The 60948-nt window shown below is 36.9% G+C and overlaps 2 protein-coding genes across 2 annotated transcripts; both read right to left on the bottom strand.

Moving 5' to 3' along the window:
• Nucleotides 1-214: 214 nt before the first annotated feature.
• On the bottom strand, nt 215-22022 carry LOC145985586 (uncharacterized). The gene is made up of 7 exons (XM_083119655.1): nt 21804-22022; nt 18336-18626; nt 15671-15761; nt 8834-10022; nt 5438-7264; nt 1338-1384; nt 215-404 (listed from the first exon to the last, which is right to left on the bottom strand). Exons 2-7 carry the CDS (start codon nt 18622-18624, stop codon nt 215-217), a joined length of 3633 nt encoding a protein of 1210 aa, XP_082975781.1. The 5' UTR covers nt 18625-18626; nt 21804-22022.
• Nucleotides 22023-31580: 9558 nt separating this feature from the next.
• On the bottom strand, nt 31581-35405 carry LOC145985866 (dual specificity protein phosphatase 23-like). The gene is made up of 2 exons (XM_083119973.1): nt 35106-35405; nt 31581-32170 (listed from the first exon to the last, which is right to left on the bottom strand). The coding sequence occupies exons 1-2, from the start codon at nt 35394-35396 to the stop codon at nt 31976-31978; spliced, it is 486 nt and encodes a 161-aa protein (XP_082976099.1). The 5' UTR covers nt 35397-35405; the 3' UTR covers nt 31581-31975.
• Nucleotides 35406-60948: the final 25543 nt, after the last annotated feature.

The following is a 60948-nucleotide window of genomic DNA, read 5'->3' as shown; positions in this document are numbered from 1 at the left end:
TACAAAATCATTTGCAAAACAAAAAAAAGGCACGCGTTTGCTCTTACAATGAATAGAAATTGAAGGCATTCTCAAAAAAAAGAAAATCCATAGAATAACGCATATTCGAATAAGCTAAATTTTGCTGCAACTCTTGTTTATGTCTACTGGTTAATTACTGGAGACCAAACTTGAGTATCTATAATTTTTATTCGGACAGTAGCTGCCTGCCTTCCTATTTCACTTCTAGAGGATTGACATTCGTCTTAATGCAATCCCTGGGTGAGAACTTGCTATCTGGTGGAAGTAGCAGTTTGTTACTAATTCGTGGCTCCAATTCTCTGGAGTTACGTTTGTGGTGCCATGTTGCAAACCTTTTGTGACAAGATGACCAGTCGACAACGTAATCTATCAGGGCACCAAGGCTGCAAAACACAAACACAGACATGCTTGAGGATATAGCATATGAAATGTAAATTACTTTAAACTATACGTTGAAAGCCCCTCTCAGCAAGGTTTCTTGGAAATTATATTCTTATACCTGAAAATTTAATAACGTTGACGTTTATAATTGAACTTTTGTAAAAAGTGCATATCATTCTTTTCCCTTTTGCATAAATCATAATCTACTGTGCTGTCATTCATTCTTAATAATGTGTAGTGAACTTGTGAATGAAACAGTATGTAATTGAGAAGTTTGTTGTAACTATGTGCATTTGCCATTATTAAAAAATTAAATTCTTACATGTAGGACGTGAGTGTGTCTCGTATCAAGCTACCCAAGCTCCTATGACACAGTATGCCCCTGCAGACCTTCACAAAGCTCGACTTTTGTCAGAAAAGTAACAGGATTGATTTCTTCTGAAACTATGATATTGAAACATGCAAAATATGTTGTGAATATAAATCCCCTTGGAAGTGGTTCTGCATTTACAAACCATTGATTTTGCCTTCGACTTCAATTCCATCTTTGTACATGATTTGATGTTGCTTGTATCAAGATATAAATACAATATCACTAAAAATCGTATTACATTTTGATTTTATCTTCAAGTTAGCAGACCTTTTCTGCTCACAAGCATAACTTTTTTAAAATAAAGGTAAATAGTCTTTATCAAGATATTCCAATCCAAAAGACTGTCTCTCATCTGCTGAGAAACACCCCAGAAATGCTGGAAGCTGTGTATAGATATCCAACTCTTACCTACCAATCCTATCATAGTATATCAATGATAAATTGTGATAGTGTGTGAATTACTGTGAACAATTTGTAAAACAAATATTGTAATTGTAGCTTCATTTTAATTTATATCGTAACTGGTGTCAGTTGGCACATTTCATCAGTCAATTATGATTACCTTAATTTTATAACTTTCAGCACTTTATGTCCATTCACTCTGGTCCCCTGAAAAATGAAAAAATCGAGATTCTACCATATATCCAAAAGACACAGTGATAAATAATTTAAGAAGAAACATGTGAATGATTCAATGTTGAATACCAAAATTCAAAGTCGAGTATTACAGTGGCAACATTGGAAATTCTACTAGTGTTAATAAGTAGTAGTTTCCAAATTCATAAAGGGTATCAGGGAAGTTCTTAGGTACCTCCAAAGAACAACCTTTCTACGAAACAAATTATAATTTTTATTTTCAAATGAAAGACCACTTTCCAAAACACCTCACATTTTTCCATTTCTTGTAACAATTCATAATTTACAGGCACTTTAATCATATTTGGAACTGTTGGTAAAAATGTCGCAAGATTTGTTGGACATGAATAAGAAAGTATGATGGCAGTCTTTTTTCTCTCCAGCTATGTTCCTCACCCTCGCATCAATTTTACCAGGCCCTAAGACATCATTAATTCAGCAGTTTACTAATTTAAAATTTATTTCATAGGTCTCGGACATAATCAAACTATTACTTTTTGTTATACATAATTATATAATACATAAAGTAAAAAAAAATTACTCTTTTGCAACTCTTCAGTTTCATGCCATGCACATGAAAAATCAACTCCAATTCTTTCTCGAATAGTCATGAATTTTGTATGTAACAATGTATTCAGAAATTTGAATATTCCAGAAACAGGTACATTGCAACATACTGTAATTGCTTATTTCTTAACCAGAAAATGTTTCCCTGAGCCCTGCAGATGAAATATTTATTTGCTCATAAACTTATGGAAATTATAATGCCAAACAAAGGATACAACATTGAAAGGAAATATTTTAATGACTTGCTTTGAAGATTAAGGCACGGTATTTTTTTCTATCTATCTATATATATATATATATAAATGTGTTCAACATACAGTAGATAGTACAGGTTTCTTTCTCTCAGTATGTGAATATGAATATCGATAAAACTACAAAAGCCGGGAATCGGATTTCTTCAAATTTACAGGAGAAAGTACTTACGGAATTTAGTTTCTGTGTAATTTCGGAAGTTCGTAGAAGTGTTTTCTCGCATTTTTAAATGTATTTGGCCGCTAATTCATGTTTTTTTCTATAATAATGTCAATCCGATGAACGAAAGCTGTTGCTTGCATTTCCATCCATGTACTTGAACTGGATGTTGCGAGCATCTGATGACGTAATCAGTGGCGTGCCCAAGGTTTTCGAAAGGGAGGGGTTATGTACACTTTTTCTGGTAGTCAGTCCACATTTCGCCATCTCTTGCTACCTTTGACGCTTTTTTTTTTTGGGGAATACTGGGCCAAAGGGGGGGATATAACCCCCACCAACCCCCCTTGGGCACGCCACTGGACATAATCCCCGGTGAGTGTTTCCACACAGTTTTTCACTATGTTGCCCAACGTAAATCAACCTAGTGTTACCATCATGGTGCGTGGGGCTATCGTAAATGGTTTTTGGGGCCATGCGGGAATTTTTCTGTTACGAAGGTTGAAACACTGCTTTGCCATTTGAAACACAACACTAGTCAAGATTTGACAGCCATTTTGCGTGTTCAGGAAGCGAGAAAAGAAGGAACAATAATTACTCGATATGTCGACAACAGATACTAATTTCGTTAAGAAAAGCGAAATCCCTTGTTAAACAACCTTTCCCAATGCAGAATAAGTAAGCACAAATGTAAACAATTACAGAATAAACGAGTTACAGGGGATTCCCGGCTTTTGATAGTTTTACCTGAATATCAATTGCATAATGTCTATAACTAAACAATATTAATAATATTAACACCAGGACCAACTTTATATGGAACACAAGAGGTTTCTCTTAACTCATGCATATATTTCCTTAGGGATTCAGGTCTACAGTTATACACGCTAATCTGCCCTTAAGAATAATCAAACACATCCTTTCAATCAAGGAACATTAACATTTATTACAATTCAAAAAAAAATTCTACAACAAATCTTAAAACATGATAAAAAAAAAAAATTATCTTCCAAAGACTTCTTTGTAGAGTTGTACCAGGAGTGGTGTGGTGCAAATGCAATTCTTCCTGAATGCAATACTGAAACAAAAAGTTAAAAAACTTTAAAATCCAAACCACAAGAATACATAGCATGTATCTTTAAAAAAAATCAATTTATGGCACATACAAAGAGATACTTAAGGTTGTATGCAGTATATTATTTATTACATAAATCAGTGTGTACAAATAATTTTGTTGACCTTTGATTCAGAATTTGAGTTACTTGACTTCTGAGCGAAATATACAGCAGATTGAAATTAAAAATGCAGAAGGCAATCTGTAATCAAGAATGGTATAAAACCAAATATGGTCATCATGCAAGAAAAACTGAGGCTGGATATCAAAGTAATATTTTTGGCAATAAATACATATGTATAATAATAATAACAATAATAAAATCATATCTGGTGGAGCGGGTGTGTTTTGGCCTCGAGGGCCGCTCTTACAACAGACCCTTGTCTGGGTGATTATAACAAAACAAAATAGTAATATAAGAATTTAAGTTGATTACATGTAAGCTTATGGATATGGATTGAAGATAAAAATAAATTGAATTAAAACAAGAAGATAATAAGTTTATCTAATATTTGTACATGTATGACAAGACAGCTGAAAGAATGACTGAAAAAAATAATAGCAATTATATTAATAAATTAAAAAAGATAAAACAATGAAATTTAGAATGTACATATGTGTAGGTACAAGAAGTTAAATGCACACAACTTAAAAGTTATTTCAATGGAAAAGTTGACCATGAATAACCCTTATCCGGGCAACCAGTGTCTATCAGACACTGTTGATTATATTTCTTGTCACATACCTCAAACGATACTTCTTGCGAACGTTTAAAATTTTTTTGACTTTGTTTCTCTCTTTTCTCATTTCACAATATTTGACTGTTTGATAATGTAGGTCAGGCATAAAAAAATATTTTCTATTTCACTTACGTAAACGGGCAAGCAGTGTCTGTCGGACAGAGAACAGTGTACAAACAAAAGTTGTAATATTATTTGAATATGTATTAACAAATGTTCAATCAAAAATAAAGTATTCAATAAGACATCACATAAAAATATTATTAGCGATAAAATAGAAAAAATGAAAAATATATGAGCAAATAAAACAATTTCCTCACACTACCTTCTGGCCTAACATGTTTCATATACTATGCTGCAAGAATTACAACATGTAATTTTGATGATGATGAATACAAGAATTATGGACATAAAAATGATGGTTAGGTTAAATATGTTACTCGGTTGTTTCCACATCGATGAAACACAAAAATCTTGCATTAGGATGAAATTTTAAACAATGCAGTGTCTGACAGACCCTGCTTGCCCTGAAACATTACAAAAATAGCTTGCCCAGATAAGGGTTAAGCGCTTATATGGTAGTAGGCATTATATATTGTGTAAATGTTTACAGCAAAAGAAATTGTTTCAATTGATGTTAATTTTCAAGATAGAAATCCTCACTTCTTTTCTTCATTGTTACTTTGGTGACAGCTGTGGTCAATATTCTGCAAGACACTTGAGAAAGGAAACATGACATTTATATACACAGACCATCGGATATAAGTAAATTAATACATTTGGTATTATCCAAATTGATGGCACATCAGTTTTGGTGAAGTTGTTAAAGGTTTTGAAATTGCCTTACTTGACATCATACCAAAACGAATTTACTTACTTCTTAGCCAATTATACACTATAAGCTAATAGAAAGGACAGAATTATGTAAGAATGTTGAGAAGCAAGTGTTAAAACAATATAAATATACATTGGAGTACAAATATACATTATTTACAACCATCAATTTTTGTGTTTTGGGCACAGAAATGGAATACCAGATATGGACACACAAGTATCATGATATAAGTTACAGCAAGCTTCATTTGAACAAGGATGTAATTTATGATAGAAAGCATATTGGCTCTTCTGTGCTGAATATGGCTGGCGACATATGCAATGAAGTTTGAAAGTTTCAATATTCCCCTTTATTCTACTTACAGTTTTAGTCGTTAAAGGAAACTCCTCCATATGTCTGTTCTTCAAGCATTTTTTAAGGTGAGTTCTCATTTGCTTTTCATCATAACTTAAATCACATGGATTTAATCCAGCTGCTAGTGAAACAGCATTCGCAATAGCAAAAACAGCACAGTTGTTCAAACCTGCTTCTTGTTTTTGACCGGGCAAAGTTTCAATTGTAATTTCTTCCTCATCTAGCTGCATGATGTTACAAATTTGATGTACTGCATTGACTGGCACATTCTCATCAACGGAATTTAGAACATAAACAGTCTGATGATTATTAGTATTAATATTTGTAACAGTTATCCAATGACTATAGTTACCACAATGTAACAGTTGAATGAATTTAGTACCAGCGTCAATTTTCCTAAAATTCAGTGGTACACCTAAAATGGTATCTTGCAATCCACCCATATGTGCGTATCTTGCACATATTAATGTCTGAGAAGCATTCACTATTTTATCACTGATAAAAGAAATGCCTTCCAATTCTGCAATATCATCTTCATTCAGATGATACTGACCAATACACAAAAATGACTGGGCTGGTTCTTTTTTTCCCCAAAATTTTCGCTTTAAGTTAGGTCTACCCCGTCTATGCTTTACTACTGGGACAAACAACTGACCCTTACATTTGCTTTCAGGATTGTTATCATCAGACTGATCATCATCAATGAATATCACTTCATTAATAATCTGTTCCCTTCCATCTTCTTTATGCTCCTCACCTTCATGTGGATCAAATGACAATGGGGAGCTTAGAGAAGTGTGTAATGATGGATTTATGTTTGCAGTGTTATTGGTATTGGTACAAAGTGTATCCTGATTCTCTTTCCAGTTGCATAACAGAGATTCCAGTACAGAATATTTTTCTTCATATTCTTTTTTTCCACAAGTGGACAAGAAAGAAGCACATTGGTCTGTTAGGACTCTAGCATGATTATACTTTTGACCAGGGGTGTTTAATGGGACCTTTTGTGCACTTGCAACAAAAGACACAGAACTTGGCATTACATCACATTCCTTTAAGTAATGATTCTTTTGCCACCTCACATCAACAAGTTCTGCAATAAACATGGGCAAGTTCATATGATTTCTAGCAGCAAACAAATGGGAACAAGGCAATTTGAACTTTGTGTGAAATGAGCAGATGCATTTTGTGAAGTTCCCTGTTACAACATAAACTTTGCCATTAAAAGAAACAGTACAAACCCCATAATCATCATTAAAGACTTCATAACGACCCCTATCGATTTCATATTTTCTCAGCTGATTGAACAACAATTTTGATGACTCCGAAGTGCAAATTCTTGAAATTTCCACAGAAGTTTCACTTATCTGGGATGTGTCCAAGGTAGTTTTCAATTCTGTGAAGGCATTGTATTCAACTTCATTGAAGATTGTTTTTGTTAACTCAATCAAGTTATTTAAAGCAGTTGACAAGTGTTGGTGTGGTTTAAGGACTGACTTAATTCTTTGATTGTGTCTTTCTATACGATTATTTGTTCTATTTCCTAAATGACATACATCTAAATGGAAACAGGGTACCCACATTTCTTTATAGCTATGCCAGTTGTCCATGAAGTACTTATGGAACTCTACATGAATATCTTGAATTGTACATATACACTTTTGATAATCATCTTCATTTACACAGTACACCATCTTTCTAAGGGTTTGAAATAAAGCTTCCTTTTCCTTATACTCAGCTTTAATTTTGTGAATTGCCCTTTTAAATGCTTGGAGAACATGGAAAATACATAACAAAACAGAGGCTCCAGGTAACAACTCCTTCAAAACTTTAATCTAATTTAAATCTTTGTCTACAATAACAGCCTTACACTTTTCTTTCAGAAAGGGATTGGCTTCTACAAATATTGAGAAAGCTCTCTTCAACACAAACTGAGTTTCATTTTCAACAAAAAAGAATCCAACTGGCCTGCCATTACTTTGCCCATCCTCACACAAAATTGTATAGAGAGGAAATCCTTCCATATTTACTTGATAAGTGCCATCAACAAATAAAACATCTGAATACTTGTGACACATATTTTTCATACTTCTAGTTTGAAAAAATATAAAACTTAATTCATTCTTCTCATTTTTTTCAATATGGGTGTTACTTTCCGGATCATTATTAACCAGATTTTGCAACGTAGTTAAAACTATTTCACCTTCTGACTGTCCACTTGTAACAGTTCCAGCAATTTTTTGTTTCATGTTGACAACGTCTTGTGTAGTTAATTTCTTTCGTGTCTCTTTCAGAACCTGTCTCCTAAAATCTAAATTACTAATATTACACTCAAGAAGCTGGGAAAACTTTTCTTTTTCTGCACTGGTTAGCAATCTATTCTGAGTATACAAACAATAATATTCTGGCCCAATGGGATGATTGTGACTAACATTGATTTTTCCTACTCTATACCTGAATGGTTTTCTTACAAGACCAACATAAACTGAAAAACTACAGTTGCCAGCATTGTATTTCTGATTTACTCTTACATTATTTCCTCTCTTTCTTATATGGCCTGCATGCTTACATTCAAAATAAACTCATTGATAAGGAAACTGCCTGTCATCAAAGGTGGATGATACAGTACTTCTAACTGACATCGGGTGGAAATTGACATCACACCATCCCTTGAAATCTTTTTCAAATTCTTCAAAAGAACCATATTCGGCTCCACTTTTGAAACCACTACCACCATGCAGGTGAAAGTCTTTCATTCTACTGTTAAATTGTCGGAATTTGTAGATCTTTACTTTAAACTGTCTGTTACAAAGAAACATGTCGGAGGGTTCTATAAATATTTTTAATATCCTTGCAGGTAAGTTTAACAGACAATTTAGAGCCACATACAAATACAGCTTGCAGCAAATATGGAAGGAAGTAGTCATTAAAAATAAAGACTTCAAGAAATAACAGAAGGAAGCAAGAAATGTTTCACAGAAAAGTAATACAGGATGAAGAAACACAAGAGAAACAAATGTCGCATGTAGCAACAAGAATAATTGACCAAACAACCCTAATAATAGCAGATCTTGAACTTTGTTGAGACTATAAGTGGGATACACATATGGAGGGCAGAAATCCAAATTTACAGATATGCAGACACAGAGGCAGCTGAGGCTATAAAACACTATCTTGGTCATAAAATTTATTGAGTGAGGGTTAACTTGGGAGTGATTGGCATAATGGAATTCAGAATCATCCATGTCAAATGAATCTTCGGAATAGTTAAAAAAGGAAACTAGGGCATCTAGGGAAGGAACAGGAAGAATTGTATTAAATATTATTCCCAGGGTAGAAACAAGCAGCAAAACCTGAAAAAAATAACTCCAGAAGAATGAATATGAAAACTTGAATGTAGGTACATTAGAGTGAGGTGTCACTTTATGGTTCAGCACTGGATTTAACCTGCTGAAGGTAGACAAAATACACGAATCAACCATCGAAGGAGCCACGGAGTCCCAGGAAGAAACAGCTGGAGAATGCAGGTCATGGGGAGAAACAGTTGAAAACTGCAGGTCATGGAGAGAAACAGCCTGAGAAGACTGCAGGTCATGGGGAGAAACAGTTGAAGACTGCAGGTCATGGGGAGAAACAGTTGAAGACTGCAGGTCATGGGGAGAAACAGTTGAAGACTGCAGGTCATGGGGAGAAACAGTTGAAGACTGCAGGTCATGGGGAGAAACAGTTGAAGACTGCAGGTCATGGGGAGAAACAGTTGAAGACTGCAGGTCATGGGGAGAAACAGTTGAAGACTGCAGGTCATGGTGAGAAACATCCTGAGAAGACTGCAGGTTTTGGGGAGAAACATCCTGAGAAGACTGCAGGTCATGGGGAGAAACAGCCTGAGAAGACTGCAGGTCATGGGGAGAAACAGTTGAAGACTGCAGGTCATGGGGAGAAACAGTTGAAGACTGCAGGTCATGGGGAGAAACAGCCTGAGAAGACTGCAGGTCATGGGGAGAAACAGCCTGAGAAGACTGCAGGTCATGGGGAGAAACAGCCTGAGAAGACTGCAGGTCATGGGGAGAAACAGCCTGAGAAGACTGCAGGTCATGGGGAGAAACAGCCTGAGAAGACTGCAGGTCATGGGGAGAAACAGTCGAAGACTGCAGGTCATGGGGAGAAACAGTTGAAGACTGCAGGTCATGGGGAGAAACAGTTGAAGACTGCAGGTCATGGGGAGAAACAGTTGAAGACTGCAGGTTTTGGGGAGAAACAGCCTGAGAAGCCTGCAGGTTTTGGGGAGAAACAGCCTGAGAAGACTGCAGGTCATGGGGAGAAACAGTTGGAGAAAACTGCAGGTTTTGAGGAGTAACAGCCAGAGGGGACTGCAAGTAATCTGAAAGAGAGGTAGCATTATTTGTTCTTGATTGACTGGTACTTAACTTATTCATTGCATCCACCATCTTCATCTTGATGAATTCGGTTCCATGTCTTGATAAATGTAACCCATCCCTTGAAAGCAGCTTCAATGTGAAATCTTCCCATGAAAGAAAAGCAACATCCAGCTTATTGCACATGTCTTGAAGGGCTACATTAATCTGGTTGGCACTAAAAAATAAGAGAAAAAAATAGGGTCACAATTCCATCATATGCCTCGAAGATTTCAATAAACTCATTAATTTGAATTTCTCTGTATTGTTATGTAATGCATTCATTCTATCTGCAGTAACATTTTCACATGAATTTTGTTTTGTTAGAAGTGACAACATAACGATGTGTGATAACCAGAGAATATTCAACTTCAAAAATGAATTTGTAGGTTTCGCTTAATTTATCAATACATCTCGCTCTCTTCCACTTAGCAGTAGCCATGTATCTACAATATGTTTTTTTCTCCTTTCAGAATTAATACATTATTTTCTCTGCTGTAAATGTGATAAGTTGGGAGTTACGTCTATCTGGTTCTCTCAATGATTATTTTCTTCCTATTTCTCTACCTTATTCATGGACTGAGTCCACAACTTTGGACTACTAATACTTCATTTCTTAAAATGTATTGTCAAAATTATCTTTTTTCATTCCCCAGCAGACCCCAAATATGAAAGTTTTGTAAAAGAATATTTATAATTTTCCATAAATTTAATGCAAATGCCCTACTTCTTATTTTCAGCCTATATACTGACATATGGATTAATCTAACACCATTATTATTAATGTGGTCTGCCTTTCAATCTCCACATAGCTCAGAATCAATAACAAGAAGTTCTACTAGGAAGTGGAAAATTATCCATGCAACACCATAGAAACAATTAGAATGTTATACAATTGTGAAACAAAAGAGCTGGCCTATTTGTGTATGCATATTGCACATTATCATAAGCTACCTTAAGTAATTTCTCATGTGAGCATCATTAATACAATACGTTAACATTGGGATTGGCTCAACACTACTTATTACTTAACTATAGTTGTTTATGTAGTGTTAGTCGTGCTAGCCGGAGCAAGAGATAAGCGAGGTATTCCGCTGTGGGTCGGAGGACGTACTGCCTCAGGCACTGGCATAGTGCAGCTTTGTTTACCTAGGTGGCAGCACCTTACACAACATCCCCCTTCTTTATTTAAGCTATGTTTGTTTACATATTCTACATAAATCTTACCTCCTATTACAAAACAGTTTAAACAAAGTTTTTTGTTTCTTAACTCAAATTGACGAACAGTAATGTTTTAACCAAAACATAAAAATGACACATTTAACAACTTTATCCATAACCACCATACCTATTAACAAAACACAAATAATATCTTAACCTACGTAATCCTTCATCCATCCTGGAGGGTTTCTTTCCCTTCGAGGATGCATATACACCAAACTTTCAGCTTCTTCTAACTTATTATCTTTATTATTATCTCGTCCTGGTGTAGTTGGAGTTACTCTGGGCGGAGCCCTTTCAGGAAATGTAATATCATCCCTGTTCATTACCTGAGGAGCAGGGATGAGGAGCCATCTGTTTCGACGATAAGTACCTGTATTCGTTTGTATTAAGTATGATCTAGGATATTTCAATTTAGTTTTAACTGTACCATATTGTTTTAAATCCTTGACCCAGATCCTCTCACCTACCTTTAGGTCTCTTAAATGTCTAACTCTGTGCCTTTTGTTGTAATTGTCAGCTTGTTTGTTCTTTAAATTCTTATTCTTGTACAAAATTTGGCTACGATTCAACACTTTAGGTAGTAATTTTACAGGTAACATCGGTAAATCTGATCTTAATTTCCTGTTCAGAAATAATTCTGCAGGAGAATAACCATTCGCTAATGGAGTATTTCTATAGGCAAGCAAACCTTTATATATGTCTTCATTCTTCATTAACAAATGTTTAGCAATTTTAACAGTAGCTTCTACCTGTCCTTGAGACTGACTATGATATGGCGAACCTGTCTGATGAATAAAGTTATACTCCTTAGCAAAACAGCGAAATTTGTACTGAAACTGCGGTCCATTATCAGATCTAATTACATTACAAACACCATATCTAGCAAACATTTGCTTCATTTTTGTGATTATCACATCTTCTGTCATTTGTTTCAACGGAAATATCTCAAAAAACTTTGAGTAGTAATCTGTGGCAATAAGGTACCATACACCTTTACATTTAAACAAATCTACTCCCACCTGTTGCCACGGTCCATCAGGTAAACTTTCCCTTAAAAACGGTTCTTTACAGTTACCTCTCATTTCAATACATTGAGAGCAGTTTTTCACTAAATCATCAAGTTGTGAACTAAGTCCTATCCACCATACTGACATCTGTGCTCGACGTCTACATTTCGTTATACCCTGATGACCTTGGTGTATGAATTTTAAAACCTCCTTTTGTAGCAAACCTGGTATTACAATACGAGAACCTTTTAACAATATATCATGTATTATTGAAAAATCTAATCTATATTGATAGTAAGGTAACAGTTCAACTGCAATTTTACTTTTCTCAGGCCAACCATTTAAAGTATAGTACTTAAGTTTCTTGCATATGTTATCATTTACTTGACACTGTTTAATTTTGTCCAAGTAATAATCTTTCACAGGACAGTGTTGAATAACAAAATTTACAAAAGCATGAACTTCTTCACCTAATTCCTCTCTCTCCCAGCCATCAATAGGATTTCTGGACAGAAAATCTGCTAATATAAGTTCACGGCCTGGTACATAATTAACTGTATAGTCATACCTCATTAACCTTATTCTAAATCTTTGCAATCTTGGAGTTAACTCATCAATGTTCTTAGAACCCAATATCTGAATTAATGGTTTATGATCAGTTTCCAAATTCACTTTTAGACCTGAAACATATTCTGAAAATTTTTCCATAGCCCACGTTAAAGCTAAAGCTTCCTTTTCAATCTGTGCATACCTTTGTTCTGTAGGTGTTAATTTTCTAGAAACATAAGCAACAATTTCTCTTTTTGCACCTTTCATTTGAAATAACACAGCACCTATGCCATATGAAGATGAATCTGCACTAACAATGCACTGTTTACTAGGATCAAAATATGCTAATGTTGGGGTTGTAGTTAGAGCTTGCTGTAGCATTTTGTAACTACATTCTTGTGCCGCACCCCAATTAAATTCTACACCATCTTTAAGCAAACCAGTTAAAGGTGCTAAAATATCTGATTTATTTGGAATAAATTTTCCTGCATAGTTAACCATACCCAAGTATGTTTGAAGCTCTGATTTGCAAGTAGGTCTTTCCATGTTTACAATAGATTTGACCCTCTCCGGGTCTATTGAAATACCTTTCTCAGACAGGATATGACCCAAATACTTAACTTTAGTTACACCAAAGATACTTTTGCTTTTGTTAATAGTAATACCTTCTGCTTTCAGTTTATTTAAGACTCTTTTAAGAGCTTCATCATGTTCTTCTATAGTACTCCCAAAGCACAATATGTCATCTACATGAAAAATTACATTTTTTTCACCTTGCAATAACATGGAAATTTGTGTTGTGAAACACTCCGGAGCACAAGAAATCCCAAATGGCATACGCAAAAATTTAAATCTTCCAAATGGACAAATGAAGGTAGTTAACAGTTGACTGTTTTCATCTAATTTTACTTGATAAAACGAGGTATTTAGATCAATTTTACTGAAATACCTTGCACCTTTTAATTGTGCAAGAGTCGATTCTACTTTTGGCATAGGGAAATGTGGCCTTAACGCCCACTCATTTAACTTTGTATAATCACAACATAGCCTAACCTCATTACCTTTAGGCACACACACAATAGGACTAACCCAGTCTGTTACTTCTTCTACCGGTTCAATTATTTTCAGATTTTTCAAACGGTTAATCTCTACTTCTAGTTTTTTCAACATTGGTATGGGTACTACTCTTGGTACAACCTGTACATATGGTTTTGCATTAGGTTTCATTGTAATATAAACTGTTTTCTTAAATTCTCCAATGTTTTGAAACAATTTACAATATTCTGGTGAATTAATATCAACTTTTGTGAAAGATCGTAGGTCTTTTTGCAGATTATTTACATTTAGCATTTCCAAAGCAGTGACTGCATTTCGACCAAGCAATGGTTTTTGCAACCCTTCTACTACATATACTCTTGTACAAAATTCCTTGCCTTGAAAGCATAATGTAAAATTCGTAGTACCTAACACCTTTAATTGTGTACCATCGGGTCCTTTAAGACCAGATTGCTTTGCATTTAAATTACACAACATGTTTGGAAATAACACTTTATCAGGTACACATACACAATCAGCACCTGTATCGATCAAAAATTTAACATTAGCGTCAAGTTCCTTAATGAAAATTGAACGATACCAACTGAATTCTGAATTAGAAGTAGATCCTTCAATATTTCCTACAAAATTATCTTCCACACTCGATTTTTCGTTAGTGTTTTGTTCATTCACATTACCAAACTCAAAATGATTGATTGTTTTCGTGTTTCTCTTCCTACAAACTCGAAAAAAATGTCCTACTTTTTTACAGTACCTGCACGCCACTGTTCTAGCTGGGCAATCCTTTAATTTCGGGTGAAATGGTCCTCCACAGAAGGGACAATACTTCGGTTTCTCTAAGTTTGTGTTGTACTTACTCCGAGCTGGTGGTCGAGAATTACCTCCCCTGTACGTTGCACTTCCGGTCCCGGTTCTACTAGCGTAGTCCTTCCCGGTCGTCTGTTCGCGTCGTCTGGTCACTTGTTGTACCTGTCCTTGGTCGGCAATTTCATGTGAATTCTTCTGTTGTTGTTCGTACTGCTTAACCCAATTAACTGCCTCGGCAAGCGTCAATTCTCGCTGCATCTGTAGTTTGTCGGACACACGTTTATCCGCTACACCGACGACGATCCTGTCTCGAATCATGTCGTCCTTGAGATTACCAAACACGCAATGTTCAGCCAGTCTATGCAGATCCGTGATGAACACGTCAGCTGGTTCCCCCACATTTTGCACTCTGGTATTAAACTTATATCGTTCAAAACTTATGTTACGATGTGGCAGAAACACAGAATCGAACTTGTTCATCAACTCGCTCACTGAACGTGGTTCCGGGAAACGCAACAAATATTCCTCACTTTGTGAACCCATCACGTATAGAAGTAGGTTGATTTTTTCGTCCTCAGTTTTGTTAACCAAGCCCGAAACACTTAGATAACGTTCGAACCTTTTTCTCCATAATGGCCACAGTTCTGGTCGAACAAAGTCAAATTGTTCAGGAGGATTCACATTCACTAGTGAATGCAAAACGTTGCCGGTTACCGACGAATCACTATTGTTAGGCATGTTTAAGACTCACGTACCTTGTTTTCGGTTCTCAAAAAAATCTAGTAGAGCCACGATATCTGGATCCCATGTTAGCTATTCCACTCTTCCGTTCGACCGAATTCGGATCCCACCAGCTGCCACCATGTAGTGTTTGTCGTGCTAGCCGGAGCAAGAGATAAGCGAGGTATTCCGCTGTGGGTCGGAGGACGTACTGCCTCAGGCACTGGCATAGTGCAGCTTTGTTTACCTAGGTGGCAGCACCTTACACAACAGTTTAGATTGGTGAAATTGCTAGAAAGGTACATATGAACTAAAATAATTTGGAATGCTGTTCACCTCTGGTCATGCATGCAACTATAACTGAAGTTGTGCAAACTGATCTGTTATAAATTACTATCAAAATACAAAGAGCAGAAAATTTAATAAAATGTACGAAATTCAAAATACAAATGTCGAGACTTACCACGAGTTTATTCTTGACACACGGCAACGTTCTGTGAAAATGGAAATTCCATTTGTCAGCTTGAAGTTGTCTACCGCACGAGGGAGAAGTCCTGTAAATTACGAAATTAGCATAAGCATTGTTGAGTTTTATTGAAGTGCTAAGACATACACATTTGCATGATTATTTTCATCCACTTTGGCAAACTTAGCATGCGTAATAAATGCAAGTTAATTTAACAATCATGGCAGAAATTATTGGTACATACAAAGTAAATGATGAATTACACACTAACAGCAATTTATGAAGAAAACTAACAATGCAAAAAATTGTTAAATTCTGGAAAATATGTAATTTATTGCTATCTTGGGATTTAGAAAAATATGTTCACATGACTTACCACAGCATCTACAGCTATGTACATCTCATTGCACAATAATAAAAAAAATATCTTGATTCCCATAAAGTAGAACCTTGTACTTACAGCCATTGCACATTCACATGTGTCTTCTAGACATGGTTCTCCCAGTGTCTAGAAGAAAACTCAAAGCAAATTCCACATAATTGAAAAATACATGAACAATAGTTTATACAAAATTTTGGGTTCAAACTGACACACAAGACAACAAACCACTAGTTCTAAACATTTTCCTGAACCAGTTCATTGTTATACCATTCATACTGACAAGTAGACTAAGCCAAGCGTCAAATTAACTTTGCAACAGGTTTTCGCATATGTAGATCCAGATGTGCGCGCAGGACGTAGTTACACCGAGACTGGTTCTATTCCGACACAACTACATACTTGCAAGAAAACGGTTATTTAATTTGTAATATACAGACAAAATGACACATCCATTAGCAGGTATGGACTTGATCAGTTGCAATCACTTTGTAGACGAACTTGAATCCGCATAATCGCAAACTGGGATCTCCATTATGTTGAAGAATCACTTTAGCTCAAGAGCGAGACTGAATACGTTGCAGAACGCGTGGAATCTGCGATACCAGTGCACATCCCATTATTTTAACCCTATGTTTATGTTAATAATGGTGCTATACAGCGGCAAGAATGGCTGAATCAAGGTCTCCTGTTCGGCATGTGGTTTTACCTGGGTGTTATTTTGGGCTTCATCCAAAGGGTAAAGCTCTTCCAAGTCAAGCATGTTGTTTTAAATGCATATTCCTCATGGCAACAATATCAAAATAAAACAGCACATGAGGTGATTTGCCGTCAATGTGCACGCGAACTATATCACGGGTGTTGAAGGATTTGCGGTTTGAGTTTAGGAAGAAGAAATGATTGTTGTGTGACGACAATAAAATCTCCGCGGTATTAAAATAATTCACCATGAGAAGAAACATGTTTATATTTGGACGAGACATGCATCAACTTGGTAGGTGGCGGGGCCATACATTGAATCAAACATGGAAGGATAACACTGCGCAAAACCACCACCAGGGATGAAGAAATTGAAGAGAAAGGGGGGGGGGGGCTTATTGTTTCACCCACTGGCAGCAATGAAGGCTTTGTTGAAGGAACATGTTCACTGTTCCGTGCAAACAAAGGGAAGGGGGCATTATAAGCAAGAAATGGACAGACTAAGATTTGAATCCTGGTTTAGTGAAGTGATTGATTCATAAGTTGAAACCAAACAGAGTAATAGCAGCAGACAAGGCACTCCATTGTATATATATCACCAATAACAAATCATGATCTTTTTGGTGGTATAAACTTTAAGTGTGTGTGTCTTATAGTAACAAATGTATTGCGAACGAAGCAACCAAGTTTTTCATAAATGTATTTCTTTCTAAACCAAAAACAATAATTTGTCATTAAATTCAAGAGGGGCCTAACATTGTTTACTTTTATATTTTTTTTATGCTCGAAATATACGCACACACATGCTCTCATGTTTTGAAGATATTTCGCGATGTAGTATATTAAGTAATGACACATTTATTAAATAATCTATGCAAAAAGAAGCAAAAATAAATTCCGCTTGACATGCATGCAGGTTTGTGCAGTTGGCAATACTGCAGATTTTCTCAGCGTCTGCGATGTAAGCAGCTCGGCAGTTCGAATGGAAGATTCTGAACTCTGTTCTCATGTAGATTGATAGATAAAATTGCTGCAAAGTTAGCTTGACGCGAGGCTTAGATATGGGAGCAAATAAGATTTGCAGGAACATAGAAACAAGCAAAGAAAGCTCTACCTAATATTTATCTCAAAAATAACTAGCAAGACCAACTTTCTTTCAGTCATACTGACATGAGCTCTAAAAATCCCCCTAGAGAAATAGTTTTGAATGACTGTAATCATCAATCAGACCTAGGCAATACTTTGTGAGAGTTAGGAAAAATTTCTGAACAAAATTTCATTATTGCTCTGGCAATATTTCAACTTTTATCTCACAAAGCTTGAAGGAAGGTACATGAAATTAAAACCTGAAACAGTGCTAGAAAAATAACACTTTCTGCTTGTTTTTTTGAAGTGAACGGATTTTCTACAATGAATTAGTAACTGAATTAACACTACACAATCAAGAATAATTATAAATCTGTGGTAACATTTTAAATAACACTTATTAACACAAGTTCGTTTTTGTAAATATTCACCCATACTGTTTACAGCATTCTTCACACAATGACCAGAACTATGAAAGGAATTATAGTCTATCGTTACCAGAAATCATCACGGGTACTGATGGGTGGATCTTCTTTATATTCATGACAAGTTCCTCAAATTCCTCTACAACCTTCAGAATGGAACCAGTTGGGTGCCCTTGCCTGTTTGCAAGATCGTTGCATCCTGTGTGGATAATGATACCATTGAAATATGGTATCACTTCCTCAATTTCACCCCAAAGATGGTGTACTTTGGACCCAGGAAATGAAAGAGAATAAAAATGCTCACCAAAGCCAGATAATTTATAGAAGTACTTTATCTGACTATGACCAGCTATGAGATACATTCCTAAAGCGAAAAAAAAGTTTATTAGAAATTGAAGTAAGAATAGTTAAGATGAGAATTCGCACACACAATTGACAGAAAATAATGCTGAACATTTCTATATTGAGCACCAAGCTGTGTTTAAATTATTTACTTCTTTCAGAAAACCGCACACAAGAAAAAATACAATGAAATAGCATGAGAGTGGTTTGTCTCTGCCAGAGAAAAAAAATCATTACACAATTTGCCCTACGTTACAGGATTATGGTAAAAAGGTCACTCAAAGCTGGGTAAGACTGAATCCAAAGCATGATCTACACACAGAAAACACTGATTCACTACTGGTAAAAATATTGTCCTGTTCAGTGTAATGCTAGCTTATGTGAAAAATATTGTATAGTACATATTTAATTTCATCTCAGATTTTACACATTACACCTGCATTAAACAGGAAAATGTACTGGTCCCTTGTGATACAGTTTAAGATGGGTTTTGCTGTATTGTGTAGGCAAACACAAACAATAGTCTCACCACTTTTTTTATGAAGCACCAACACATGCAGTCAAAATATACACGGAATTGTATTACAACTGACACCAAACTGAACCCACAATATACAAAAAAATTAATAAGTCACAAAGCTCATGAAATCAAATTCATTCACAAGCATAAAATATCTAGGAACAAGAAACTAATAGGTCTTAAGGTGAAAATCATTCCTGAAAATAAAACCTAAAAGTGTTTCAGGGTCATGAGAGGTGAGGTTCATTAGATCAAGTGGTTGACAACTAATTTTTATATTTGTCAACAAGTCTAGACATTATCGAACTAATACTATTACTCTTCACATTTTACCTTTGCTGGTGAAAATAAGAAACGGGTGTCTTTAAACACTAGACGATAATGGTTCAGGTTGTTTTATGATTTTTTTTTCAAATTCCCCCAGAAGAAAAACTAATTTTCACAGAATTTTAGCACTCATTGCCACACAAAATATGAAACTTCTTTAAAGCAACGAGCACTGTTTGGATTTTGAAAAAAACTTACGTTGGAAAAAATCTTAAGAATGACCTTACACAAGCACGTTCACTTCCCATGGACAAGGTATTCTCCACTGATAGAAGTTATAGTAGGTCCTATCGCAGACTAGTGAGAATAATTGTAGAAGTACATTGGAACTTCAGTGGAGTATATTTAGGGACTTCACTTTAACGGAGTGACTATTTTCACCAAGTGGTGAAGCTAGCTATTCAGCTATTTTTCTCCAATTTTAAACTTCATGTGCATGATCTACAACTTGGCATGGCCTGTTATACATATGTGGTTGAAGCTTACGTCGGTGTACATTTATTTCGTGCAGGGGAGCGATTTTACAATACCGGGAATTTCTCCATTTTGTTTGAAATTCGGCATACTCACTAATTTTGGCCCCCTAATCACGAACCTCGCATGTGGAAATAGCAAAATAATCTAAATTAAGTTCTTCTTTCTACACCCTCGATTTCCAAATTTCCCAGAGATTCCGGGCTCCGCCCCTGGGGTACTGCCCCCAACTGCTAACGTGGCCCTGCCTCCCCTCCGGCTTTCTACTCCCTGTTAAAGGCATGTTAGAAATTGGCCGGATTCACCTGCCCCCAAATAAGCACCAAATTTATACGTGAGCGCCAAATTTTAAGTGCAGATTCGTGATTACGAGGCCCAAATTAGTAAGTGTCCCAAATTTCAAACAAATTGGATAAATTCCCTGTATTGTTAAATTATACCAGTATATGTTCCTAAATTCTTTTGTTGTTAGGCTAGGCTGGTCAGTTTATTGCTATTAGCAACACTGCCAATGAATGTCAAAACTCAATGTTATGGTATGATTCAGGTAATTACTTTTGCTGGTGAAAATGGCCACATATGCTGTTCTTAGCACCTGGTGACAATAGCCCTACATGCTTTTCTGACCATCTGGTGAAAATAGCCTTATATGCTTTTCTCACCACCTGGTGAAAATAGTCGCAGCCTTATTTTAATGCATAGAAACTAATTCTGACCCGCCTAACCTAATTACTAAAGTATATATTGAATTAGATCTTAAGTAATCGCTAAAACTCTGCAGTTATGTGTTAACAGACGCAAATCGAAATCGAACCACATAAAAACAAAAGCAACTTGGGTGCTCTAGAGATAAATGAAAGCTGTGGAACAATAAATGCTGCCAATGTATTTTCAAGATTTCAAAATATTGCAGAAGAAAGCCCATCATAAAATGCCAGGAAAAAATACTTATGTTAATAATAATTTTTATTGTAGAAACATATGAGAACATCACATGTATTACAATCATCAGAAATATAACCTAGTCATATACTAATAAAGTATATATAAATCTTACAAACAAACATCCCAACATCATAGAAACTTACATAACCTAATTGTTCACATACCTATCAAACATAAATGTTTGAATTTTAAAAAGGGAGGGCATTGTGAAACACCCTAATAACAACCCAGCCTGAACGTTTTGCACATGTGAATATAGCACCTGAAAGGGAATCCAAAACACACCAGATGGGAAGTTGCCTACCATTACATACATTCATATGTAAATCATGATTGCTAATAATTGTAGAAGTAAATTGGAACTTCAGTGGAGTACATTTAGGGACGGATTAGGATAGATAGAATAGTATATCCGCACTGCACTGTACGTACACATTTTTAGGTACTACTTTACTATACCGGAGACACCTCTCAATGATTTATTTCGCAATTTTTTACATCACGGGGACGAGGTATGCCTACTAGGTTAGGTTAGGATCCATTAGCACTCCTTTCGTTCAATTTAGCATATATACGGACAATCCGAGAGCGTATTGTGCTCTCGTGCAGAAAGCAAATGGCAGCAGCAGCAATAGAGCATCGGAAATACATTTTCGTAGAAAACCACATGCATTCGCATTAAAATGGATCAAAACTACATTCCCGAACATCAACAACGCTACAGAAAATTATTTGCGTAAGTACTTTCTCCTGTAAATTTGAAGAAATCCGTCTCCGGTATAGTAAAGTGTTACCCTGATCATATTAATCAAATATTCCCACGTACACATAAAAAGTGAAAATGAACTGCAACACGTGGGTAGCACAAAAGGTGTTTACTGTTTACACAAAAAAATGAATATATATAATACAAAAAATAATAGTATTACTCACTTATATTGTAGTTCTAGCAACTATTTTCTGCTATTTGTTCCTGAAGAATTGTGGATTCTTGGTGTAATATGGTATTCTTAACAAAAACGTGGAGCTCTAATTCCGAGAACGATTTTTACCTGTTGTCTGTTACCATGAAGAAAACACAAGTGAAGTTCAAAGATTCAGTTACGATGCGAAGCAAGGTAATACGTCATTAATGCAAGGCAGTACGTCACTAATGCGTCCACCAATGAACAGCGAGTTCGCGTCAACCAATCAGGAAGCTCAAAACTGGTGTGGCAGCAATCACTACCTAAAATCATTGATGACTTGTCCCATATTTGTCTCTCAGGCTACGTCAGGCTCTAAAATTTACAGAGAGTTTTGTCTCTTAATGTCCCATCTGTGAATCTTCAGCAGAAATTCGAGCGCTATATGGAGGTAAACAGGACACCGAAGGAGCAAAAAATATATTTTTAAAAAATGTATAGGGTGAAAGTCGCGAGACAATGTAAAATGAAAGTATTGTTAATATAACATAAGTATTATTATTAATTAATAATCAGAGCAAAAATTTGCCAATAAAGGTGCTAATTTTCAGATGTAAAATTTATTGTGAGCAGTGCATACATATGAGATTCAACTTGTCTGGATAAACACAGAGTATTCTCTGGTTTTGAATCGTTTAATGTCACTAAGCAAAGAAAATTCTCTGATACATTAGAAAGAGACATAAAGGAAAACATGCTTCTTCTTACTTGCTTAGAATTAGTCTAGAAAACTGTTAAAATAGATTACATTCAAAATTTCTATATTCTTCTGAGTGAGGCTACATCTGCGGTCATTAAGCAAATACCTGTAATTTGAAAAAGAACGTTCAACGTCAACAGACACAAGTGGTGCGTATTTTGTTTTCAACCAGTAATCCACATCCTTGTTGGTTGCGACTTCTTGAACATCAGGGTTTTTGGCTAAACTTTGTTCTAACTTCTCTTTCCCGACCCCTTGCAGCTCTCGTTGCACATCCATCAAAACAGCCCACTGTGCTTCCTTTTCAGGACACTGCTCCTCCAGTTTTGTGATTGCAGTAGTAAGGAAAGAGAAGCCATGTACAATATAAAGTTCATCTTGCAATTCCTGTTTAAGTGCAAGTTTTTTGGCTTTTTCTACAGCTGAGGAATCACCAGGCAAAGCATCTAAATATTTCGATATTGTATGGAAACGATTGCAAATAAACACTGCAGCTTTTAACCATGTACCCCATCTAGTGAGGATGGGAGAGGGTGGTAGCGGAAGTTTCGTAATTTCTACGTACTTCTGTATTCTAGAAGGGGCCTTTTTCAGTATTTTCTTAATGCTACAAATTCGTTACATATGTATATTCATCTTTAATAGCTTCACAAACTCGATGCAAAGCATGAACAATGCAGGTCACATGTTTTAAGTTAGGATACATATTCTTCAGATTAGAAATGCAGCTAACATGTAAGATGCTTGGTCTGTAAGAACTAACCACACACTATCATATTTTACGCCCTCCGGCCACAAAACAAAACATGCATCATTGAAGCTTTGCATTACACTTGCATTATCTGGTTTGCTGAGAAAATAAGGTTTTAAAAGCATGGGTTTCACTTGATGTCCATTGAGCGGTGCTACTAAAATGTTCAAAATGTACCTGTTTTGCCTATCTGTGGTTTCATCTAGTATGAAATAAAACTGGATGGTCAGCTACTACTTGCCTGATCTGCGAGATTTTAGCTTCATAAAGAGGTTGAAGGTAAGATTTCCTTAAGGTGATCTCATCTGGAACTGTCTTCCCAGTATATTTTTGCAAATATGATTTCATGACAGGATTGTTAAGTTTCGAAAGAGGTATTCCACATGCTATAAATATCCTTGCTGTCTCACTGAAAAATTCATTTGTATTTCTGGAACTCTGAAGATACAAGCGCCTCACCAATGAATTGCTGTCGCTTCCCACCTTTACCATCTCGTAGTTCTTTATTCCTGACGTGCTTCCCACTTTGTAGATGCTGCACAACCCAAGTGCGTTGGTGTTTGTCATCAACAGCAATAGAAATATCACACCTCAGAACAGATTCATCACTCTGAATGTCGTCACCGCTAAACTTGTTAACAATGTCCTGCAGTTTCCTAACATTTACTTTATGTTTTGACATGGTGAACAAGCAAATCCGATGCATCAATCAGTCGATCAGACTGCAGTTACCTTGCTCGCTGAGACGGAAGAAGGAAATGAAAACAAAACAACTTTCCTACAACAATTCGTAAACAATACAGCATAGGACAAAAAGAGCACAACTTCTAGCAATTGTAACACATCATTGTTGGCACTGTTTAAAGTCCGTGCGATTACTACATTAACGTCCAAGAACTGAAGAAAGCCGATTCATTGTTGTGCGGTAAACAAGAATTGCGTGCCAAGAAGCCGTGCCTCGGATGTGGGTGGGGTTAAATAGTGTGCGAATTGTATTAAAAAAAATGATAAAGATGCAAAAAGGGCGAAAAGGTTCAAAAGTTTCTGAGATTGTGAAAAAGGTGCAACTGAAACACCATGAGAAGAGTTCAATACGTGCTTATTTTGGGGATGGGTCACTCTTTTACCCATTTTAACACAAAAAAAATGTAAGGTGCAGCACCTAAAATTCCTAGCTCTGTAATAATTTATATTTTCAGTTTGGAAAGAAATAATTTTAAAAATTTTCTTGCTTGCCTCGCTCGTAGTGAACCCATTTCTTTGAGTCACATCAAATTTCTATTTATTACTACTACTTCAAAACAATTCTTCTGAAATGCTGTATTACTAACTCTCTGTATTCTGTAAAAATTGTACTCGATATACGGAATAGTTAATGCACTATAAGTATTCCATGTAGAGATATTAAATAATGCCAAATGCGTATTTGAAGATCAAAGGACGATTTTGTATTAGTAAGTCTTCTCTGCTACAGCTAAGAAACAACATTGTTACTGTAGAGGAACGAGAGGTACTAGAGCAAAATTCACAATAATTTATGTATGCCTTACGGGACCAGAGTTATTTCTTGTTTTCTGCCCAGGGGCAGGTCTTTCCTTGCAACCTCCATGCTGTTTGATCTTCAGCTCTTCGCTTTGCGCATACAAAAACTAACTGAAGTGTAAGTTAAGAAAATGACATTATTCTCAAACATGGGGTGCGGGATCCAAAATCTATTTTTACCCTGGACGCAGAAATCACTAGGTATGAATCTGAATATACATATGTCAATTTCACAGCTTCCCTATGAGATGAGGACATTTTAAAAATTTGGATATAAAGCAATGCTACATACCGGGTGGCCACAATTAAAGTTACCCAACTCGGAGCCCTCTGTAGCCTGTTTGAGGCATCGTAGAACTGAAATTTGATGAATCCACTATGCAGACCATGGGGAAGAGGATGGGGATAAAAAAAAGTTCAATTTTCCACTACCAGGTTGGAATGCGGTGCTGTACTTCCATGATCGGTTGTAATAATGACGTAAACTGCTATAATTGGTTATGGATTTGCCTTTACCTTACCTTGCAATCTTGCAATAAAAGAGATTATTTTCTCGCAACTTCCAGCCACTAACAAATGTCTTTCTAATTAAAATCTCTGCTAAATCACTTAACGTGATTATTTGTAGTAACGGACACTACCGGCTTGTAATGAATACATTGACTTTCAATGGAATCCTTACAAGCCAGCAGTGTCAGTGACACTACAACCCATCATTGAAGTACAGCACCACATTTCAACCTGGTGGTGGAAAATTGAACTTTTTTTTTTCGCCATGGTCTGCATAGTGAATTCACCAAATTTCAGAGTTCTACGATGTCTCAAACAGTCTACAGAGGCTCTGAATTGGGTAACTTTAATTCTGGCCACCCGGTACATACACATGCATGTGCATAATGATGTATGCTTTTCACAGCTCAACTTGGACCCCCCCCCCCCCCCCCCCGAAGATAAACTCAGAGTTACGCCTATGGTTGAAAGACATGCTCTTGTGTATAATACACAGTCCGACAATTAAGGAATGAGACTGATTTTATATTATCCCACGTGGGCATTCTATCTATGAAGTAACACATTCATGATGTAGTGTGGTCCATAATCCACAACCTGGCAACACCTTCATGAACTTGCAATGGGCATGCTGGGAATTATGCTGCCATATCGTGAAGGAGGGGCAAGGGTGTCATCACATAATAGCTATGGCGCAGTGAGTGAACATCAAGTTTCATGAAAGACATTCTGAAAACTGTTTGCGGGAATAAACATTTCTTGAATTCTATTGTTGTGGAGGACATTTTCACTATGGTTCTTGTATAAACCTACAATGGAAGTCACTAAATTTACCAAGAGACAAGAAAATGCAGCTCCATAAGCCAAGGGCGAAGACAATGTTGTGTCTTTTAACGACAGCAAAGGCATTATTCACCACGTAATTGTTCCAGAGGGTGAAAGTGTAATTGGTGGTTACGATCGTAGTGCTCTGAATGATTATGGAAGAGAACTGACCCCATGAGACATCAGTATCCTGAACCGGGCAGTTGGTTCCTGCTCCATGGTAATGCACGGTCCCAGAGAGCATTGGTTGTCTATGTATTCCTAGTCCAAAAACAAGTGAGAGTGTTGAATAGTTGTCTCTACTCCACAGATTTATTCCCCTGTGATTATTTCCCGTTCCCGAAAGTGAAGCTGCTGCTGAAATTAAACAGTTTTGATGAACACAGGACCATCCAACAGGTTGACGTCCAATCTTAAAGTCATATCACTTGAAGATTTGCAGATGTCGTATCGATCGTTGGCCAACCATGACAATTGCTATACTGATGCAGGAGGGATGTACTTTGAGTAATAAACAGGCAATGTTCAATTATTTTGTTTCCTTATCATCTGATAACGACTGACTAATAACATATTGTGATGTGCATATTACTCACAGTTGAATAAAGAGAAATTGTTAAAAAGATCCAAGATCAATTACTTACGTGTGCGAGTACAAAATGTCGACGAAAACATTTCAGAGGTCAAGACCCAAGATGGGTTTCCATGTTACATCCGAGGTCAAGAGGGCTGCCGAGGCGGAAATTGAGTTCACCTTGGACTGGTGACATACCAGTTTCAATAGGGGAAAACTACGGAGGGGAAGGTAGCTTCCTTCTCAGTGTTCAGCATACGCAGCACATTCGCTTCTCTCAAACACTGGCCAGGTGGCTTCTAACAGCCACGTAGAACGTTTCTCTTAAGTGTTTTTAGATTAGGAAATGCGTGGTTTTAGATATGAGTTTTAATATTGTGAAGGTTTTTACAGCTACTAAGCAGGGTCTTTTCCATAAGTGTTTTTTACCATAACTTTTTACCTGTATCCTCAACTAACTAACACTTTCTTAACGTGACACCATGTCAGGTGTCTAAGAATATGCATCAACCTGAAGGAGGAGGCAGTCTTGACCTCTGAAACGTTGTTTTCATTGACACTTCGTACTCACACACGTAAGTAATTGATCCTTTTAATGATTTCAATTTATAACGACTGTCTCATTACTTAATTGTCTGACTGTGTATAAGGAACTTCTCTTCATTTTAGCATTTCCAGATTTTTAAAAAAATTAGAATCCTGGATGGGTCACCAGGGGGATGAGGTTCAAACCTAGTCCCTTTTGAATACTTGGGATTATTGAGATCGTTACAACCCAGAAGTGACTGTACATGCACATTCTCATAGGCACACACCACCACCAAAATATTATAGAAGTTCATACAAGTGACAATAGTACTAAATAATAGAAATGTTGGCTAAAATTAGGAGTGGTTTCTCTACATGTAGGTGGCAAAAAATAATAATAATAATAATATAAAGTATCTCAAGAAAGTGTACAAAAATTGATCAACATACTTTTATTTCCAATATGTAGCTTTTCTTTCAATCCATGAAACTAACTTGGGAACATAAATAAGAGGACTTGGGTAAAAAAATAAATATTGAAAACAATAACAATTGAAAATGCAGCAAGGTTGTCTTTAGGATAACAAGTTTGACAGTTTATGAAAAAGCATTCAGAACTTATAATTTATAATGTTTAACACTTGGGCTGCCACATGTAAGCCTGTGGTACAAGCATTCATTTTATTAACAAGGTAGGAAAAAAATTCAGTTTCCTGTTCAGGAGACATTTGTATGAAGAATTTCATTACAAATGCTTCTGAAATTATGTGCACAAGCATAATGACTCTTGAATGATTGTAATATGTTGAATTGTGGTTTTATGCCATACAAATTCATTGCGAGTTGATATGCATAGGGTCATTATGAGAAATGGGAATAGGTTTTAATTTTCTCGTGTACTTCTGCAGTCGTGTTATCGGTAATTAGTTTTACTTTGTTGATGTTTGGTAATTATTTTTGTGCTTTATTTTTCTTGATATTATTGTTGTATCTCCAGAGGTGCGAGATCATCCAACCAGTGTGGTCAGCATGACGAACTCCCAGTTGTTATTGCAGATTTCCTTGACTGGGTTATGCTATTCATACGTAGCTCCCCAATTTCCTCATGATGGTGGATCGTCACCGATCCCATACACAGGCTGAAATCTTAGGATAAAAGGTGTTACGCTTTCCCCAGGAACCTGTGCATGTCCTGAAGCCGGAAACACATATGGTATAAAGTTTTTAAGGTCTATGGCACAAATGCATTTACTTACAAAGCAATGTTTTATGAAGATAAAACCGAAACTGGAACATAAAGAATTAGGAACAAAAGTTGTTTTGGAGCTTTATGAGAAATATCTCAATGAAAGAGGGGAAAATAGTGGAATTGCAGAAAAGTTAATCTAGTGGAACTCTGAAAAAAGGAAGATGTATTCCAAAATACCTTGTTCAAATTTAACTTAAACAAGATATGGTGGGAAAGAACGATGAGCATGGTGTTGTTGCTAAGTGGAAGGGCAAGAGGGAGGTTATGAAACTTGCAATAATTCGTCTCTATTTCTGAAAAAAGCTGAAGAATTGGCTTCATACAGTACATCTGTGAGAATCTGATGATACCACAAAGTTGCTACTGAATTGCTTTTGAACACAAGTGTGGTAAATGCACAGATAGTGTACAGTATACAGCACAACTGTTTCCGCTTCAGACAATTTGTTAAACTGGGCATGGCAGCCAAAGTGATAATCAAGAGAACATGTTCTACTTCTTCTCTTTGGTAGTATCAACGAGAGAGAGTTTTATTGTTTGTTCTACCTTATGCACATTGTATATAAAATGTGTGATTTTTCCAAAGTTTCAGTTTAAATGTGTTATAAGAAAATGTGAATATAGTAGCTAAACAATTCATCACCTGTTTCAATACTTTGCATAAGTAATGGAAAATTGCAGTCAGATTTTCAGTCATTTAAAACATCTTAACATTTTCTTTTCAAATTAAATTTTGCCGTAAATGAAACCCAATAATATAATTATTAATATTTGAGCTCTAAATAGTTTTCATTCAAAACTTAACATTTTATAAGTTGAAAAAAGATAACTGTATTATGATGATAACCATTAAAATGTCCAATTTGTGCTTATGAAACTGTAAGATAAATAAGTGTCAGCAAAACTGTTAATAATTACATGAAAAAAACTGGTATTAAACCATCTCTTAAATTATCACACTACAAACTTTCAGTAGAAGCATATGAGTCATTCCATATGAAATCAACACAGCCCACAACCTGACCATCTCAGATTTGCATGAAACTAAGTAACTATGAAAATGTTTAGTTTAGTTTGTCTTGTAATTATTAAATTATTCAAGGTCAAAGTTAGCATAAATTGCCCTTTTTGAGCCCGCTTACCTATATTAAATGTGCTGTAACTCCGCCCATATTTCACCTAGGAAGCTCAAATAAAGCTTATTGTACAGGAAATTGAACAAGCTTTCCAGTGATAATTAACAAGCCTACCTTTGGATAAAAATATACTTTTGTCACGTGACCTTGACCTTTGACCTTGAATATCTCAAAACACGTCATCACCAATCTAAAACATATAAAAAAATCATTCTGGGACTGGAATGGGATCAGAAGATACAAAATATGTGTAACTATGTGACTGATAAAAGCCTCATTACATGAACTATGACGAGTCAAATGCCCCTTAACACCCCCTACAAAATGTAAGAGAGTTATCCTGGTCATGAAAGAAATAGGTTATGCACAGGGAGATCTCTAGCTGTGTGTGTGAAGCATAGGTTCGGCATATTGTTGACCGCCATATTGAATTCAACACAAAAATTTCAAAGGAAAGGGGGTGATGTGATATATCAAATCAGGCTAGAATTTCACGAAATGAAGCGGCAAAGGTTTTTCCAACGTATATTTAGACAGCAATAAGTTATACGCATATCTTTCACTTACGATATATGCACATTATAATGTTGTCAATGTTCCTGTGAGCACACTAGTTGACGTCTCTCACACTCACAGAACATTTGGCAATGTAGCATGTGCAACAACATCGCAAGCAACAACTATGCCTTCTCTCAGATGGTCAATATCAGGGACTTTTAGTGCATGCACCATTCTCTTCAGATGTTTCTGAAGGTAAAAAGTCCTCCTAAGATGTTAGATCTGGGTAATGTGCACGCCTTTTAATAGATCCCTGTCTGCCCATCAATATACCTAGAAATTTACCATGAAGAAATTGCCACAATGTCCACATAGTGTGTTCACACTCTGTCCTGTTTCAAAACTCTGGAAAAGTGCCATACCCCGTAAGCAAGGTTGAAAAACCTGTTCACTTAACAAATCCAAGAAGCCCTCAGCATTTAAGGTTCCGTTGTTGAATATGGAGCAACCATTCCCGTTCTCCATACACTATACCACATCCTTAGCTTACCAGCAACAACCATTCGGCTGGGATCTGTCTACTGATCAAATTACAGGTACGGCATATTCTTTTAATTAACTTCACCATGAACGCAAAAAATTTGCCTCATCACTGAAGAATTTTTCATTCCAAAGGAAGTGTCACGCAATTGTTTGAGATACTTTTCCAAATGATCTTCACTATTCAACTATTTGGTGAATGTCTCTGATTAAAATCATATGCAATGCGTGATCTCAATGAGTTCCTAACACGTTAGGAGCATTCTTAAACTTTGTTTTTAACACCTCGAAAAGGAGAAGATGGTTACAAGCATGCAGTAATAACTTTTTGCTGGCTAAATATACATTGGAAAAACCTTTGCCCCTTCATTTCGTGAAATTCTAGCCTGATTTGATATATCACATCACCCCCTTTCCTTTGAAATTTTTGCATTGAATTCAATATGGCGGTCAACAATATGCCGAACCTATGCTTCACACACACAGCTAGAGATCTCCCTGTGCATAACCTATTTCTTTCATGATTAGGATAACTCTTTTACATTTTGTAGGGGGTGTTAAGGGGCATTTGACCTGTCATAGTTCATGTAATGAGGCTTTTATCAGTCACATACTTACACATATTTTGTATCTTCTGATCCCATTCCAGTCCCAGAATGATTTTTTGATATGTTTTAGAGTATGGCATGAGGGACCAAATATATTTGTTTCACGATTTTTGGTGATGACATGTTTTGAGATATTCAAGGTCAAAGGCCAAGGTCACGTGACAAAATTATATTTTTATCCAAAGGTAGGCTTGTTATTTATCACTGGAAAGCTTGTTCAATTCCCTGTACAATAAGCTTTATTTGAGCTTCCTAGGTGAAATAGGGGCGGAGTTACAGCACATTTAATATAGCTAAGCGGGCTCAAAAAGGGCAATTTATGCTAACTTTGACCTTGAATAATTTAATAATTACAAGACAAACGAAACTAAAAATTTTCATAGTTACTAAGTTCCATGCATACATTTAACTCCCAAAATTTCATGAAAATCGGAGATGGTCAGGTTGGAAATTGCACATATCTGTGTTGATTTGGCATGGAATGACTCATATATGCATTTTATGTATGAGGAACATATGTAATCAGTACCATAAACAAATTTCCTAGACAACAGCATTCTCTTCATTACAACAATGAATATATATAGAAATAAAAAAATATACAACATTCCTTGTATAAAAATACATAATACTGTAGAAGGTAATTTAACAGGGAAAAATCACCTAGGTAGCAAATTCATCAAGCTTTCTGTCGCAAATAGTCATGGTAGCGAACTACAATCTTCTCCTGTTCATATGTTTCCACTGACCCTGGCCGCATTAGACGTACGTTAATGACTGCTCTTTCTGGAGATTGTTCGCAGAAGTGCACGAGATAACATGCTGCCATTACTCCGCTCCTACCTCTTCCCATTCTGCAGTGAATTCCAACTGCCTGCAATATAAAAATAACAGTTAAGCTTACTTTGTCAAATGCTTAGGAAACAATACTTCTTAGTACTGAAAATGCAGTAGTGAATCATAAAAATCTTATCTGGAATACCATAACATTTCTTATTTACTGTCCTTGTATACAAAAACAGAGTGAGTGGTTTCAATGGGAGGGAAAATTCCAGAAAGCCCCAGATAAACACTGAAAAGTTAAGGATGCAAAAATTAAAAATATAGAATTTGTTGCTTTTGTCGAAGATTCAACAACATATTTAATTGCATAAGTTCTGAATTTTGTATAGATTATTATGGCTGAATATGTCTATTAGTCTTTTAAATCATGAAAGAAATTTAGAATTTTAATTTTGCATTGACTATGAAGTTAAAAAGAAACATGAAATTTTCACATCTTTCCATAAAAGTGTGTGTTGGAATGTCAGTTTGCGGGGAAGAATAGGTGATTTTTTGATCACAAATATTATACATCAACACTTAACTGAAAGGGCTAGACATAACTTCTTCACAAACAACCTTGCCACGACAAGTGTTTCTGTCTGCTACCAGATTACTTTCAATATCTAAGCTGTAAGCCCCACGATCTTACACTAAAAAATAAAGCATTATATATATATATATATATATATATATATATATATATATATATATAAAGAAAACCCCTTAGGGAGAATTCACACCGAAGAGACACGTGTCGCTTGCAAGCGAACACTCAGTAATCAATTGTACCTATCGAACCGAAGCGACAACAAGCTGCACGTGTCTCATGTCGCTTGCGTGTCACTCAGACTGTGCCGTTTTCTCAGTTTGTTGTTTGCGTATGCACAGTGAATGCTTCATTCCAACGAGCTATATTTAGACTCTAGAAGTGAGCCCAACCGGAGGCCTTACAACATGTTTGTAGCTCGAATTTGTTGATATAATAAAGTATCGACATGTACAATATTTTAAGATTTAAGCACAACGTTCTTTTCGCTATATCAAGTTTTTGGATGCAGTTATCTGCTGTAATTTTCTTTCAACATCATGTAAAGAGACCGTATTTTGGGCATTTAGGATGAGATTGCTTTTATTTTAAAAAGCCAGCTCATAGAGGCACTTTAGTCCAAAATATATTAGTCAACGTGCACAAATAGACTAATCAGAACTTAATCTGCCCAGTGCCTCCACTGGGTATCCAACCCGGGATCACTTACACGTTACCACTTTGTCAATCATACTTTTATATTTGTCAACAATCCTACACGTAATCAAACTATTATTACGCTTTATGATTATGCTAGAATTTATTTTTCAATATTTAATTTCATGGGTGCATGTTAATTCATGATAAATTCTTAAATACTGGAAAGATATTGACGAGGAAAATTCTTGAGCTAAGAGCATTGACTTAAAAAAAAATACCAGGTCATGGTTTCAAGAAGGTTGAGAATCATTTCTCTAGTGTTTAGATCTTAGTTTTATCCAGGCTGGAATGTCTAGCGTATATAGTTTGACGTGAGTGCATATTATTTCTTCGTTTCTCATGCACAACATGCCTCTCCTGAGTTTCAATGACTTGCACAAATTTTACAACACAATATACATGTAACAATGTATCTTGTTACATTTTTTTGGGTGACTAAAAATCTGATTAATGTAATTATATTGGTATAATCATGCGAACTGATGTGTCGCTTGCCGTGTGCAGCTTGTTTCTTTGGTGTGAAATTTTCATGTCGCTTGTTGTGTGCCTCTTCGGTGTGAATTCTCCCTTACTGTATTCCTCCAATCTTTCTCCTGCATCGTGCGTTGTGCCACAAACTGTCTGTAGATGAATACCACTATTCCTACTTTCTTCATAAAGAGGAAAATACTGTTCCTTTGTTCTTGCAATAACCTTTTTTCAATTGACATTAGAGACAACAAACTTAGCCGTTCTTGTCCTTGAGTTGTTCTACAGAAGTCTTTTTATTTTGTTGAGAAACGAAAAAAGATCTTTCAACAAAAGTGGTTGTTGAAAGTATTGTTTTGACCAAATATGCCAACTTGTAGATTTATGGCATATCCCAAAGCAAGTCTCTCATATTCACAAGACTAAGAAGTTGATGAATGGATATGCCTGTGAAGCCAGAATTGTGAGAGCAATACAAAACTCCCAACACAAAACACAGGAAAATAAAAGATTAGATATTTTTTAACAGGCCTTGTACAAGATTCTTTTTAATTCGTGGTTCTGTTTTTGGACTTAGTGCCATGGTAATTTGTGTGTGTGAACACAGACTAATGATGGAAATTAAGTACAATAATCAAACCAAGTGTTTCTGAATATTAGCAAAATATTAATTAAATATTTGTTGGTGAGCATCCCACCACCCATGCACAATGCTAAAAACAAATTCTAATGAACTGACAGCAATAGTTATAAAAAAATTAAAATAAGCAGCATGATTGTTTGGCCAAAAGCTGTTATCAAATATACACTAAGTCTAGGGTTCCCAAATTTTTTGTTTCACAGCACCCTTAATGTTGCAAGATTTTTCTGCATCGCCCAAGTCAGAATAACAAGACGTGGTTGACTGTCTAGAATGTTTGTTAATATCTTTACAACCACTGTACCAAATATCATAGCAATTATCACATTCATAGAAATGCTTCATGTAAAAGAATCAGACATTGCAACAAAAACTCCATTTACTTCCATTATAAGACGAGTAATACTACGTAGCGGGGACGACACCAGTGCCTCTAGCAATGTCATATTCGAGTGGAACCCGCCAGAGAGCCCAGAACAGTGCCGTTTTCCACACTACGTATTCAAGGTGCTGCAACTGTGGTATTAATACAGAAATAATTTTCTATGTATATCTTGCAAATTAGTCATTATATATTTATTAGGTAACCATTTACAATTTCACTTTCTTTGACTTATGGTTTCCACTTACCTCCTTTTTTATTCTTGAACGTTCACATACTTCTATAAATTTATTAATATGTGAAATAGTTGGCGCTTCAAATTCTTTGACTTTAATTTCTGTCCATTTCATATCTGGGAAAGCATGGATCGGAGGTCTTTTTTCTGGAGAGAGGGTAACCAAATGCTTGATTCCTTGCTCCACTAAATAACGCAAATTTCCCATTGAACTAGGGCAAGACATGGCAGCTAGTTCATCACGGACAACCCATGAAAAGTTCCATGGGGCATAGCAGGACTCGTCACTTCCTGAGCCAGACATCTTATCAGTACTCCTACAATGAAACAGAAATTAAATATTTTACATGGAAATGGTACCAGTTTAAATTTATTTTTCAGTTCAATGTTTCACTTAAAAAATAGTTGTCCCTCTTGATATCAGCATACTAATTAGCATCTAAGCACAAAATGTGTGCACATTAGTAACATATCCTAGTGTCAAAAGTGGTAAATAATAATACTGTCCCAAAAATAAAGAACAATAACATTGTCTGGATATTGCAATATCTTTTGTTCAAAAATTTAAAGATAACAAGAAGTTAACTTGTATGCAGAATTTCAGGTGGCAATTGGTTCAACTTCCCTTACAAAAAGTTATACCTTCTCTCATTAAAAAAATCCATGAACTTCAGGCAAATATTCATGTTACATATGAAATTGCAACAATATGCATTTGCCAGCTCAGCAGTAGAGTGCATTACATGGCTGACTTTGGATTTGTCACCGAAGATCCTGGGTTTGAATTCCATCCTGGACATGAGCCAGAATTTTTTTTTGGGGAGGACAACCTTGGATAAAAAAAAAAGTGTTGAAATTTTGTTGGGAGGGGATATTACTGAAAAACAACTCATAATATACCAGCCACTAATACTATACCATTGTAGCTAATGAATTCATGAAATACTACTCTTGAATTAATGATTAACTCAATTGAATATATTTTCAATTTGAATTTTTGGTTCAAAATTATGTCCATTACCATGCTCTGTAAGCATGGTTCTTATGGTTAGCCTGATCTCTGATTGTTGATAGAGTTGAGGATTTTGTAAACATTTTGTTAAAAATTGTTAAATTGGATTCTTGCATCACATAAATTGATCGTTTGCACCCCCAATGTTTATTGCTTTCAAATTGAAATTTCAGTGAAACCTGCCATTTTATTAAATGGAAATTTGACTTAAATGGAAATATTTCCTGCTCCATGACTTTAGAACTTAAAAACATGTTAAGTTCCCTGGGTTAAATTGAAACTGAAATCAAAGGAAGCCTTTATACAAAAAATTGTCCATGGTCGGGAATTGAAATTAAATTGTTTTTCCCTTCTGGAAATTTTACTCAAGAATGGGTCTGGGTTTCAACTGGCAACTGACTGTGTGTGGCCCATATTCCAAGCTGAATTCATGGCAGCTCTGGGGGCTCTCTTATATGCACGTGAAAACAACATTCACCTTTTCTGAGGCAACCAAGCAGTCACAATAGAAGGGTATACCACATGCCTGAGTTCTTGTATATTGCTCTTGTTATTGATATTTATGTATCTTTTGTAGAAAGCAAACTCAATAAAGCAGATGCTCCGAGTCGTCATCTGATCCCTGTACCAACTCACAAACCAAACTGAGATGCCTCTGCTGCTACTGGGAATGTTGGGTAGCACGTGACAGCAGCAGCGCCGCAGATTGGCTGCGGTCATGGGATCAGATGACGACTGAGCATCTGCTTTTTTAATCAATCAGTTGTCAAAAGAGTTGTGTTTGATCTTAAAAGTAATTCACGGGATTGAGCAAGATAAATTGTCTGCTGAGCAGATCATTAGTAAAACTCATGCGTATGATATTCTAAAGAAAACTGAAATTTTGAAGCTGTGGGAAAACTATGCTCATGTAAAAATAAAAACCTGATTCCTTACATTTTTAAAGCAAGTTTGACTGTATGACAAAATGATGAATGTTTGAAGATCATCATATTATGCATCAGTATCTCTTTTGCAAGTATCTGCAATGCAATGATCTAAATTTCCGAATATTTTGGCAAAATTTCTGAAGGAGTTGTTCCTGGTGAGCTCGTGCCTATCTACGCCAATGGTTGGTAATATAAATGCAATTGATTTTTTTATTTAGCATTACTGCCACTTTTGAGCTAATCATGACAATGAGGCTGTGTGATGAGGACTGATTTACATCTACCTCCTCCGAATGCCCACGCCTAGTCACCCTCTGAAATATTTTGCATGGTTTATGAAATGTTCTATGTGAACATTTTACAGTGTGTTTTAGAGCATGGAGATGTATGTAGTGAAGTAATGAGTGGTTACGTGTTGTAACAATTTTTCCGTGCAGGATGGAAATTGAACGAAATTTTCAAATAGTAGACTTGACCAATGGCCTATGAAATAACCACACATGCCTCCCCAATGGCATAGTCAAATCACCTATAGATCCACTAAGACATTTGAAACCCTGGCATGTAGCAAGCAGGGTTGGCCCAGGTGGGCCAGCCCAGTTTTGCCCATGAGGGTTCTTTCCAGAAAAACCCACCTTGAAAAAACTTATTGCTTTAAATAATTGTGAGGTTCTAGAATTGTCAACAGTTTGAGAAAACTTGTAAAATAAAGCCTTAGCCAAGCTTATAAAACCCAAAATAATTAATGTAGTACAAGTCACAGTGTTTTTTTTCAGTATATTTTTCTCAAATCATGATAGAAATATACTTTTAACAGAAATAATACAAACATATATCCAAGAAACAAACATTCAAAAGTTCCATGTATAAAAAATTACAAAGGAGAATTGAGTACATTTTCTTGAAATGTCTTTAAATTAGAATAAAGTTAACTGACGTAGAGTTAAATCAAACACTTTTTGAATGATTAATTTCATTTCTCAAAATTTAGTATGTGTGCAAATGTTCTGTTTTCTTTCCAATACCTTGCACTGAGACAGTGATATCTCCCTCCCTCCAGTTCAGTGCATTGATAGAACGTAATGGGTTGCTTGCCCATGTAGGATAAATGCTATTTGTGGTTAGGAGCTCTATACCCAAGAAGTCGAGCACACTCATAATCTACCACAATTTCATTTGTTCTTAAAAATAGGGGGTGTGGGGGTACTCAAGTAAATACAATGCATACGTATACTTTCATATTCTGACCATTTTTGACATTTTAAAACCTTTTTATAGGTAGACTACAATTTCAAGCTTTGTGCATAAAACTTTCAGGACATTACTTGCACTATAAATTCATGATTTAGGAGGAGCATGGGTGGGATGGATGGGCAAAGAAGGAAAAGTCATCTATTTAGGGACCATGATAACTTGTTTCTGCAGCTAGAAAACTTGACAGACTGCAATGGTATTACATGTGAGTGAAATTGAACAATGTGTTTCAAGATGGTGAATGAAAAACTGATTTTTCTCATGTTGCACACACGCTCTATACCATGCTCTCTTTTTCACAAAAACTGTCTACAATGCATTTTCAGAATATAAGGAACTAAGTCATTGTAGATAATCAGTCGGTCTGCAATTTTGCAGTAAAACTTTTAAAATTATATTTCATAGTTTAGGAGAGGGGTGGTGGTAAAATTGCAAACATACATTTTGCCATAAAAATGTAAAGCTTTTCAGTTGAAATGTTTAGAGTTACAAGATAAATTAAACAATTGTTGTCATATTGTATTTGAGAAAAATATGCCACCATGTTTAAAGATGATGGACAATTTAACATGCCTTACGAGAGCTTTAAGTTATGCTAATATTTGAGGTTAGATTTTCATAGATTAAAGAAAACCAAGTCTCAGCTACATTAGGACATTACTTGTGCTTGAAGTTTTTAATAAAAAACCTCTGTAATATACTGTTGTTTAGGAAGGGTGGGGAAAGTCGCTAATTCTAAGACCACGATATCTGTAGCAAATTCAGAGTTTTTAACTTGGAAATTCATGTCGCAACTAAATAAACCCAGGGAATGATTTTATATTTTGCATTTGTTGAAAGCATTTCAAGACGTTGGATGAAAAATTGATTTTTCATATTCTGAGGTAGCTCCAAATTCTGATGCCACTTTCAAATATCTTCCTAAACTACATTTTTGGACATTGAGAAAAGACTTAAAGCTATGGCGTGACAATTTTTTTAACAATATAGTGCATATGTATGTTGGGATCCAAATACATATGATTTGTCCATGGGAACTGTTAGTTTCATACCAAGCAGATATTTTGGAGGATTGATACGGTATTCCATTTAGATGAAATCAGTCAAGACAATTAAATATGTCAACCTTATAATTTGGCATGGTTATTACACAGAGGAGATACTTAAGCTTGAAAAATCCACAAAAATAATGGAAAACAACAGTGATATGAAGAAACCGTATTGAAGCAGATTTTAGAGTGAGTGAGTGAGTGAGTGAGTGAGTGAGTGAGTGAGTGAGTGAGTGAGTGAGTGAGTGAGTGAGTGAGTGAGTGAGTGAGTGAGTGAGTGAGTGAGTGAGTGAGTGAGTGAGTGAGTGAGTGAGTGAGTGAGTGAGTGAGTGAGTGAGTGAGTGAGTGAGTGAGTGAGTGAGTGAGTGAGTGAGTGAGTGAGTGAGTGAGTGAGTGAGTGAGTGAGTGAGTGAGTGTGTGTGTGTGTGTGTGTGTGTGTGTGTGTGTGTGTGTGTGTGTGTGTGTGTGTGTGTGTGTGTGTGTGTGTGTGTGTGTGTGTGTGTGTGTGTGTGTGTGTGTGTGTGTGTGTGCGCGCGCGCAGCTACTATATGTTGTGTAGTAGGTAAAGTTCCCCGTGCATGTAGAACAGCGCCATGAAGGCACATTCAGAGGATATGGGGGTAGGACCTGACATATTATTGATCTTGACCATTTTGGAGGTGATGTGATCACAACCAAACTTCAGCTGCCTTTACGCCCCAGGACCCATTGATTTGAGTCTGGGTGAGTTCCAGAGCTGCTTCATGCAGGGACAAGTCCGGAAAAATTCCCACCTTAGATCACCCACCACAAGATTCAAACCTGGATCTTCTGCATGGCAGTCAACCAGCCTGTCTACTTCTTTTTACATTTGTAATAAAAGTAATGCCCCTAAGCAGTAGTATCCCCTTTTTCCTCTCTATTTTCTCAAATTTCACTATTTTCTCTGTATTATCATTGGGACACACACAAAAATCCATGTCCAAACCAGGATTCGCATTGGGAACCCCTGACATTGCAGTGTGCTGTGCAAACCACTCTGCCATGGAGGTTCACTAAACCACCGCAGCTATCAAGTATTAGTATAATATTGCAAATGCACAACACTGAGAACTGATCATAGATCTATTAACTGTTATGCCATCCAGCAAGAGTAGATTCAAACTATTGGTCAAATTTTTCAGAACATAGTATTTGAGATAATTTAATCATTTGTCCCACACTGTGGCTGTGCAGTCATGCTTTGGGCTCTGGCTATGTGTGCAGGTTTGAGTCTCCTGAGATTTCTTCCTGTGTAGGAGACTGGTGAACACTCACCATCATTATTAAATTGGAGAGCTACGAATGAGTTGAGTAATCCGGTCATGAAAACCTACGACGATGATGTGGTGACCACACTTCACCCCTTAACTGCTTGGATGATATTCCACCTCAGAGTAGGATCAGGTGGGATTGAGGCCAGCCGTTGGTAGGTAGACCTGGGCCCTCAATGGTCTGCTGTGGCACGGGTTATGTATGTTTTTAGTTTAATCATTTGAAGGTGTGAGATCTTGATTGTCGATTCTTAACTATGTTAACAGAAAATATTAATTAGTTTTTGATTCCGGGAGAGCAGTAGTTCACATATTTTCCGAGTTTTCAAAAAGCTTGGTGGGTCTATAGCAATTAAACAATTTCCTGGTTCAAATCTAGTGTAGATACATTGCACAGTGGTTCAGATCCCACTGTAACCTGTACGTCCAATCCTGATTAGCCTATCTGAGTATTTTTGAAATACTGCTCATTTCTAACTTGAAAAAACTATCCGTACATAAAATAAGACTGCAGAATATGGGCTGCTTAGGAGGAACGCGGTTCATAATTTTCTGGTAATCTTTGTAGTTAGTAATCGAGAAAAAGTGAGTTTGAAGGTGCGTGAAAAAATTTTTCTTTGAAAAAACTAGAAATACGTATCCAGGTTGGGCACCCTTGGAAGGAAAAAGTGACATTGTGACATATTCCTGCACAAATCTAGTGAAAGCAAAAAATGCCTACATTGTTAGGTTTAGTTCTCTCAGCCTGAATAAATTTGTCATTGTATTTATGCTAATGAAACCTAACCTAACAGGCCTAATCTAACCTTGTAGGCATGTCTCATCGAAATAATGAAAGTAACAATATGGACGCGAATGAATAGAGAAATGCATTGCTTTTAGCAGCAGGAAACACATTTTTCATTGTATTTATGCTATTGGGACCCAACCTAACAGGCCTAACCTTGTAAGCATTCCTCGTCTGAAATAATGAAAGAAACTATGCGTGTGTGCGTGGAATACGGAGCAACAAATCAACTCAAATTCATTGAAACGAAGGGTCTCACTTATCGCACAACACTTGAGCAACCTTGTGTTCTGACATCGTGGGAAAAAGCATTTTTATTTTAGGCTAGCTTGGTTTAGTTCTCTTAGCCCAAAGAATAATTTTTCATTGTATTTATGCTAATGGACCCTAACCTCGTAGGCATTCCTCGTTTGACGTCGGAACACAAGGTAGCAAAACTCTTGTGCAGAGAGGAAGACCCCGAAATAAAATTACAGCAACTGTGCGTAAAAAATATGGATGCGAACGGGAGAAATGCATTGCTTTTAGTAGCAGGAAAAACATTTTTTAAGTGCAATAATATAATAGTAATCGGAAAAGTAACACCGGAAAATGGAAGTAGAAGGTACGTACTTTCAGGGGATATAAATTTTGTTAGTCTATTTAGAGGAAAAAAGCAGCCCATGTTCTGCAGTGAGACGAAATATATATTGGTGCATGCTTCAATCTTGACATGGATGTTCAAATAACTTTTCAACGAATTGCAGTCATGAACAGTATACTCTTAGATTGGTAAAAACTAAGATTGGGACAAGTTCCGATTGTTTAATTCCAAACTAATCATGGCAGACAAGCATTTATTATGTAGATATTTCAGCAAAAACATGCAGGTTCGATCAGTACTCGTAACCAGGTCTATAGCATCATGGCCGTAGGCAGGAAACATTTTCGGGGGGGGTTCATTCATAATTGTTCCCATGGGCGTCGCCAGAAATTTGAATAATAGAAATAATAACAATAAATATACAATAATAATTAAAATGTAATAATAATAAAACTATTTTATCCCATAATAATGCTAATTACTATTATTATTATTATTAACATTGTTATATCCTTGAGGGGGTTTACTCAATCCAGCACAAGGTCTCTTTTGTTTTCTTCCTTTACGTTTCATATAGTGTGTACTGAAATGCACAATTATTATACTTTGTAATTAAATTTTAGATACTTTCAAGAAAAAGCTGTAAAAGTTAGATGGAAATTTTAGTCATAAAGTTTTTGTTGTTTGAACTTAAAACTCAATTTTTGGAATTTTGAAAAGTGTGGAACCAGTTACATTTTTTTAAACTTTGCCTGGTGCATGGATTGTAACCTCAATCGCTAACGTAACGCGCTACGAAACTGGAGATTTTAGGTTTGAACTCCTATCAAGGAGGATTTTCGACTTTTACGGATAGGGAATTTTGGGACAATCATAAGGGAATTTTCAGTCTATATTCATTGTGACGGTATAGTACCGCAGGAACAACACTGGAAAGAGGACAGCAGAAGGGGCTGCGATTCCGAGAATAAATTCCGTTTCATTCAAGTTTCAGAATTCCAATTGTATGAAAATTCTAGGTTGATCGTTTCAACATTGTCTCCTTGTACTTTTGTGATGCTTCGAAAAAAAAAATTGAAAATTAGTTACAGATTTTGGTTTCTGAACTTCCATTAATCCAACATGTCAGAAGTTTCGGGGGGGGTTTGAACCCTAGAAACCCCCCCTCTAAATACGGCCATGTATAGCATACTGTGCCATTGCACTATATACTAACTTAGCTACCGAGCTGGCCACGTTTCACCTGACTTTTTCGCTGCCGCTTTCGCTGCCGCTGTTTTACCTGTGTGGTAGACTTAAATCGTAAAACATAGCTATTTATGCATGCTAACACATACTTCAGTCTTGGTGATGCTTACTGGATAACGGTTTTGCCTTTCCGTACACTCCTATGTGATTCTTTGTTTATGAGCAGTCACTAGTTTACTGTTGTTTTGGCTACAAACTGCTACTCTACCATCTAGTTCACTTGCATGGGGTGAGAAGGGGCATTCATTGTTAGGCGGGCCAAGTGCGAAGGGGAGGAAGATCTTAATTCCAGCATATGTTTTACATATAGAAGTAAATCACTAAATATTTAATATGTATATTGTTAAATGTACCGGGTTGTTTCATAAATAATTGAGGGGTTACAAAAATTTGTTGCGAGTAAACTATTAAACTAACGTTAATGAAACCAGTCCAGAACAAATGAGGAACACAAACAGTGTGTGTGTGTGTGTTATGTCTTGTTAAGCTGGGAGATCATATTCCTGCTGCTAGGCGACACTCAAATCACCCACATCACTCAGTGTTTTGTGCATTGTCATAGTCCCCAGGATCACCGGATCTTACACCATGCGACTTCTTTTTGTGGGGTTTCATCAAAGACAGGGTATTAGTCTCACTGATGCCACGTGATATCGCAGCCTTAAGGGAGTATATTATCGCAGCGGTAGACACTATCCACAGGCTAATGTCGATGCGAGTGTAGCAAGAACTAGACTATTGTGTTGATGTGTGTCATGTCACCCGAGGTGCACACATTGAACATTTGTAGGTGTACGAAGTTTGAGTTCCTCGTTCGTTCTGGACTGGTTTCATTAACGTAAGTTCAATACTTGTAATAATTTTTGTAACTCCTGAATTATTTATGAAACACCTGGTGATACAAAATAATTAATTTGTTACTTTCATATGTATCAGATATTTATAAAGCAGCAAAGTAATTCCTTTACCAACTGGTCAATAAATTACAAAACAATTGATTTTCATATTTTTACGTCATGAAACGTAAGGAACATCCAGCTCACGTAGAGGAAGCAACGGTCATTGTGCGTCGGGAGATATTTTTCTTCAAAAATACACTAATTCCCAGTCGAATAGATTCCACGATGGAAGAAAATACCTCCACGAACTTTCAGAATGCTACAAAAACTCATTTCTGTAAGTAGTTTCTTCTGTAAAAATGAAGAATCTGTTCGGCGGAGATCGCACTGTTACCCTAATTTCTTATCTTCTTTATTAAAAAAAATCCCCCCCCCCCGGGACATTTTTGATGGGAGGAATTTTTAGGCCAAGGAGGTTGGTGGGGGAAAATCACTAAACATTAGGAGCCGTTCCCTGGATCGAGCTCTTTCTATCTCAAAATGTGATATTTTTGTCAATGTTTAAATTACTCACTTGTTATAACAAGATATGTATATCTGCGTAGTGTACCTTTGTCAAGTGCTACCCCAAGACTAGCGTATCCTATATACAGGGTGTTTCTAAAGGTCGTTTACAACGCTTGGGAGGTGATTCCTCACACGAAAACAAGCAAAAAGTCTAAGTTCCATTTTTACGACTGAGGCTTCGTTTCCGAGATAGGAGCCTCGCAAAAGGTGACAAAGTGATCGTCACACCTAACTGGGACGAATACTATAACAGATAGAGAGGCGGTTCCAAGGGAATCATAAAGGAATCGTATGTGCTCAGTCCGGAAGTCACTATGAAAAGTTCACTGCACGCATGCGCAATGGAGTCCTCAAAGGAATTGGGGATTTCCAGCAAGAACAATACATGGAAAGGGTATGTAACGCAGCAAGAAGGACCGTGACAATGAGAAATGCGTTAAAGACAACACATCCCGACCTCAAACATCAAAACATGACCACCGAACACAAAATCCGAAAAGTTGAGCACGGCTGCATACCCCAGTTACACGCGAGGAATGAACGAATCATGTCATGTGGCATACGAGAGACAAATTACTCCACCAGGAGGAGGGAAAGAAAAACACATTATCAGGTGATTGCGACAACGTGTATTTTTACACGCGACAACTACGTAATATCCCCCCCCCCCCGACACACACACACAACAAACAACAAATGCTACAATGTCTTATGCACAGACAGTGCGTGTCACTGTACACCAACTGAAGATGTCATTTTCACCACACAAAGGGGGTGGGGAGCAATACCAAAAGTGTTTGCACGCGATCATTGTGACGTAAAAGAGACCAGTTTTGGAAGCGCTGCACAGGCAAGTCTGGCTCTCGTAGTCTACGTTTGACCTTCATGACTGCTGTTCCCGCGAGAGGAGCTCGAAGGGTTGGTTCTCTCCGGCAGTCGTTCCAGTCGTGTTGCAGGTGCTGGGATATGATCAGCAGTTCGCTCTAGGTTGTCATACGCATTGAAGAGTACTAGTATGTTGTATTGAAAGAAGTTGACGTGGTGGAGTGGACAAGTCAAGTATCGCAACAATTGGTCTGTGGTGTTTTTATGGTGATACGGCCAATTTGTGCAGTGTGCCAGTGTTAAACAAAAACAATACTTTGCAGTTCCAGCTCCCTATTACACAGATGGCTGCGTATACGACCCAGCAGCTAGCAGACATGCATCTCATGTATGGGGAGGCACGTGGTAATAGCCGTGAGGCAAGGCGTCTTTATGGAGAACGCTTTCCACATAGACGTTTACCGTCTCACACCTTCTTTCAGGTAGTGGACAGTCGACTGCGTGAAACAGGGTCAGTGTTACCACCGCGACAAGAAGTTGGAAGACCCCGAAGTGTACGCACACATCAGTTTGCAGAAGATGTGTTAACAGCGGTCGCAGAACATCCTGGAACTAGTACGCGCGTGCTCGCTCGGGCACGAAACACGTCTCATGTGAATGTTTGGCGAGTGTTGTCAGATGAAGGAATGCACCCTTTTCAACTGCAGAAAGGGCCCCCCACATGGCGCAGTGGTAGCGTCAGTGCCTTGTAATCAAGGGGTCCCGGGTTCGATACCCGGTGGAGGTACAAGTGGTTCGGATCCCACTTTAAACTGTAGGTCCAGTCCCGATTAGCCTTACTGTGCATAAAGTGGACTTAAAACACCAACCCAACTCAACTGCAGAAAGTACAAGAACTGTTACCTCGTGACTTTTGGAGTTTTGCCAATGGTTGTTGCATCATCTGGACACAAACCCTCACTTCGGGACAAACGTATTGTGGACAGATGAAGCCATTTTCACCAGGATTGATGTCTTCAATAGTAGAAACAGTCATGTATGGGACTTCGACAACCCACATGCACTTTTTGTGGCCCATCACCAGCACAGGTTTTCAGTGAATGTGTTGTGCGGGATAGTACATGATCATTTAATTGGACCATACATTCTCCCTGTTCGCCTGAATGGTCGCACGTATCATGCATTTCTTAGTGACGTTCTGCCTGAACTGTTGGAGACCGTACCTTTGGCACTGCGGCAAGAAATGTGGTACCAACACGATGGTGCACCAGCTCATATCGATTGTAATGTACGACATTTCCTGCATGACGTGTTTCGCAATAGGTTCATTGGTAGGGATGAGCCTGTGCCTTGGCCACCGAGGTCGCCAGATCTCAACCCTCTCGATTTTTTCTTCTGGAGAGAAATGAAAACCCTCGTATACGACACACCTGTCACATCAGCTGAGGACCTCGTTGTCGCATCAACGTCGCCGCCGCGACGGTAGCAGATACATCTGGCTTGTTTGCTCGTACTCGACAATCCTTGAAATGTCGCTGTCATCTCTGCGTAGAAGTGAATGGCAGACATTTTGAAAACCGTCTGTGATTATTGCCCTCGGCAAATCTCAGTGAGAACACTCTTGGTATTGCTCCCCACCCCCTTTGTGTGGTGAAAGTGACATCTTCAGTTGGTGTACAGTGACATGGACTGTCTGTGCGTAAGATATTGTAGCATTTGTTGTTTGTTGTGTGTGTGTGTGGGGGGGATATTACGTAGTTGTCGCGTGTAAAAATACACGTTGTCGCAATCACCTGATAATGTGTTTTTCTTTCCCTCCTCCTGGTGGAGTAATGTGTCTCTCGTATGCCACATGACATGATTCGTTCATTCCTCGCGTGTAACTGGGGTATGCAGCCGTGCTCAACTTTTCGGATTTTGTGTTCGGTGGTCATGTTTTGATGTTTGAGGTCGGGATGTGTTGTCTTTAACGCATTTCTCATTGTCACGGTCCTTCTTGCTGCGTTACATACCCTTTCCATGTATTGTTCTTGCTGGAAATCCCCAATTCCTTTGAGGACTCCATTGCGCATGCGTGCAGTGAACTTTTCATAGTGACTTCCGGACTGAGCACATACGATTCCTTTATGATTCCCTTGGAACCGCCTCTCTATCTGTTATAGTATTCGTCCAAGTCAGGTGTGACGTTCACTTTGTCACCTTTTGCGAGGCTCCTATCTCGGAAACGAAGCCTCAGTCGTAAAAATGGAACTTAGACTTTTTGCTTGTTTTCGTGTGAGGAATCACCTCCCAAGCGTTGTAAACGACCTTTAGAAACACCCTGTATATATAGAGCATTATAGGATCTTCTTCTTCTTTTTAACTGTCCCTGTCAGCATTATCTTGTCGACTTTGGACATCGTTATTGTTTTGTATTTGTTTTAATGTTTTCTTCTAAAATTGATAGTTAGTCTCTCAAATTAATCAGAATCACAAACATTAAACGATTATTATGAATAAATAACTTTTTTTGTCCTTTGGCTTTTTTTTAATATATATATAAACCAGGTGGTCCATTTATAATGATAATTGAAAAATTACACAGAATAAAAGTTTGATACTATTGAGGGGGTAAGTCAATGCCGCAAAAAATTCGTCGCCGCCACCCACCCCTTGGGGGGGGGGGGGGGGCTAAATTTGAAATTTCAAATGGAACACTCCCTTTTGTTTTACATATTTGGATTCCGTGTTGAAAAAGAAGAATTTTTTGTTTGAAAAATTTTGTAAAAAAATTGCAAACCTCGAACATTTATAAACATTTGGTAGTTTCAGATTCATTTTGTTCCCTTTATGTAATAACGGTTTTGGTTTCCGTTGAGAACATTGCATAAACAAATATTATTCAGAACATGTGTGCAAAGAATTCGGCAAAAGAAAATTTTTTGCAATTTATGTTTTGTGTAACAATAAACAGTGGCATCGCATGCGGTTCACATACGGGTGTTCACAAAAAAATATATACTGAATGGAGATTTACTCCTCTCCCTTGTAACTTCATATTCAATTGAAAAAGTAAGAATAACATTTCAACTTATTTTCAACTATTTCCCACAAAAATTACGCTATATTTTAAGTAATACAAGATTTTTTTATTCAATTAACACCCTTTTAATTATGCAATTTACAATTAGTAATGGCTAACTAATTAGTATAACATGCAATCTCAGGTATGTACAATGCAAGACTACCATACTTCGCAATCTTTCTATTACACCGACCATTTACGTTAACCAACGACATTCATTCAGCATTGAAAGCACGTGCATCATTAGCAGGACAGAGGGGAGGACGCGTCCAGTCCAGAAAAAAATATGTTGTGTATGTAAGATACGTATTTGGGTATTATACAGAATGCCCTCACCCCGCCCACAATTACTTATGATGCTTATGACTGAAGTTTGGGAGTACTTACCTCTTGTTACCCCCACACCCCCTTTACGCCTTCATGGCGTGGTGCTATGCACAGGGGAGCCCTTTACTTTACCTTTTTTACCTCTTGTACAATGCAGAGGTCCAACTGGTGAGGTCCCATCCTTTTTAATTCAAATGTTCTGCTTTGCTCATTTGCGAAAATGAAGTTTCTTTCAAACTCCTAACAGAATTCATAGTGTAAAAACACAACACAACACTACAACCAATGCACATAAATTCACACAACCGCTTGCCAATAGATATCCAGCTCTCAACAGTCGACACTACTCTAACCGCATTTTGCCGTTTGCCGCCAAAGAGCATAGGCTTTTTTATTGCCCCCCAATATGAACAGAACTTGACCTTTCCAAAAATAACATGTCCCCTCGAGTTCTCCTAGAGCAACAGTGTTGCCAACAATTGAAACGCAGAAGTTGCTAAATCTTCAACATGCACTAAAAGTTGCTGAATCAAATTTACAGGTGAAAAATGAAAAATACATTTTTAAAAAGTGCTGTAAAAAACAACTTGCATCAGGGTTATTCCAACCAATAAATTAAACTTCAATGTTTGTGCGTTTATATGTAGATTAAAGAATTACTTAATTTCAAATTAGATAATTTTATGCATATTTCATTTTAACTTTCTAACTTCAAAGAAGAAAATATTATGTGTAGCAAAAATGCATCTCTAGTATTCTGAAAGTTATATTTTGTTCTTTACAATAAGCATATGCTAATAACGTAGAGAATAGTAAAAATAATTTACTAACATCAATTGATAACTGTCTTCGGTAACAGCTATTTAAGCCTAGGACTCCATAATATTCTGAGTATAGTTACCAGAAAAATGCACGTTCAATTGATGTGAATATAGTCTGCACTTTCCTTTGCAATTTAAGTTGGTGAGAGGTTTTTTTTTTTTTTTTTTTTTTTTGCATTAAAAACGTCGATTACTAAAAAAGTTGCATAGTCTGAATGGCCCTTAGACGCGCATGCACAAATCATATAAACCTTGAAAGATATGTAACTCCTGCAGACTAGTATCTAAAGAAAAGTGTCACTATTCCGTGAACTTTAGCGCCCACTGGAATTTAAAATCTGCCAGGTTTAGCAATTTCTCACTAAAGTTTGCAACTATGTAGCGCAGACCGTCTCGAGTCTCCCTAGTCATGCCTTGTATATGCTGCACTCTGGTGCCGAATGCAAGAAGTATTGCCGCTTGAATCAGGGCTCGCAGCACCATATGTTCGTACAGCCCAGTGAACATTTTCGTGGTATAGTGGCCAACAGCCCGTTAGCTGTCAGTCTGATGCGACATGTACACCAATTGTGTTCAAAGCAATCTGTGGAACACCGTGGGAGTCAGTGTTACCAACTATCTAAAAAAAAGTTATCAGACGTGAAAGACGTCAAGTCCGAGTAAATTGTGTGTATATATTCGAACATCAAAAAGTATTTTTTTCGAATAAATATATGTGTGTGTGTGCACATTTAATATGTATGGTGTGTGTGTGTGTGCATTTAATATGTATGTAATTTAAAACATATTCATGAGTGTTTATGTGCTCATGTGAACATTATCACGCAACGCGCCTGACAATAAATAATATTAATTTGTTCCAACTCTTTGGTTTTCAAGGAACAATTTCATATAAACAACAAAATTAAGTATGTTACTACAAATTAGTTATTATTTGAGGTACACAAATAAATGTTTAAAGGAGCAAATATTCAAAATGATGACCGTTCTCTTCAATGCATTTCAAAACACAGTGTCTGAAGCTCCACACTGTTTGTCCCAAAATGTCAGGAGTGATAGAGGCACAAGAATCCATAATTCGTTGCCTCATGTATTCTGGCGTTGTCTTTAAGTAGTCCCCAAAGGCAGAAATCAGGCGACGTGAGATCAGGTGAACGAGCTGGCCAAGAAATGGGTCCTCCACATCCTATACATCGACCAGGAAACTTTGAGTCCAACATGGCTTGAGCCTGAATGGAGTAGTGAGCAGTGTTGTTCATATGGAATTGTTCCTTGAAACCAAAGAGTTGGAACAAATTAATATTATTTATTGTTACTCAAAAACATAAATTGCAAACAATTTTTTTTTACCGAATTCTTTTCACACATTTTTTGAATATAATTTGTGTATGCAATGTTCTCAACGGAAACCAAAACCGTTATTACATAAAGGGAACAAAATGAATCTGAAACTACAAAATGTTTATAAATGTTTGAATTTTGCTATTATTTTAGAATTTTTTTCAAACAAAAAATTCTTCTTTTTCAACACGGAATCCAAATATATAAAACGAATGGGGGTGTTCCATTTGAAATTTCAAATTTACCAGGTGGCGGCGACAAAATTTTTGCGGCATTGACTTACCCGCTCAATAGTATCAAACTTTTATTCTGTGCAATTTTTTGATTCGATGCATTCTGCATGTGATATTCCATACTATCATTATAAATGGACCACCCGGTATATATATAAAAATCACTTTATATTTCGAGTCTACATTTCCAAGAATAAGCATACAGAATCCATATTAATGAAGGGGATAAATATGTTAGAATGGATGAGAGTGATATTGGAAATGGAATTTTTAAACGTTGTAAACCTTTGTAGAGTGTGATTTGTTGATCTGAAAAAATTGGACATTCTAGAAATAAATGTTGAGCATCAGGATTATTATTGCCACATTTACAATTTTCTTGAGTTTTAATATTTATTTATGCTAAATGTGCTGGTGTATGTACATGTCCTGTTCTTAATCTATTAATAAAAACTATGACTTGCCGTGGGAGTGTGTATGAATTGAACCAAGGGACCTTGGATTTAAATTCTGCAATCCATCTACAGTATGTACCATTCTTATTCGTACTCACAGATTTTTGAAGAAGATGCTTAATATTTGAAAGGAAATACACTCTTTTGAAATTGTTTCTTTAGAATTCAATAACTAATATCATTAGGAACATAAAATCTTATCCAAATTCTGTATAACCAATGACAATAATAAATTAAATGAAACAAAGGGAAACATGCCATTTTATGTACAACTTTTCTATTCATACACTTAATAATATAAAAGAAAAAAATATTTTCAGAGCAAATTGACTGACAGTTCTAATCACGGACATCGTTAGGGGGGGCACGCAGGGGCACTGGCCCCGGGAAACTGTTCTGTATTTGCTGGAAATTTTACTTTGATGACAAATATTGCAAAATAACTATTCAGTAAATTTTGCTTGCAGTTTGAAACAATTCTTCAATTTTCAGTAGCACGAACCCAAGCAAGGCATTTCTTTCTTATTTCCATGTTTCTTGCTTGTTGAACACAAACAGATGTATTGGGAGGGGATGCAGTTAATGGTTTTGTGGTCCGACCCGGTTAGGGAAGTCTTAGACCTATTGAAAATTCACTTTTCCTCCCTGCTGCACACCAGATCCAGGATCCCCCAAAACCCACACTTTCTCTTCATCTGGCCCTGCACTGGCTCCATGGGCACCGAAAGGATGACACAAACAGGAATATTTAGCTTCGGGTGTCTAGAACTTTCTGCGTTAATTATTTTATGGTTCAGAAAAGATATCCCCATGCGTTTCAAATTCCAAGAACAGAATTCTATTGCTTGTCCCTTTTTCAGCACGGGAATGAATGACATAGCGGTTCTTCTCACATGCACTCAACCCTCCTGCTAATGACCTGCCCTGCAAAAGGAGGGGAAAGGCCACTTTCTGAAAATTCGGAGAAACATCGAAGCGGTCCGTTCATCTGTTGATTTGGTGGACAGTTGATATCTGCCAGTTTAAAGTAGGATTTGTTGTCCGAGCAGTGTTAAACTTCTGTAAACGCGAATTTTTGTGATCTCGTTTTCCTACATCGCGAGTAAAATGTCGAATGAGAAGCTGCCAGATTGTCTTCCTCTGGAAACAATGGATCAGGATCGATTGATCGACCAAATATCCAACATATTGGCATTCTAAAAGAGCGTCTGACTACCACACAAGATCCTGGGATCGACTCCCAGGGTGGTTGATCTCATGTATAATGAAGAATAAACCACGTTTCAATTAAGGAAAGAAACTAGGGATGTAGCAATTGTTTTTTTTTTTTTTTTTTTTTACAGCCGTCTGCATGCTCTATAAGTATTATGTTACAAAATTTGTATATATTTCTGAATTTCTGTGATTTTTCTTCATTTAGCCTCCACCTGCAAATGCGGAAGTTGCTGCTGCTTAGGTGGCTAGACATACAAATATAATTAATCCCTAGTCATACAGAGAATAATACTTATAATATAATCACGAGTTATGGAGAAGCAAATAACTTATCAAGCATTTTCTGTTTCTATTTGTTGTGCAGTGGTTAACAAGGTACATTACAATACCAGGGGTCTCATCAATTTCACATGACTCATTGTCATCTTCATCTTCACGATTCGCCAAAAAGTGTCGGAAAAGCGAAGTAAAATAAACCAAATCAATCATTTATATATTTCTATATTACGCCGCTTTTCTACCTCTTGGGTTAAATGCGACATTGAGGATTAATGAAAAAATATAAATATGTTGACCAAGGCAGTAATTTATTTTATTAAAAACATAAACTAAACGTAACGTTTCAACCTTCTAGCAAGGTCTTCATCAGACTCTGTATCAAGTACAAAAGTAACAAGCTACCAAAAACAGGGCATTATACACATCCACATTCTATATGAAAGTATATATTTTTCGCCTTTTAGGTGAAAGTACAGTTCAATAGTGAAAGCCACCTGCTAGAAAGTTCCAAAACAACTTTCTAATAGTCTGGAGGGAGTAATGTTTTGTGTATTTATAATGCCCTGTTTTTGGTATCTTGTTACTTTTGTACTTGATACAGAGTCTGATGAAGACCTTGCTAGAAGGTTGAAACATTACGTTTAGTTTATGTTTTTAATAAAATAAATTACTGCCTTGGTCAGCATATTTATATTTTTTCATAATAATGGAAACAAGGCTTAATGGTGTTATATGAGGATTAATGTGACCCGAAGGAATGGCGATGGGACAAACATGATACAACCATACCTGTCTAATGTCCGAACCTTGGACCTCTGGTTTCGTAGCGTGTTATACTCAGTGGAATTCTTAGGAAGAAAAATTGTAAAAATAGGGTGAAAAGAAGCAAAGCTGTACGATGCATAAAAAGCCATGTTTATTTCTCCTAAAACCTTACAATTATCGAGTTCATGTTTTAAGTCCACTGTATGCATAGTAAGGTTAATCGGGGATCTGAACCACTATGTGCCTCCGCCGGGTATCGAACCCAGGACCCCTTGATTGCAAGGCGGCGATGCTACCACTGCGTCATCGAGTAGGCCGAGAAAAACTTACAATTAGTCCGTAAAATTAATATTGAGGGACAAGGCCTATGAAGAGTTCTTTCATTTGGTTGCGCGTGGTCATCACATCGAGTCCCATAGTTTCGAGAGCAGAATTTGCATCCATATCGCTTTCAAGTACTTCCCAAATTGTCCTCACGGTGTTGAAACAGCACAGAAATTTTGGAACATATACAAGCAGGCACATACCCAGGGAAGGGGCTCAGGGGCTGCAATCCTTTCCCGAAATCCTACAAATATCTGATTTTAATAATGTATAGTAGTAATTAAATTTATTTCATTAACAGGATTAAACATCTTGTATATGGTAAGTTGCAATACACCATACAGAAATTCATCTCCAGCACATTTACTCCTCCCCCCAACGTTTTCGTCTTTAGATGGTGGCTGCCGATAAGGGATAAGCCCCTTCCGAAATCAAATTCTGGCTACCGGCCTGACCACCAGCGATCGAATCTTGAACCTTTCGATTGATTCATTAATTAATTGAACTGATGTTTTAAGTGCACTTTATGTACAGTAAGGCTAATCGGGACTGGACCTACAGTTTAAAGTGAGATCCGAACAACTATATGCCTCCATCGGGAATCGAACTCGGGAGGTTGTTGAACCTGTTCCCAAGTGAACAATCAGACGCCACAGAAGACTCGGGCCCGTCTTTGAACTAAGAGATACCGGATTCGATTCCGGTATGAACTATATACATGAGATGACTAGCTTGAACTCATTACGCAAACATTTCATATTTTCACTGTTGTCAATACTTGTAAACCTGGTTCCAGCACTTTATATATAAAACCATGGAAAAGGGTTTTATCTACTTCTCAATTTTTTCCAGCAAATTTACAAATCTAAAGACTAATAACATTGTTCTTGGTGTATAAGCCATTAAGCTAATGAGTTCATTCTGCATTTCCCGAATAATGGCTGTGTATTTCACGAGAGCATATCCGTAGACTGTTGGGGGTTACAGAAGAAAATGATGTTGCTTTCCAATTTATTGATTGATTGAGTTTGTGTTTTAAAGTCCACTTTATACACAGTAAGGCTAATCGGGACTGGTTCTACAATGTAAAGTGGGATCCATGAGCATCCACCGGGTATCGAACCCGGAACCCCTTGATTACAAGGCGAAGATGCTACCATGCGCCACCGAGGGGGCCCTTGATCCTTTTCTTTCCAAGACATACATATATATATATATATATATATATATATATATACACACACACACACACATACATACATACATATATAATGTATGTATACAGCATAGGCCTATACGGTGTATAAATAGTTTGTTAATTTATAATACTTTGACAGAAAAAAATCTTATGTTTGGGCCCCCCCAAACTGATCAATCTAGCTACGTCCATGGTTCTAATACTTTGATGCCAATCCTTAGGCTTGAATTACTGCTTGACACCTGTTCTTCATAGAATTAACCAGTTTCCGACATGTTTCAGGGCTTATTTTATTCCACTCGGCTTGCAAAACAGTTTTCAACTCTTGTTTGGACTTGATGCCTGCTTTATGGACTCACCTCTTCAAAATTGCCCATAAATGCTCAATGGGATATAAGTCTGGACTTTGAGCTGGTGTTTGTAGTAGTTTCGGCACATTCCATATTAGCCACTTATAACTCGCACCTTATGTTTACTGTCATTGTCTTGTTGGAATCTGTAGATCGGCGGCATGTCCATTTTTTGGGCATTTTTACATCGTTCTTCAATATGTCCAAATTGACATATGCATCCATGATACCATCAATAGACTGGATGGTACCAACACCTTTGGATGACATACAGCCCAAATCATTAATGACCCACCACCGTGTTTAACTGTTGGAACTGTGTTAATGTGATCATTGTCTTTATTTGATTTTCTCCAGACCCTATTTATCACATCTGACCCGTATATATTAATCTTGGACTCGTCTGACTATATGACACTATCACAAAATTCCTTGTCCTTGTGGATGTGCTCTTTCGCGAATGGAAGTCTATTCCTGCGATTCACCTTATTTACATACGGCCTCTTTCGTGGTATTCTGCCATGATATCCATGCTTCCACAAGGCACGTCGGACAGTTTGATCGCACATCATCTTGCCAGTAACATTTTCTACTAACGGTCGTAACTGAGGAACACTTAGTCGAGGGTTTTCTCGCACTCTTTTTAAAATAAAGCGTTCATCACGTTTATTCAAACGTCTCTCTCAACATTCTGTGTTGAACCTTCCTTTCTAAATTTGTTTACTATGTATTGAACTGTGGAGTGTGATTTATTAACTGTTTGTCCAAATTTTCTTAACGAATAACCTCTAAGGACCAAATTTATAACAACATCCTTCAGATCCGAACTAAGTTCCTTCACCTTGCCCATTTCGAACACGCTAATAGATAGACGATAGGCGTACAACAATACCTACGCCAGCATTCCGCTTGAAGGGGAGCGCACCTGCATGTTCAAACTTGTTACGAAGTTGCAAACTGCACGAAATCGCCCGAATAGTGGTGGTGCTGTATGCGAGGAAGATTGAAACTCTTGCCTGTACGAATAACAATGTTGCATGAAACAGCATGTTTTTCTCTTTTCACACAAATTATATGCTCTGTTTATACACTTTGAACATACATTCTTATTGAGATTTGTTGGTGAAACTTTAATTAACATTAATTTTCAGGTACATATGAAAATGATTATATTTACTAGTAGATATGACATTTTTTCTCGGAAATTCTGTGTGTACGAATAACAATGTTACATACTGTATATGTCTTGCCCACAAACTTAAATTGATTCTTGCACCATTCGTTCCATAATTTTGATTTTCACTCGTGGTAATAAATCAGTATACATTAACCTTTTGAAACATCTTACGAGTTGTAAATCTCTGGCCTGTTTAGCATATAAGTTCACTCGATCATTTCCTACGTTAATATTATGTGCTTTAACATAACTGAATTGTATGTCAATGTTCCTTTTGCAAGCAAATTGAACTTGTTGAATAATTAAAATAATAAGATATGATTGATGACATAATTTGGGATAAGATGTAGTTTATTGATGGTATCATGGATGCTTGAAGAACACTCAGAGAATCTGTAAGGAGAAGATTTTTTTTTAAATCTTCAGCTATTCCACATTGTAAGGCTTTGTATAGAGCATAACTTTCCGCAGTAATAATAGATAAATCTATAGGTAATCTAAATTATTGATAAATGTTTCTCTCTGGGATTAATAGGCACATCCTACACCTTTGTTATTCTTAGAACCATCGGTGTAAATCATTACATGCATTGGCCATTTTTCTCTGTACAATGCATGTAAACCTAGATCTCTGAAGTGAATTCAACATATTATAGGAAGAGCATTAGAGATGCTACCAGCTCAGATGTCACCCAGGCAACAGTGAGCCGTGCGAGGCTCGCTTAGCAATGGAAACTTACGGGAAATACCTTCATATTTAATTCTTCATATCTAGTGATATCTAGGTTCCACCAGCCATTTTCAGTAGGATAATAGGCAAAAAGCAAGGAATAAGGCCTAGGCAATCATGTGAAGAGGTTTACAGCACTTAATAATAATAAATTGCATTCTACAAATCACGCGAAAAGTGAACAAGACTATCAGTTTATATCACCACTTCATTGAAATATAAAGTTGCGTATGGGTACAAAAAATACAACTTTGTATTAAATATTTCACCACCACACCAACACTTATTATCTGTACTTCATATCCTTCAATATTTCATATATGTTATTCATAATGGTGTTTTCATAATAATTAATCTATCTAGTATACGTAGGAAAAATACATATCCCCCTTTTCTACTTCTTTAGGGTAATCGCACCAATAAAAATGAATGATGAAGTGATAAATTTGATGGTAGCGTTGGCGGATTATGTGGGTGGCAAGGAGGGCAACTGCCCCCAAGACATGGTAAAATTGCAGAAATAATTACTTTCCATGCATATTTAATCAAGGGTGTACGGAAGAAAATATTTAAATACATAATTTGCTGTTTTTTAAAAAAAATTGAAACTGAAAATTATTTTGTTTTCGAAAAATCAAAGTAAGGAATGAGTTTACAACACCGGACCACTCTCCAATTTCTATGAAATTTCGCCTACTCACGAATTGTGAACTCCTAATCACAACTCTGCATGTAATAATTGGCGGTCAAGTATGAAATCGAGAAAAAAAAAAATGAAATAAACTATGTTTTCTTAACGTAACGTAACCATAAGAACAATAGCTCTACGGAAGGTGCCAAATTTCCCAACATGAAGAAATCAACAGGCAAGACTTGGTATAGTTCTCTTAGCTAAAATATTAATTTTTCGGTAACGATTAGATAAGCCGGAGACGGATTTCTTCAAATTTACAGGAGAAAAGACGAGAAAGTATTTACGGAATTGCGTTGTTGTGGACTTTCTGAAGCCGGGGAAATTGTTTTTTTTCGAATCGTCAAACTTATTTGGCCTGTAAGTAAGGTATTTTTTGTCATTCATGCATCTCCGTTGTACGATGGCTCGTACCGCCATTACCGTTGACTATGTGAATCAAATGTTCCGTGCAATGTTGTCCGGATATGCTTAATTGAACGTACTGAGGAATTTTTTCGATGAAGCACATATTTAGGGGTGAAATGAATGCTAATAGAACCTAACCTAACAGGCCTAACCTAACCTCGTAGGCATACCTCGTCCCCGTGAATGGTTAGTGGGGCTATCGTGACCAGAAAGTGTAAAAAAGAAAAAGGTACTTACCAGAAGAGATGCCGGCTGGCCCGCCGAATTAGCAACGACCAATAAATAACTATAATGTTAACAATTACGGTTTTTTCATGGAAGAAAAAGTGATCCCCAGCTTGAAAAATGTTCCGGTATGCATATGAGGTAAGTAGAATTGATTTTTATTTGAAAATAAACGAGTGTAATATGTGTCCGGCTTATCTACCTGATACCAAGTTTTCTTTGTATTTGTGCTAATGGAACCTAACCTAACAGGCCTAACCTAACCTCGTAGGCATTCCTCGTCTGATGTCAGCAAGATTGTTGTGCGTAAAGGAAGACAATTAACGAATTGCGAAAGAAATACGTTTCCGAATTGCTGTGTATGGACAATCACCGTGGTAAATCGCAAGGTTATTTTACAAGTTCTACACGTAAATGTACAATTTTAACAAGTGACCGCCAAATATGAACTACACACATAACGATACGTCATCAGGACGCCGAAATTATTAAGTATGCGAAATTTTATAGTAATTGGAGAGTGGTCCGGTATTGTAAACTCATGTCCAAATAATGTATGCCATTTGATATATACATACATATATTTAGAAATTTTAAAAGGAGAAATGTGACCGCCTACCAATCCTCGTAGCACTTCTGGCAACTGGAGAATCGCACGGGACTACCTTCCTTACTGGGACTTTTACCTTTCAGGCTTAAATCACATACGCTTACTCATGCAAAATGTCAAAGACAAGTCTGGGGTTAGTAGTTTCAGGTTTTTATTAACTTTCACATGCAAACATGATTGAAATTTATTTAAAAAAAACAATCCTATTGACATGCATCGCATAACTTACAAACACGGTTTCCATTACGGCAAGCCACAGAAAATAACCTGCTGGGTCGTTCGTGAACGAACCGTTCCTTTTGAACTACTCCCTCTTGGGAACTGTGAAGTGCTCGCTCCTTCGGAGTGAACGAGCAGTTCCTCTCTGAGCTTTGCGTGTATTGTTACTGCTGTGTATGTTCTCTGGTTTTCTTGTGGGAAGTCGAGTAGCAAGCGCACTTCCCTCTCCCCTAATCCTTTTCACTCAAGCTAACTCCAGCAAGTCCTCCCCCTTCACTGCAGCTGCACGAAACCAACATCGGAAGGAGTTTGGCGTTCGTTCCTTTGAATGGCTGCTTGAGTGAGCGAGCTCCGGTGAAGTGCTTACCGAAAAGAACTGCCATGACCCGTGGTAGAGTGCCACACACGTAAATTTGCCGTTGCGTAGAAACGAATTTTCGTTTCGTCTCCCTCTCTCTTAGCATCACGTGTTCTACCCTGCTCGAAAACCTTCGCTATTGTTGCCATATTGTCATTCCATTCCTGGACACACTCGCGCAAACTTCATTGAAAACAATTGAACAGCGCTCCAGCTCGCGGTTCCCACCGGTCAGCAGGGACGGCAATGTGGCAATATAGCACGGCGTAGTCGTTGCTTCTTTTATGCAGTGCATGTTCATTGGCTAGCTAGTAACTAGTGTTGCCAACTGTAATAATGAAGCACTATTTCTGTCACGGAAGGGGAAAGCAGGTAAAGTGGCGGTGAGTTTTGTTGGATTGGAAGCACCATATTTTTATGTTATACTAAGTATTTGACCGGTTTGACGTTGTGTGCGTGTATTGCGTGTGTGTATGTAAAAGTGTGTGTTTGCTAATGAACGTTAAATTCCATAATGCCTCCAGTTCTGTCGAAGTTGAAATCAAAAACCTTGCATAGCCAAGCTCGGGAAATTCTAAGCAATTCAACTCTGGCTCCGGCAGGTGTTCTTGTAGAAATTGCATAGAGGAGGCTGTCATTTTTGCTGCTTAATGCGATACATATTGTTTTCTGTGTTAAAAT

Source organism: Lepisma saccharinum, chromosome 3 (assembly GCF_977018435.1).
Source record: "Lepisma saccharinum chromosome 3, izLepSacc3.1, whole genome shotgun sequence".
Lineage (NCBI taxonomy): Eukaryota > Metazoa > Arthropoda > Insecta > Zygentoma > Lepismatidae > Lepisma > Lepisma saccharinum.
This window is presented reverse-complemented; position numbering and strand designations above follow the sequence as displayed.

Coding starts and splice junctions, on each gene's coding strand:
- LOC145985586 (XM_083119655.1), bottom strand. CDS start 18,624: ATGTATCTCATAGCTGGTCATAGTCAGATAAAGTACTTCTATAAATTA. Junction 10,023..15,670: donor GTGTCAAGAATAAACTCGTG/GTAAGTCTCGAC, acceptor CTTATTTTTTAG/TGCCAACCAGATTAATGTAG. Junction 405..1,337: donor CTGAAAGTTATAAAATTAAG/GTAATCATAATT, acceptor TGTGTTTTGCAG/CCTTGGTGCCCTGATAGATT.
- LOC145985866 (XM_083119973.1), bottom strand. CDS start 35,396: ATGTCTGGCTCAGGAAGTGACGAGTCCTGCTATGCCCCATGGAACTTT. Junction 32,171..35,105: donor GTTCAAGAATAAAAAAGGAG/GTAAGTGGAAAC, acceptor TTTATATTGCAG/GCAGTTGGAATTCACTGCAG.